The sequence below is a fragment of the Glycine max genome, chromosome 17 (genome assembly GCF_000004515.6).
Source record: "Glycine max cultivar Williams 82 chromosome 17, Glycine_max_v4.0, whole genome shotgun sequence".
NCBI classification, from domain to species: Eukaryota; Viridiplantae; Streptophyta; class Magnoliopsida; order Fabales; family Fabaceae; genus Glycine; species Glycine max.
The window spans coordinates 19062594-19123541 of NC_038253.2; the positions used below are offsets into that span (position 1 = coordinate 19062594).

A 60948-nucleotide genomic window follows, 5' to 3' on the forward strand; every position below is an offset into this window, starting at 1 on the left:
CTCTCTCAAATGACAAAACCTAGGCTTCAATGCACAAGTTGTTCCTCTTTGCTGCTTCTAGGGCTCTTTTCCAAAAATAGGCACTGGGGCTACTATGCAATTCTGTGCCCTGGATGTTCTGTAAAGTGTGTGTACCCTAATTTTGCACAAGACAGGCTTTAAATAGGCTCTAAAATCGCGACGTCGTGCTTAGCGCCACCTTTGCGCTTAGCGCGGGTAAGTGGATTCGGGCTTAGCACTAGTCTCGCGCTTAGCCTGGCTGAAGGCACCTGCTGCGCTTAGCGGGCTGATCTCGCGCTTAGCGCGTGACTTTGATGCTAATGCTCTGCCAGATTCTCCTTTGTGCTAAGCACTCTGAAGCTGCACCTAGCAGTGGATAAGCGCTTAGCCCAACTGCTACTTTTTGCAATTCAAAACTTAGTCTCTTTTTCACCTGAAAATGCACAGATTTCATCATTAAATCCAATGGAAATGTTCTAGAGACAGCGTTAACCATAAAAACAAGATTTATTTACTAAATTTACTCCAAAATAACCATAAATTGGGGAACTATACAAGCTTTGGAAAATGATTTCTATACAAAAGTTAGTCGTACAAAGCGACTAATAAACTCCCCCAAATTTACAGTTTTGCTTGTCCTCAAGCAAAGAAAGAACAATTCACTTGTCCTCAAGTAACAAAGACAGTGGCCAATCAAAAGAAAATGGTGTTTGATTCATCAAGGACATCAACTGTATGAATTGAAAACCATGGAATGCTTAAATCAATTACTTCTCACAAGCATGTAGTTTTTCAAAGATAGGAGCACAAGTATTAGAGTCATAGCTGAAATAAGCTAGTAAGCATGACATAAATCAATGAAGGATCATCAACCAAAACCTCACAGTCATTGTTTCACTCAAACTCAAGTGTTTAGGCTTATTCCATCATAAACAACCAACACAAGTTCCAACCTTTGCATTTCATCTCATATCATACAACAATGAACACACAAAAATGAATCCGAAAGACTTTCTAGGCTTGTAATGGGGTTAGGCTACCAACAATTCATGGTTTTTCTAGGATTCAAAAGCTTAGGTTCTAGGAGAGCATTCATCCATAGAATAACCTTCACTTTTTCATTCATTCCTTCCCCATACTTGCCTTTTTTTTCTTAGGCACTTAGCTTTCATATCTGAAATCATAGCATATACACTTATTAACTTTATTTATACTTACAGCTTCTTTATATATATATATATATATATATATATATATATATATATACAAAACATAAGCAGTGTGTATATACTATTTTCTTTGACCATTTCAATCCTTACCCAGTGCCTCCCCAAAATTTGGAACAAATTTACCTTGATAATACCTCCCCCAAATTTGGGACAAATTTGCCTTAAACCATCTTTTGTGGATAATGCTCTCCTACAACCTAAAATAAGGTAGCAGAAGATACAACTGAATAGGCTCGAGGTTCAATCAATCAATCAATCAATTCATTCAGCTCAAACTGGGTGCAAGGGATAATTCATTCAATCACAAGGTTAGCTTTTTGGCTAAGTAGTTATTCATAATCAAACATGGCCTTCATCATCCTCAAGTTCATGCATCCAATCCATACTTCAGAGATTTACGCAAAAATCAGCACTAAATGATAGTCATTTCTCTCAAAATTTTAAAGATCATACTCTCACCGGGATACAGTTAATGCATTCCTTCACAATCAATCTGACAACCGACTAACATTTTCAGACATAATTCCAATCATATGCTCATTCTCTTCTAATGACAACAAACTTGATCAAAACAATCATCCAATCATCCCAATCCATTCAATTCATACATTTGCTCAATCAAATCATTTTCAAACACTCATTCCATACCAAACAAGCCACTGCATACAATGTTCAATCAATTCATTGTTCAATTAAGCTTTTTGTACAAGCAAACAAATAACTACGCTACTAAAATTAAAATGCTGAAATTTAAAGAACGGAAACATAAAAGCTGAAATTTAAATGACATAATCATAAAATAACTAAAAATTTCAAAGAATAACTAAAGTGTTCAAAATTCAAAAAAATTAAACGTCCAACTCCTCCTGTGGTTGGTCTTCATTAAGATCCAGTGTTGGAGCTGCTAAAGAATCCTGAATAGTCTGCTTAGGCTCCACCACTGGTGTGGCATCATCAGGTGCATGCGTAGGGGCTGGAGATGGCTCAGGAATCTGCTCTGGAGTAGCCTCCTCCTCTTGAGCCGTATATGTACCTGCATCAAAATCAAAAGGCTTAGGAGGAGTGAGCTCGTCCTCATCCTCTGCTACTGCTGGAGGCTCCTCAGTCACAGGCTCCTGGGTTGTGGAGGCCCCACCCCGTCCAGAAGAATAAGGCTAGTCTTCTGGCTAGGCCACCTGAGAATCAAACTCCTCCATGCTCATAATGGAGGGCAAGCCCAAGCCCTGAAGGCTCTGCATGACGATGGACTGCCCCCTATGGATGCTCTGGAGCATGGAGTGAAGCATCTGAGGAGTGAAAAGAGAATTTGCTGGACCTGTAGAGATAGGAGTAGGAAGTGGAATCTGTGTAGGTGCTGGAGGAATCACTGGGATCTCTATGGAGGAAGAGGGAGGAAGTGTAGAAGAAGAAGGTGCTAGTGCCTCTGATGGTGCTGTGGAAGGGGCCTCAGATCTCTTACCCCTGGCCTTCCTAGGTCCTCTGAAAGTTACTATTGGATCATCAAGATTCCAACAGTTCTTCTTAATGTATGCTAAATTAATGGCAGGACTCAAGCTCTCCAAGGTCAGGAAGTCAGAGCGGACTCCCCGGGCTTTGCATAAAGCAGTGATTAAGGTAGGAAAGCCAAGCCTCGACGAGTCATGCTGGGCTCTGAGTGTAATCTGACTAGAAATGAAGGAACCAAGATTCATATCCATCTTCTGTATGAGTGCATATACTAACTTGGCTCTATCTAAATTGATGTCAGAAGTATGAGAGGTGGGGGCCAAGTTAGAAAAAGAAAAGACACTCCAAGTTTGAGCAAAAGTAGTCAAATTTTTCCTTAAAATCTTCAAGGGTAATCCGTCTGAATTCAATTCAAATCCCTTGCCTGGGATACACAAACAGGCTGCTAACTCTTGCTGGTTTGGCCTTAGCAACACAAATCTTGCATATGTCGGAAGACTTTCTCCTTCCTCTATGACCACTGGTGTTTCTAAAAAAGAGTTGACGGCAGCTGAGTCAAATGGAATCCATTGTCCTCTAACCTTGACCTGTTTTGGTGACTTGTCTTCGTGATCATAAACATTTGTGTAAAACTTCTTTACAAGTGCCACATCTATGCTTCCCTCTTCCAAATTAGCGATTTTCTTATGCCAGTTCCTCCTGTTTAACTCCCCTTGAAATTCCTCAAAGTCATTAAATGACAGCTGCACCTTTCTTTCAGGAATGATCTTTCTGCCGAACATGTTGTTGGTGTAGCGATCCCATGCTTTAGGGGAAGAAAATTTGTATCTATCATATTTGAGCTGAGAAGATGAAGAAGCAATGGATTCTCTTTTCTGAGATGCCATCTGTAAAATATAAGACAAAACACACAAGATTAGCACATGTTTATTCTTAAGAAAACAAAAAAATTAAACTAAAAGCAGAGCTGGGCGCTTAGCACAGCAACCTGGCGCTTAGCGTGCCTTATGAAATTAACACAAGCGCTAAGCGCAGCAAGCTGGCACTTAGCTCGAAGACACAGAAAACATTTTTTTTCTGCAGAATAGGCTTAGCGGACAGGGGTGCTTAGCCTAAGTCTACAATTTTAGAAACAGTAGAGGATTGGGGCTTAGTGCAGCATGCTGGCGCTTAGCTCAGCCTCAACAAAAAGACACTGAGGCTTAGCGCATAGGCGCGCTTAGCCTTATTACAAAGGTAAAGAAACAGAACCTAAGTGGTGCTTAGCTCAGTAAGCTGGCCTTAGCGCCTGAACTATTCTGAGTATCTCTGTATACCATTGACACTTAGCGCACAGGCGCGCTTAATATCTGCATCATTTTTGGTTCAACAACCAAGATGAACGCGCTTAGCACAACATGGTCCGCTTAGCGCGATCATCAGAAATCCTAAAAATTTAACAGTTGCGATGAATAGGCTAAGCGCAGCAGGCGTGCTTAGCGCGTTCATCGTGAATCCCATAAAGATACACGGGTTTTTCACCCTTTTTTAACCACCTTGCCCCTAATGGGCTTCTAAAGTCCTAAAATACCTAACCCTAAAACTAAGTAACTTAACCTAACAACAATGCTAACTAAGAAAACATAAATCCTCTATCCTAAGGTGTGAAGCATGAGAGTAAAAGTAGAAATTCTAACTTACTTGGATTGTCTGTGCAAGAAAGCAAAAAGGATGCCGAGGAGCAGTAGGCACACAGCAGAAATAAAAGAATGTTCAGGAATGAGAGGTTGTAGAGGTTTGGGTGCAAAGGTAGCAACCCAAGTGCCTCTGCCTCTACTTTTTAGAAACTGGAATTCGTATGGCACGCTTAGCGCGCAGCTGTGCTTAGCATGCCAACGTGACGTTTGAGTTTAAAACACTAGCGCTTAGCCTAGCCTTGCACTAAGCCCAACTTGAAGTTGTAAACTTTAGTAAGCATTTGGGGCTTAGTGCGGCAGCGGCGCTTAGCGCTTTCTGTAATACCAAGAATCTTTCTGCAATATGCGCTTAGCCTGAGATGTGAGGCTTAGCGTACATCAAGCTTCAACTTACAACGAGTGATTCAAGCTTAGCGCCACTACCTGCACTAAGCACACTTCCAATGACTTCGAAACAAAATGATGATGTCGCTTAGCACATCCTTTCTCGCTAAGCCCAGCTTGAAAGCTCAACTTACAGAATGAATCTGGGGCTTAGCGTAGGATGGCGCGCTTAGTGCAGCTATAATAAATTTTCACAAAGAGGAAGTGGCACTTAGCGCACCATGCACGCTAAGCCCATTGCTTAAGGTGCAACTTACAGTGAAGATGTTGGTCTTAGCACAGCGATGTGCGCTTAGCTGAACCATTCAGCCAATCAATCAGGGGTCTTTGTGCTTAGCGCGAGCAAGCTCAGCTTAGCGCGTGAAGAGATGGCTCTTAGCGCAAGGTTTGCGCTTAGCGGATAAGCAATCTGAAAATTTTTCTAAGTCATTTTCTGCTTATCTCTTCACACAAAATTTTAAAAACCCTTTTTGCTCATTACTAAACAAGCTGAAATCAATCACAATCACAAGCAAAATGTCCTAACTACATGCAAGAAATAAAAATGAAGATAGAGAAAGGAAAGAAAAGCTGGGTTGCCTCCCAGTAAGCGCTTCTTTAGCGTTATTAGCTTGACGCATCTTCCTGTTATCTAGGATCCGATAATGTTCCCACTTCAAGGACCTTCTTCTCTGGTCTTCTTTCCTCCATCACATGAACTTTAAAACAGACATTCCGGTCAAGTGGCTCTTTATCTTCATGAAATAAATCAAAGCTGATTTTCTGATCTTCTATGCCCATTTGCAACATCTTCTTTCCCATATCTACTACACAGCTTACAGTAGACATGAATGGGCGGCCAAGGATGAGAGGAATATCAGCATCCTCTTCTATGTCTATCACCACAAAATCAGCTGGGAATATAAGGTGTTTCACTTTCACCAAAACATCTTCAATCACTCCATATGGTCTTCCGATGGAGCAATCTGCCAACTGAAGGGTCATGCTGTAGGCATTATCTCAAGCTCTCCAAGTCGCAGGCACATGGAGAGAGGCATTAAGTTGATAGTAGCTCCCAAATTTATGAGAGCTTTTCCTACAGCAACCTCACCAATGGAACACGGTATCGTGACAACTCCAGGATCTTTGTGCTTAGGTGGAAGAATGCGTTGAATCACAACACTAAAATTGCCTTCTACCACAATTCTATCACTGTGGATGTACAGGCTCTTCTTTGTCAGCATATCTTTTAAAAATTTGGCATATAGGGGCATTTGTTGAAGTGCTTCTCCAAAGGGTAAAGTAATTTCCAGTTTCTTGAAGATATCAAGAAATCTTGCTAAATGTCTTTTTTTCTCTTTTCGGGAAGGTACCAAAGGATAAGGTACTTCCTTGCCTTCATTTGGAGTAGTATCCTTCTTCTTGTCAGTGTTTGCCTCACTCTTTCCTTTCCTCATCTCATCATCAATAACTTTCTCTTTTTGTTTTCATTTTTCAACTTTTTTTCTTTTTCTTTTTCTTCTTCTTTTATTCTTTCTTTTTTTTTTCTCTTTTATTGATGTCTCTTCATCCTTATCATCTTCAGTCTCCTCATTAATCTCTTCAAGTTCTACAAAATAAAAAATATGTTCAAGTGCTGGCTTAGGTGCCAGCGGTTGTTTATGTTCCTCCATCTTCTTTCCAGCTTCACTATCATCTCCTTGGATTGCCATTCTACTTCTAGTCATCACAAATTTACATTCCTCCTTGGGATTTTTCTCTGTATTAGCTATAAAACTCCTTGATGATCTATCCGCTAATTGCTTTGCAAGCTGTCCCACTTGGACCTCCAGTTTCTTTATGGCAGACTCTGTGCTCTTCTGGTTGGACATAGAAACCTGCATGAACTGAGCTAGAGTCTCTTCCAGCTTCATTGTGCGATCATAGAGACTAGGCCCTTGTTACTGTGGCCTTGTGGATGGTCCACCTTGATCTCTATTGAATTGATTTCCAGGGTGGTTCCTCCATTGTCCATGCTGTTGATTGTATTGCTGGCCATGTTGGAATTTTGAAAATCCTCATGCAATAAAATTGTTTCTGGGCTAATTTCCCATGTAATTAACTTCATGAGTGGTTTGTTCTTCAATAGGGATACAACATCCAGATTCATGAGCTCCCCCACAGATGATACATCTTGCAACCTGCAAAACAAAAGCATGTAAAGTATGTGCAGAATGAATTTAAGTTGGCAACTTACTTAGTGTCTCAGTCAAGGCTTCAAGTTGCTTAGACATCAATTTGTTTTGTGCCAACAATGCATCTTGGGAGGTTAACTCCAATAAACTCTTTTTGGTAGGAATGTGAGCTCTATCTCTCAAAATAGCAATGTCACTTGCAACCATATTTTCAATGAGATCCATGGCTTCTTCATGGGTCTTCAATTTGATTTTCCTACCTGCAGAAGCGTCTAATAGCTGTTTGGACTGTGGTCTTAACCCATCGATAAAGATATTGAGCTATATCGATTTTGAGAATCCATGAGTGGGAGTCTTTCTCAGTAAACCACGAAATCTTTCCAAGACCTCACTCAAAGATTCATCGGGAAATTGGTGAAAAGAAGAGATGGAAGCTTTGCCTTCTGCAGTCTTAGACTCAAGGAAATATTTCTTTAGAAATTTCTCCACAACTTCATCCCATGTCTTAAGACTATTACCTTTGAATGAATGAAGCCACCTCTTGGCTTCTCTCGATAAAGAAAATGAAAACAAGCTCAGTCGAATTGCATCTTCAGGCACTCCAGCCAACCTAATAGTATTGCATATTTCTATGTAAGTGGCTAAGTGTGCATATGGGTCTTCATTTAGTAATCCATGAAACAAATTATTCTGAATCAACTGAATCAATGATGGTGGATAAGTAATGGTTTGTACTTGAACTTCTGGTTGTGCAATGCTGGTGAAAAACTGTGGCACATTAGAACTTGAATAATCTTCCAGAGTAACTCTTCTTGGCTCTTCAGCCATGATGTAGTCTTCACTAGGATATAAATGAGAATGTTCTGCAATAGGAAAACTAGAAGATGCCTCAAAAGATTGAGGTTCTTCCTCTGGAATTGTTGCTGCCTCTAAGTCCTGCAAAAATTTTCTATGTTAGTCAAAAGAATAAAAAAAATTGAAAAAGTAAAATTAAAGCAATGCTGCAAACTGAACTAAACTCTACTAATAGTTTAACTCCCCAGCAACGACGCCATAACTACTTTGCTTGTTCCCCATTGCAGTTACTTTATGTGCATTTATATCTCAAGGAAATTTCAATGGGGGGGGGGGTTTATCGGAAAGCGTACTGGATCTTCAAGTATTTAAAATTAAAACGGATGAATCCGAGTATCGAACACAAGGAACTAATGTTAGCCTGAATTAAGTTCAGAATTGAAGCATTGTTGAGATAACATGTATAAGTGATAATTTCAGACAGAATTTAAACTAAACTTTTATGCTAAAACTATAAAATGAAAGGTAAATAAAATGACAGTAGTAGGTAGAAATGTTGGGTCTTTCTAACAAACAAGCTGATGCATGGAAATATATTTCTCTAATCAATCGTGCTCTTGTGTTCTAGGTTGTAGCCTAAATTACTAAACCCTCGATCCCTCGTCAGGATGAATATCGAAGCTTCATCCGTAGATCCCTCATGTAAAACTAGGCTTGATTTAGAAAGCCGTCTTAGGTTTAGACTAACTTAAACTGAGTTTCGCTTGTAGATCCCTTATGTAAGACTAGACTCAGCTCAAGTAGCTTACGAAATTTTAGCCTAATTTAGCCTATGCTTCCTCCACAAATCCCTCATGTAAGACTATACCGAAACTAAACAGCATTATTGTAACAGCATAATTAAAACCAAAACTTAACCCGCAGATCCCTCATGTAAGACTAAGTTTGATCTGGAGGCGAATTCGACGTATGCCTCATCCAACACGAAGGGGCAGGGTGACATTTAACTGTGCATACAAATGGGTGATCAGACCAAAAGCATACAAACATCAAGCATTGAATGAAGCATTGAACACGGAAAATACAATCAATTAGATATTATGTATTTACATCAATTGTTCATTAGAAATCCCCAACTAGGGTGTTTAGCCAGCCATTACAAAGAAACCCTAACAATAAATGAGATTAAAAGTAGAGAATGATAGTTTGTTACACAAGAAGGGGGATTCCTCCTCCTCTTCTCAGCACCTCACACTGACTCTCTACTCAATAATCTCTCTCAAATGACAAAACCTAGGCTTCAATGCACAAGCTATTCCTCTTTGCTGCTTCTAGGGCTCTTTTCCAGAAATAGGCACCGTGGCTACTGTGCAATTTTGTGCCCTAGACGTTCTGTAAAGTGTGTGTACCCTAATTTTGCACAAGACAGGCTTTAAATAGGCTCTGAAATTGTGACGTTGCGCTTAGCGCGGGTAAGTGGATTTGGGCTTAGCACTAGTCTCGCGCTTAGCCTGGCTGAAGGCACCTGCTACGCTTAGCGCACTGATCTCGCGCTTAGCACGCAGCTTTGATGCTGATGCTCTGCCAGATTCTTCTTTGTGCTAAGCGCTCTGAAGCTGCACTTAGCGGTGGATAAGCGCTTAGCCCAACTGCTGAGCTTAGCCTAACTGCTACTTTTTGCAATTCAAAATTTAACCTCTTTTTCACCTGAAAATGCATAGATTTCATCATTAAATCCAATGGAAATGTTCTAGAGACAGCGTTAACCATAAAACAAGATTTATTTACTAAATTTACTCCAAAATAACCATAAATTGGGGAACTATACAAGCTTTGGAAAATGATTTCTATACAAAAGTTAGTCGTATAAAGTGACTAACAAAAATAAATAATTAAGTTTATGGACTAAATTGATAACATAAAGACCTTTAGGAACATTTTAAAAATTTTATTACTTAAAATGATTAAATTGACATCTCATACTTTCAAGGACGAAATTGGTCATTTATCATTTTTATATTCTTATAAATTTTGATAAGACAAATGAATAATTTTATTATTATTTTGGAAAGATTAAACAAAGATGCTTATATAAAACAAAGAACGAAAATGCATTTTAAGTGGGAAAGATGTTCTATATGAACAGACAAACCAAATGTCTTAGAATAGCGAATGTTTCAAAATGTCATGATTAAACATACTATGCATATTTTCTTGTATCATATATCTGTTATAGGATCAAATGATAAATGATCTTTATAAACTTATAATAGATATCTTTTAAAAGCAAAATGTATGGAAGCCCTAGCATAGCTGGAAACCCAGATGAGGCCAACCATGTTAGTGCCTCAACATCTGCAAGCGGCATTATTTCTCTCCTGAAGGAGGAGTTAGACCAAAAGGATAGAAGCACAGAGAAGGTGAAGATCGATGGTGAAAACAACCATAGCACTGGAGATAAGGAAACTATGGGTGAACACTAGGCTAATCCAAAAGACATTTGCAATGCTGTGATGAACTAGATATGCATGTTCCTAGAAGATGATGAAGAAGGTAATATGGAACCCGACAAGCCCTTCAACCCAAGATCGAACATCGCCATTAACTTGCAACTTATGATAGATGGTGAAGACCGTGGCAACACTCCCTCTTTGTGAAATTGTAGGGTAAAAGAGTTTCTTTGAAATTCCTAGCAAGGAGGCTCAGCAAGATGTGGGCAAGAATAGGAATGACCCAAACATTGGATCTGCATGAAGACTATTTTCTCGTTAGCTTTTCCCATGAACAAGACTATAAGTTTGTGTTGCTTGAAGGTCTGTGGTTGATTTTTTATCCCAACTTGTTGGCATCCTGGATTATAATCTATTGGATCAAGTGGACTCAGAATAATTAAGAAAGGGGGGGGTTGAATTAATTATTAATGTGTCTTGACTAATTAAAATTTATCCTTCTTAATATTACTAGATTCAATTAGGCTTTACTATTAAGTTATGAGAAAGTAAAGAACAAAAACAATAACTTAGACAAAAATAAAGCGGAAATAAAAAGAGTACAGCAGAAAAGTAAAGAGTGTAGGGAAGAAGAAAGCAAACACAAGATTTATATTGGTTCGACCACAACCCGTGCCTACATCCAGCCCCCAAGTAACCCACGGTTCCTGAGATTTCCAATAACCTTGTAAAATCCTTTACAAGCAACGCAAGGGATGTACCTTCCCTTGTTCTCTTTGAACAACCAAGTAGATGTACCCTCTACTTGAAGCGAACCACAAAGGATGTACCCTCCCTTGTGTTCATTATTACAACCAAGAAGCTACCCACTTCTTACACAAAATTCTCAGACGGTTAGTTCTTTGAATTCAGTGTTTGGGCAAAGAATTCTCAGACGGTTAGTTCTTTGAATTCTTTTGGCAGGATGGAGAAGGAAAGAATCAAAAGAATTCTCAAACAGTTAGTTCTTTCAATTCTTTTGGCAGGAGGGAGAATGAAAGAATCAAAAGAATTCTCAGACAGCTAGTTCTTTGAATTCTTTTGGCAAAAGGGAGAAGGAAGGAAGAAGAAGAAGAATAGCACAATTTTTTGACCAATGAACTTTTCTTGACAAAGAAAGTATTGAACAAAAAATCTTAGAAAGATGATGAGAAGTGAATCAGAAAAAATCTCTTTTTGAATGAAAGGAATTTTTCTCTTAAAATCCGTGCCATCGTCACATATTTATAGTCATTTGATGACTCAAGTTAAAGTTTGTGACTCTTTGCAATTTCTTTAAAACTAGTCACTTTAAAAGTTGTGACTCTTTTTGAAAACTAGTCACTTTAAGAATTGTGACTTTTGGTAATTTAATTTTCAAAATAAGTCACTGGTAATCGATTACCATTATAGTGTAATCGATTACACATCAACAAATGTGACTCTTCATGTTTAAATTTAAAAATCAAAACATTTAGAAACACTGGTAATCGATTACATATATTGTGTAATCGATTACGCAAGTTTGAAAATGTTTTATCACAAGTTGTGACTCTTGAAATTTGAAATCCAATGTTTAAAAACATTGGTAAGCGATTACATGCCCATGGTAATCGATTACTACTTTGTAAAACAGTTATAAAACTGTTTGGGCTTCTGGTAATCGATTACTGCCTTCTGGTAATCGATTACCAGAGAGTAAAAACTCTGGTAAAAGATTTTTCTTTGAAAAATTCTTTTGGACAAATTGTGCTATTCAATCTTTTCTTTTGAAAAAATATTTTTAATATTTATCTTAATGTTTTTCTTGAAGTTCTTGTATATCTTGAGTCTTCTCTTGAATCTTGATTGAACGACTCTTAGATTCTTGATACTTGCTTGACTCTTGATTCTTGACTTGAGTCTTTGGCATCATCAAAATAAACTTGGAAAACATTGCTTCCACAGAATCCTCATTCTTTTGGTCGAACTATATAACTGTGAGTTTTTGCATGACTTGGGTGACCTGTTGGGGATGACTCTGAAGATTGATGAGAACACCTGTATTCAGAATAGGGCGAATTTGCGTGAATCTTCATGGCGTTGGACTTTAACAGGGATTTGGTTCCATCATTTATTGTCCTTGATCGTGAATTTAATTTGGAATATGAGGGGTTACACCTCAATTGTTTTAAATACAGGAAGTATGGCCATAAAGAAGATAGATGCCCACATATGTTGGTGCCAATTGGGGAAAACAAGGAAAAAGAAAAGACAAAAATAGAAAACAAGGTTGACCCTGTAGAAGTTATGTGTGCTCTGATGACTAAGATGTTAGAATTAATGTCTCATATGAGAGACATGTGGCTTATGTAAGGACTAATAAATAAATAATTAATAATTAGAGACTAAATTGTAATTAGGTTAAATAAGAAAAGTTTATAAAGGTAACTACTACTTGATAGAAGTAGTGATTATAAAAGGGGTTAATACCCACTAATGTGAAACAAGATCCCCTTCCCGATAGAAAAGTGTTGTCTCTAATATCTGGTCATCACAAATGTAGAGAGACAAAAAGAATAGTCAAGGGAGTCAAATCTTATTTCTCTCGTCTTCCAAGAAATCAAAGTACACTAGAGAAAAACCTCACTATGGAGAAAGGTACACATTGTTCATTTATTATTTGTGAGAATCATAGGTTTCAAGGTCATGTTGGTTTCCTATAATTGTTAATCTAAGAAAACCTTTAAAATTTTTATATAAGGTATCATAGCATGAGTTATGAAATTTCTGATTCTCTAATAATGATTTATTTTCTTGCAATTATGATGAATCCTAATTATCAAATTTAGGGATTTTATTTTTTCCGCTGCAAATATGATTTTGTAAACAAATAAAAAAGAGAGATTGTTGATTTTTTTCCCGAGAAAGTATAATATCGTGCCGCCATGTACGTTTAAGAGAACAAGCACTTCAAGCGAAATCTTTTTTTTCTCTCTCTCTCTCTCATCTACCATGTACGTTCAAAAGCAATTGGAATTATTGTTGGAATTGATATTCCAAACCCCTTTTTTCTATTCTCAATCCTACATGCTCATTTTTTTCCGAATATTATTGTTGAATGTCATTAAAGGAATGAAAGTTTATGTCTTGGAATTAAATTAACGTGAATGCTTTGAAATTTTCGGTAGCAATAAATATGTATATGCTACATATTTGCTTGAATGTGTTTGAATGCAAAAGGCAAATAAATGTGAATATTATTTTATGGCCTGAAATGAAACTAATAAAATGGCTATGAATTGTTAATAGCAATAAGTGTGTGAAGGTCATATATTTGATTAGAATTAAGTGTATGATAGATTTGTTAGTCACCAAAGTGACCAATTCTATAAGGTTATTTAATTCCAAATTAATGATTATTTCAATTACTCATAGAATAATGGATGTTAAATTATATGATTATTGGTTTATGGGTACATTGAAATTCATTGTTATAAGGCATTTATGAATTGCCCAAAGGTTGATTAGTTGTTCTTATAATTAATGAATATAATTGTAGGTGATTTGTGTGTATCATTAGTTTTATTTATATACCCAAAGGAAATAGGTACTACTAATTGGTGCACATTGAATTGCCAAATAATGTTAAGAATTTTATTAGCATCATCATGTTTGTATGTTGTGTGTTGATGCATCACCCAAAGGAAAACATCAATATACATTGATTGTTATCTGAATGAATTATATGTATGACTTGTGCTTTATGTCCCAAAATGCTTATGTGAAGTTTTATTATGCAGTATCTATTTCCAATTCATTGAACTCTCATGTATCATTTGCACCAATTTTTAATGGGCTTAACTTCTCTAACTGGAATGCGCAAGTCCAATTTCATCACGGTGTTTCGGATCTTGATCTTGCTAAATTGGAAGAGAAATTTGCTACTATTACTGATGCTAGTAGCAATGAAGAGAAAGCTCATTATAAAGCTTGGGAAATATCTAACAGACTCAACCTAATGTTCATGAGAATGATTGTTCAAATAGTATTAAGACAACTCTCCCAAAGACCGATAGTGCTAAAGAGTTTATGAGATTAGTGGGAGAGCGCTCTCAAACAGCTAATAAGTCTCTTGCTCGGACATTAATGAGTACACTGACCACCATGAAGTTTGATGGTTTGCGTACTATGCATGAACATGTCATTGAGATGACAAACATTGCAGCAAGACTTAAGACCTTGGGAACGACTGTGAATGAGAACTTCCTTGTTCAATTTATTCTTAACTCATTATTTTCTGAGTATGGCCCGTTCCAAATGAGTTATAATACCATGAAAGATAAATGGAATGTGCATGAATTGGACAGTATGTTAGTTCAGGAAGAAACGAGGCTTAAGAATCAAGGAAATCACTCAGTCCATTATGTAAGCCACCAAGGGAATCAAGGAGCTAGAAACAGATTTGTGAAGAAGCATGATAAAGGCAAAGGGCCATTAAAGATCAATGAAGGTCTTGTGAAAATCCAGAAGAAGGCATCTAAGAGCAATAATTGTCATTTCTATGGAAAATCCGGACACTTCCAGAAGGATTGCCCAAAGCGTAAGTCTTGGTTTGAAAAGAAAGGTGAGCTTAATGCTCTTGTATGTTTTCAATCAAATTTAGCTAAAGTTCCCCATAATACATGGTGGATTGATTCTGGATGTACGACTCATGTTTCTAACACTATGCAGGGATTCCTTACAATCCAAACCATAAGCCCAAATGAGAAGTTTGTCTTCATGGGGAATAGAGTGAAAGCTCCAGTGGAAGCAGTCGGGGCTTATCGTTTAAAACTCGACATTGTATATCATTTAGATTTACTGGAAACTCTTTATGTACCTAGTTTATCTAGGAATTTAGTTTCATTATCTAAACTTGATGTTATTGGATACTCTTTTAATTTTGGTTATAGATGTTTCAATTTATTTAAGCATAATCATCTCATTGGTATTGGTGTTCTTTGTGATGGTTTATATAAATTGAAATTAGATGGTTTGTATGTTGAAACTGTTTTAACTCTGCATCATAATATTTTCACTAAACGTAGTTTAGTGAATGAACAATTTGCTTTCTTGTGGCATAAACGTTTAGGTCACATTTCTAGAGAAAGGATGGAAAGATTAATAAAGAATGAAATTCTTCCTGATCTAGATTTTATGGATCTAAATATTTGTGTGGATTGTATTAAGGAAAAACAAACAAAATATACAAAGAAAGAAGCTACAAGAAGCACTCAGCTTCTTGAAATTGTACATACTGATATTTGTGGACCTTTTGATGTTAATTTTTTCGGAAAGGAAAGATACTTTATCACCTTTAGTATATTGATGACTATTCATGTTAGGGTTATGTCTACTTACTACATGAGAAATCTCAGGCAGTGGATGCCTTAGAAATTTAATTGAATGAAGTAGAAAGGCAATTAGATAGAAAGGTGAAAGTTATTAGATATGATAAAGGTGGTGAGTATTATGGAAGATACGATGAAATTGGGAAACACCCAGGTGTATTTGCTAAACTTCTTTAGAAACGTTGCATTTGTGCGCAATACACAATGCCTAGCACACCACAACAAAATGGTGTATCAGAAAGGTATAATAGAACTTTAATGAATATGGTTAGGAGTATGTTAAGCAATTTAGTTTTACCCGTATCTTTGTGGATGTATGCCTTAAAAATTGTCATATATTTGTTGAATAGGGTTCCTAATAAGGGAGTTCCAAAGACACCTTTTGAACTGTGGACGAATAGGACACCTAGTATAAGGCACCTGCATGTTTGGGGTTGCCAGACAGAAATAAGGATTTATAATCTGCAAGAAAGAAAATTGGATGCAAGAACAATCAGTGGATATTTCATTGGTTATCCAGAAAAGTCCAAGGCGTATATGTTTTATTGTCCTAATCATAGTATGAGAATTGTCGAAACTGGAAATGCAAGGTTCATTGAAAATGGTGAAATCAGTAGGAGTACAGTTCCACGAGAAGTGGAAATTAAAGAAGTTAGAGTGAAAGTTCCTTTAGCTTGTGCCTCTAGTAGTAAGATGGTTGCTCCTTTAGTTGTTGTTACAAATAATAATAAAGAAGCACAAGACAATAATGAGCCCATGATACATAATGAACCTATTGTGGAAGAACCGCAAGAAGTAGCATTAAGGAGGTCTCAAAGAGAAAGGAGACCAGTTATTTCGAATGACTATGTGGTATACCTATATGAAACAGAAATAGACTTAAGCATTAATGATAATGATCCAGTTTTATTTTCACAAGTTATAAGTTGTGATAATTTTGAGAAGTGGTTAAATGCCATGAAAGAAGAGATCAATTCCATGGAACATAATGGTGTTTGGGACCTTGTAGAATTGTCAAAGGGCTGTAAGAGAGTTGGTTGTAAGTGGGTCTTCAAGACTAAACGTGACTCTTATGGCAACCTTGAACATTACAAGGCTAGACTTGTTGGTAAGGGATTTACTCAGAAAGATGACATTGAGAGACATTTTCACCGGTCTCACGAAAGGACTTCTTTAGGATTATCATGGCATTAGTAGCCCATTATGACTTAGAGCTACATCAGATGAATGTGAAAACTGTCTTTCTTAATGGAGATTTAGAGGAGAATTTTTATATGGACCAACCAATGGGGTTTTTAGTTGAAGGAAATGAATACATGGTGTGCAAATTAAAGAAATCAATATACGTTCTTAAGCAAGGTTCTCGCCAATGGTATTTGAAGTTTAATGATACCATTGTTTCCTTTGGGTTTAAGAAAAATACAATTAATTGGTGTATATATCTGAAGGTTAGTGGGAGTAAGGTTATTTTTCTAATTCTGTATGTTGTTGATATCTTGCTTGCAATTAATGATCTTGGTCTTCTTCATGAGATTAAGAAATTTCTCTCTAGCAACTTTGAAGTGAAAGATATGGGTGAGGTAAGCTATGTGATAGGGATAGAAATATTCCATAATAGATCATAAGCATTGTTAGGCTTATCTCAGAAAGCATATATTAATAAAGTACTAGAGAGATTCAAGATGGAAAGGTGTTCAACATCACCTGTTCCAATTTAGAAAGGAGACAAAATTAGTCTCGCAGAATGTCCTAGAAATGATATGGAACGAAAACAAATGGAAGCAATTCTGTATGTGTTACCTCGTTGGCAAGTACACCAATTTGCCTCAAGTAGTAAAGTACTCAAAAGTCCGAGTGTCGAATCCACATGGACTTTGTTTTGTACTTGTGTTGGATAATTTCCAATTTATAAAAGAAAAAATGAGATAAGGTAAAAGAAAAGATGAGTTTAAAAGAAACAATAACTGAAATAATAGATTAAAAGAGACAAAAAAAATATAAAAGGAAATTCAATGGGATGAGAATGTTAGGACCTAGCATGCCTTATTTGCCTAAGATGTATTATTTGTGATTTTTCTCTATCAATCAGGTGAATTTATCCTACCCACATCTATTAGAATACTTACCCCTTATGTCTCACGATGACAAACCTATTTTACCTATCTATCTTCTTAATGTCTTTGCAAAGAGTCAATAGATAAAATGCATGAAGTTCTAATTCTAGATGCTTGCTTTGATGCATGGGCATAATGCAATCACTCTATGTCTAGCAATGATTTTATTAAGATACCCCTTCCTTTTAGTTCAATTAGAAATTACCCTATGTTGAGCGACTAATTCCTAAAACAAATGCATGCAAGACCTTCCTTGTATTTCTATTAAGGATTACCCTCTATCGAGCACCTAACCCCCAAAGATGATGCAAGAATGAATGATGCATGAAATTAAAAATTCAAAAGGATAATATGAAAGAAAACATCTGTTTGTATTGATAAACTAAGGGTCTGTCAGGCCCTAACTAAGGGTTTAGCCTCTCATAGCCACAAGAGGCCTTACACTAGAAAAAGGGTTTAGAAACTAATCGAAGAGAAGGGATGGAAAAATGGAATAGAAAATGATGAGAAAGAAGAAAGAATTCCCTAAGAGAGAGATCTCATGCTTTAGGTGTGTATTAGAGTGCTCTGAGACTTAGTGTGTCTTTTCTCCTTGGCTTGACTCCCTTTTTATTGTTGATGGAGTGGACTTGGGCTTGACTCCCATTTTATAGTTGCTGGAGTGGACTTGGGCCTGATGCAAAAAAATTTCCTTATTCATATTTTTTATATTTTCTAGATCTTTTTTGCTTTTAATCCCTCCTTTTCATATTTGCAAGCCATAAATAAGAAAAATATCAAATCCTAACATTTAAGCCAAAAGTAAATGCTAAATAAATATTTTAAAAGATATTTTCAATATATTTTTATTACAAAAAATATCTCATATTTAGCAGTTATCAGTATGCATCAGTTGTTCTTGCATCTACCATGAAAGCTGAATTTGTAGCATGTTTTGAGACTACAATTGAGGCTATTTGGCTGCGTAACTTTATTTCAGGGCTTGGAATTGTCGATGGTATTGCTAGGCCGCTAAAAATGTATTGTGATAACTTTACAATAGTATTTTTTTCTAAGAACGACAAGTACTCTAAGGGTGCTAAGCATATGGAACTGAAGTACTTTTTCGTGAAGGAAGAAGTTCAAAAACAAAGAGTGTCAATAGAATATATTATCACAAATTTTATGATAGTTGACCCTTTGACAAAGGGATTAACGCCCAAGTCATTTATAGAACATGTTGAAAAATGGACATTATTATTATTGATGATCATTAAGTGTAATTCACCTTATGCATTTTAGTGACACTCTGAGCTCATTTATGATATGTTTCTGATTACCTATTCTCTATGTTTGCATGCATATTTGTATTAGAGTAATGTTAACAGGTTTTGTTTTGAATAAAGACATTATGTTGGACCAATTATGTACTCCTAACTAATGGTCATATTAAAGAGAAGACTAATTTGTAGTACATGGAAGGGACTATGTCGATTAAGTGATGCACAACCGCCATGACTCAAATTGGTTCCTATTCTTAATCATGAAATCATGATGTACCCAATGTATAGAATGGTTTAGTCATTTTAATGCACATTATGTTAGTTTAACTTATTTATTTATTTAGTCCATAATGTTTAGTAATGTCGCATGAGCCAAGTGGGAGAATCTTAGAATTAATGTCTCATGTGAGAGGCATGTGACTTATGTAAGGACTAATAAATTAATAATTAATAATTAAGGACTAAATTGTAATTTGGCTAAATAGAAGAATTTTATAAAAGTAACTACTACTTGATAGGAGTAGTGATTATAAAAGGGGTTAATACCCACTAATGTGAAACAAGACCCCCTTCTTAACAAAAAAGTGTTCTCTCTAATCTTTGGTCATCACAAACGTAGAGACATAAAGAATAGTCAAGGGAGTGAAATCTTGTGTCTCTCCTCTTCCAAGAAATCAAGGTACACCGGAGAAAAGCCTTACTATAGAGAAAGGTACGCATTATTGATTTATTATTTGATAATCATAGGTTTCAAGATCCTGTTGGTTTCCTATAATTATTAATATAGGAAATTGTTAGTCGCCTTATACGACTAACGTTTGTATAGAAAACATTTTTCAAAACTTGTATGGTTCCCCAATTTATGGTTATTTTTTTAGTGATTTTTGTAAATAAATTTTTGTTTTATGGATAAAGCTGTCTCTAGAATATGTCCGTTGGATTTAATGATGAAATATGTGCAATTTGAGGTGAAAAAAAGGCTAAGTCATGAAGTGCCAAAAGTGACAGTTGAGATTAACTCATCAGTGGGCTAAGCGTGCATCCACCGCTAAGCGCAGCTTCAGCGCGCTTAGCGCGACAGAAGAATCTGGCAGGGCATCAATATCAAGGCCGCGCACTAAGCACGAGATCAGTGCGCTAAGCGCAACAATTGTCTTCAGCCAGGCTCAGTGCACGACTTGCACTAAGCTCAAACCCACTTACTCACGCTAAGCGCGAGGGTGGCGCTAAGCGCAACGTCGCGAATTTAGAGCCTATTCAAAGCCTGTTTTATGCAGAATTAAGGTAAGCAGATGATTTTCACATATTACAGAGCACACCATAGTGCCTATTTCGGGAAAAGAGCTCTGGAGGCAGCAAGAGGAGCAGCTTTTGCAGAGATACCTAGGTTTTGTAAGCTTATTATTGTTGTTAGGGTTTCTTCTATAATGGCTAGCTAAACACCCTAGTTGGGGATTTCTAATGAACAGCCGATGTAAATACTTAATATCTAATTGATTATGTTTTCTGTGTTCAATGCTTCCTTCAATGCTTAATGTTTGTATGCTTTTTGTCTGATCACCCGTTTGTGTGCATAGTTAGGTGACTTTAGCATTGGGAAATGTACTGTTGCCTTAGAACTTGATTGAAGTAGGATCGAAACTTAGTCTTACAAGAGGGATCTGCGGATTAAGTTTTGGTTTTAATTATGTTGTTACAATAATGTTGTTTAGTCTAGGCCTTGTCTTACAAGAGGGATCTGCGGATGAAGCTAGCTGCTTGAGCTGAGTCTAGTCTTACAAGAGGGATCTGCGAATGAAACTCAGTTTAAGTTAGTCTAAACCTAAGAGGGCTGTCTAAATTGGGCCTAGTCCAACAAGAGGGATCTGAGGACGAAGCTTGGATTGATTCGGTCTGATGAGGGATCTAGGTTTAGTAATTTAGGCTACAACATAGAACACAAGAGCATGATTCATTAGAGAAATATATTTATATGCATCAGCTTGTTTGTTAGAAAAACTCAACATTTCTACCTACTGTTGTCACTTTTACTTACCTTGCATTTTATAGCTTTTAGCATAAAGGTTTAGTTTAAATTCTGTTTGAAATTATCGATCATACATGTTCTCTCAACAATGCTTCATTTCTGAACTTAACTCAGGCTAACATTAGTTCCCTATGTTCGATACTCGGATTCATCCATTTTAATTTTTTAAATACTTGACGATCCGGTGCACTTTCTGGCAAACTGGATTTTCCTTGAATATATATGTACGAAGAAAAAGTGGAACAAAAAGTAACCGCAGGGAAATCCAATAAAGTATTTATGGCACCGTTGTCGGGGAACTAAGCTGTTAGTAGAGTTTAGTTTAGTTATGTAGCATTGCTTTATTTTTGCTTTCTTTGATTTATTGATTCTTTTGAATAACATAGTAGCTATAGCACATTCATTGTTCTTTTGAACTGGATAACTACTGTTCTGTTTTCTTGTATGCAAAGAAGATCTACTGTAGGTGATTTGATCCCCATTGATTTGGAGATTAACGCCACTTGTAGAAGGCGTAATCAAGAGAGAATTAGAAAATTTTTGCAGGATTTAGAAGCAGCAGCAATTCCAAAGGAAGAACCTCAATCTTCTAAGGCATCTTCGAGTTTTCTTATTGCAGGACATTCTCATCAAGATCCTATCAAAGAGCACATCATGGCTGAAGAGCCAAGAAGAGTCACCCTGGAAGATTATTCAAGTTCTAATGTGCCACAATTTTTCACCAGCATTGCTCAACCAGAAGTTCAAGCACAAACCATTACATATCCACCATCATTGATTCAGCTAATTCAGAATAATTTGTTTCATGGATTACCAAATGAAGACCCATATGCACACTTAGCCACCTACATAGAAATATGCAATACTATTAGGTTGGCTAGAGTGCCTAAAGAAGCAATCCGATTGAGCTTGTTTTCATTTTCTTTATCGGGAGAAGCTAAGAGGTGGCTTCATTCATTCAAAGGCAATAGTCTTAAGACATGGGATGAGTGTTGGATCCAGTGGCCTCAGAATAATTAAGAAGGGGGGGTTGAATTAATTATTCATAAACCTTTACTAATTAAAAATTTACTCTTCTAAGGCTTTTACTTATGTTGTTAAGAGAATAAGGAGTAGAAGAGACACTTAACCAAAAGTAAAAGCAAAAATTAAAATGCACAGCGGAAAGTAAAAGAGTAGGGAAGAAGGAGACAAACACACAAGAGTTTTTATACTGGTTTGGCAACAATCCGTGCCTACATCCAGTCCCCAAGCGACCTACGGTCCTTGAGATTTCTTTCAGCCTTGTAAAAATCTTTTTACAAGCAAAGATCCACAAGGGATGTACTCTCCCTTGTCCTCTTTGAACCTAGTGGATGTAACCTCCACTAGAACTAATCCACAAGAGATGTACCCTCTCTTGTTCTCAGTCAACAACCCAAGTAGATGTACCCTCTACTTGTACCACAAAGGATGTACCCTCCAATGTGTTAAGACAAAGATCTCAGGCGGTTAAACCTTTGATACTTTGGGAATGGGGATACAAAAGAATTCTCAGGCGGTTAGTCCTTTGAACACTTTTGTAAAAGGGAAAGGGAAGAATCAAAAGAATTCTCAGACTGTGTCATTTTGAATTCTTTGACAAAGGAGAAGGGAGACACAAAAGAATTCAGGCGGTTAGTCCTTTGTTCTTTTGGAAAAGGGAGAAGAGAGACACAAAAAGAATTCAGGCGGTTAGTCCTTGGCGAATTCTTTTTGGCAAAGGGAGAATGGAATGAAAAAGATGAATAGCACAAGTTTTCAAGGTTTAGAAAAACCAGAAAACTTTGGAAAGCTTTTGGCAAAAGGAAGAAGAAGAAGTTCAAAGAGATTCAAGGCTTGTAAAGGATTGTATAAGATTGATTGGAAAAGTGTTTTGAAAAGCAAATCAAAGCCTTGCTTTTATAGACTCTTCATGTCCGGCCAAGAGGACCATTTAGAAGAGTTATAACTTTTAGAAAAACTTAAAACCAATTTGAAAAAGTCAAAAAACCATTTGAAGAGTTACATCTTTTGATTTATTCAGAAACAATCGCTGGTAATCGATTACCAAACCAGTGTAATCGATTACACAAAGCTTTTATGTGAAAGGATGTGACTCTTCACATTTGAATTTGAATTTCAACGTTCAAAGGCACTGGTAATCGATTACCAAAATATTGTAATCGATTACAACTTTTTGAAATCAATTGGAACGTTGTAAATTCATTTGAAAACTTTTTCAAATCCATTTTGCTACTAGTAATCGATTACAACAATCTGGTAATCGATTACCAGAGAGTAAAAACTCTTTGGTAAACATGTTTTGAGAAAAATCCATGTGCTACTCAATTTTTGAGAAAACCTTTTCATACTTATCTTGATTAAGCCTTCTCTTGATTCTTGAATCTTGATCTCTTGAATCTTGATTCTTGAAATCTTGATCTCTTGAATCTTGATTCTTGAAATCAACTTTCCTCTTGAATCTTGAAGTGTTCTTGATTCTATCTTGAATATCTTCAACTCATTCTTTGATTGACCTTTGAGTTTTTTTGTCATCACCTTTGTCATCATCTTTTGTTATCATCTTTGTTATCATCAAAACATCTTTGAATTACTCTTGATTCATCATGAAGCTTTGCTTCTACAATGAGGTTGTGGGGAAATTTCTCAAGAAATATTTTACTGAGTCTAAGACTGTAGAAGGCAAGGTCGCCATCTCTTCTTTTCACCAATTTCCCGATGAATCTTTGAGTGAGGCCTTGGAAAGATTCTGTGGTTTATTGAGAAAGACTCTCACTCATGGATTCTCAGAATCGATACAACTCAACATTTTTATAGATGGGTTAAGACCGCAATCCAAGCAGCTATTGGATGCTTCTGCAGGTGGGAAAATCAAATTGAAGACCCCTGAAGAAGCCATGGATCTCATTGAAAATATGGCTGCAAGTGACATTACTATTTTGAGAGATAGAGTTCACATTCCTACTAAAAAGAGTTTATTGGAGCTAACCTCCCAAGATGCATTGTTGGCACAAAATAAGTTGTTGGCTAAGCAACTTGAGGCATTGCCTGAAACACTAAGTAAGTTTCCCACTCAAATTCATTCTGCACATACTTTACATGCTTTTGTTTTGCAGGTTGCAAGATGTATCATCTGTGGGGGAGCTCATGAATCTGGATGTTGTATCCCTATTGAAGAACAAACCACTCATGAAGTTAATTACATGGGAAATCAGCCCAGAAACAATTTTATTGCATGAGGATTTTCAAAATTCCAACATGGCCAGCAATACAATCAACAACATGGACAATGGAGGAACCACCGTGGAAATCAATTCAATAGAGATCAAGGTGGACCATCCACAAGGCCACAGTAACAAGGGCCTAGTCTCTATGATCGCACAATGAAGCTGGAAGAGACTCTAGTTCAGTTCATGCAGGTTTCTATGTCCAACCAGAAGAGCACAGAGTCTGCCATAAAGAAACTGGAGGTCCAAGTGGGACAGCTTGCAAAGCAATTGGCGGATAGATCATCAAGCAGTTTTACAGCTAATATAGAGAAAAATCCCAAGGAGGAGTGTAAAGTTGTGATGACTAGAAGCAAAATGGCAATCCATGTGGATGAGAGTGAAGCTGAGATGAAGATGGAGGAACATAAACAACAACTGGCACCTAAGCCAGCACTTGAACCCGTTTCTGATTTTGTAGAACTTGAAGAGATTAATGAGGAGGTTGAAGATGATAAGGTAGAAGAGACACCAATAAAAGAGAAAGAAAAAGAAAGAATAAAAGAAAGAAGAAAAAGAAAAAAGTTGAAAAATGAAAAACAAAAAGAGAAAGTTGTTGATGATGAGATGAGGAGAGGCAAAAGTGAGGCAAACACTAAAAAGAAGAAGGATACTACTCCAAATGAAGGCAAGGAAGTACCTTATCCTTTGGTACCCTCCAGGAAAGAGAAAGAAAGACATTTGGCCAGATTTCTTGATATTTTTAAGAAACTAGAAATTACCTTGCCCTTTGGAGAAGCACTTCAACAAATGCCCCTCTATGCCAAATTTTTAAAAGATATGCTGACAAAGAAGAACCGGTACATCCATAGTGACAGAATTGTGGTGGAAGGCAATTGTAGTGTTGTGATTCAACGCATTCTTCCACCTAAGCACAAAGATCCTGGAGTTGTCACGATACCGTGTTTCATTGGTGAGGTTGCTGTAGGAAAAGCTCTCATAGGCTTGGGAGCTAGTATCAACTTAATGCCTCTCTCCATGTGCCGGCGACTTGGAGAGCTTGAGATAATGCCTACACGCATGACCCTTCAGTTAGCTGACCACTCCATTACAAGGCCATATGGAGTGATTGAGGATGTGATAATTCAGGTCAAGCAGCTTGTTTTTCCTACCGATTTTATGGTTATGGATATAGAGGAAGATCCTGACATCCCCATAATATTGGGCCGCCCATTTATGTCCACGACCAACTGCATAGTAGATATGGGGAAAGGCAAACTAGAATTGAGCATGGATGATTAGAAAGTCTCGTTCAAATTATTTGAAGCAATAAATTATCCAAATGATATGAAAGTTCGCTTTGATCTGGACAAGGTAGAACAAGAAATAGAAACAGTAGCTACAGCCATGGCACTGCATTCTCCTTTGGAAAAAGCATTGGTTAATCATGTAGAATATCTCACTAAAAAGAAGGAACATGAAGTGCAGACTTGCATCAAAGAATTGGAAGGTGCGGGAGAAATCTCTGAGGGACATTTTGCATTTGAGGAGTTGAAGAATAGTTGGCAAATAGAAAAACCAAAAGCAGAATTGAAGACCTTACCTACCCATTTGAAGTATGTGTTTTTGGAGAACAATGACTCAAAACCAGTGATTATTAGTAGCTTATTGAAGAAAACAGAAGAAGATCAATTGGTGCAGATTTTGAAGAGACACAAAGCTACCATTGGATGGCACATATCTGACTTGAAGGGAATTAGCCCATCTTATTGCATGCATCAAATTAATATGGAAGTTAAGTACAAACCAGTGAGACAGCCTCAAAGAAGACTTAATCCAATCATGAAAGAAGAGGTGCGTAAGGAGGTGCTTAAGTTGCTGGAAGCAGGCCTTATTTATCCCATTTCGGATAATGCATGGGTTAGCCCTGTGCAAGTTATCCTCAAGAAAGGAGGTATGACAGTCATTAAGAATGATAAAGATGAGTTGATATGCACAAGGACTGTCACCGGGTGGAGAATGTGCATTGACTATCGGAAGCTGAATGATGCCACCCGGAAGGACCATTATCCACTCCCTTTCATGGATCAGATGCTTGAAAGACTTTCCGAGCAATCTTATTATTGTTTTTTGGATGGAGCTATAATCAGATTGTGGTAGATCCCAAAGATAAGGAGAAAACTGCTTTCTTCCCTTTTGGTGTATTCGCATATAGGCGTATGTCGTTTGGCTTATGTAATGCTCCGGCCACGTTTCAAAGGTGTATGATGGCTATTTTTTCTAATATGGTGGAAAAATGCATTGAAGTTTTCATGGACGATTTCTCTGTTTTTGGGCCATCTTTTGAAGGCTGCTTATCAAACCTTGAAAGAGTATTACAAAGATGTGAAGAGTCTAATCTAGTTCTCAATTGGGAGAAATGTCATTTCATGGTTCAAGAAGGAATAGTGTTTGGGCATAAAATTTCAGTAAGAAGGATAGAGGTGGACAAGGCAAAGATTGATGTAATTGAGAAACTACCTCCTCCCATGAATGTCAAGGGAATAAGAAGCTTCCTAGGACATGCAGGGTTCTACAGGCGATTCATAAAAGATTTCTCCAAAGTAGCCAAACCGCTGAGCAATTAATGATTTGAAAATTAATCAATGTTGTTTTTGTGTTCAATGAAGAATGTATGAAAGCATTTAATGATTTGAAAACAAAATTAGTGTATGCACCAGTAATTACAACACCAGATTGGGGGGCAAGAATTTGAGTTGATGTGCGATGCAAGTGATTATGTTGTAGGTGCCATGCTTGGACAAAGGAAAGGAAAAAAATTTCATACCATTTACTATGCCAGCAAAGTTCTAAATGATGCACAGGTGAATTATGCTACCACAGAAAAAGAAATGTTGGCAATTGTCTATGCACTTGAAAAGTTCATATCTTATTCGGTAGGCTCAAGAGTTATCATCTACACTGATCATGCAGCTATTAAATACTTGCTCAACAAGGCTACTTCCAAACCAAGATTGATAAGATGGATTTTGTTGTTGCAAGAATTTGATTTGGTGATTTATGATAAAAAGGGATCAGAGAATGTTGTAGCTGATCATCTGTCAAGATTGGTGAATGAGGAAGTTACAGCAAAAGAAGCTAAAGTGAGAGATCAATTCCCTGATGAATCATTATTTTTAATAAGTGAAAGACCCTGGTTTATTGATATGGCCAACTTTAAAGCTACAGGAATCATCCCAAAGGATCTTAATTGGCATCAGAGGAAGAAATTTATGCATGATGCTCGATTTTATATCTGGGATGATCCACATTTGTTTAAAATAAGAGCTGATAATCTCCTAAGAAGGTGTGTGACACAAGAAGAAGCCAAGAGTATTTTATGGCATTGCCACAACTCTCCATGTGGTGGCCATTATGGTGGAAATAAGACTGCGACCAAGGTTTTGCAATCTGGATTCTTTTGGCCCACACTTTTTAAAGATGCTCATCATCATGTGCTGCACTGTGATCAATGTCAAAGGATAGGTGGTATATCTAGAAGAAATGAAATGCCCTTACAGAACATTTTGGAGGTTGAGGTGTTTGATTGCTGGGGGATTGATTTTGTAGGACCCTTCCCTTCATCCTGTGGTAATGAATATATTCTAGTGGTTGTTGACTATGTCTCCAAATGGGTTGAAGCAGTGGCTACCCCACATAATGATGCCAAGACTGTGGTGAAGTTTCTGAAGAAGAACATTTTCTCAAGATTTGGGGTGCCTAGGATTCTGATTAGCGATGAAGGTACACACTTTTGCAATAATCAGTTACATAAGGTTTTAAAACAATATAATGTGACACACAAAGTAACATCACCTTATCTTCCTTAAAGGCAAGCAGAAGTGTCAAACAGGGAATTGAAAAAGATTTTGGAGAAGACTGTCGCTTCCACTAGAAAAGATTGGTCTATCAAATTAGATGATGTTTTATGGGCATACAGAGAACAACATTCAAGACTCCGATAGGCTTATCTCCATTTCAAATGGTGTATGGCAAGTCTTGTCATCTACCAGTGGAAATGGAATATAAAGCATATTGGGCATTGAAATTTTTGAACTTTGATGAAACTGCATCCAAAGAACAAAGGAGGTTGCAACTCTTGGAATTGGAAGAAATGAGATTAAATGCTTACAAATCTTCAAAGCTGTATAAAGAAAAGGTTAAAAAGTATCATGACAAAAGGTAACTCAAGAAGGACTTCCAACCAGGGCAACAAGTGTTACTGTTCAACTCAAGACTTAAATTGTTCCCAGGAAAGCTTAAATCTAAATGGTATGGACCATTTACCATCAAGAAAGTTCGACCATATGGAGCAGTGGAGCTTTGTGATCCTCAATCTAAAGACCCTAATAGGACGTGGGTAGTGAACAGACAGAGGTTAAAGCAATATCATGGTGGAGCAATAGAAAGATTGAACACTGTTCTATGCTTGGATCCTGGATAACAGGATGATGCGTCAAGCTAGTGATGTTAAAGAAGTGATGTGCCATTATTTTCTCCTATTTCTTAACCCTTTTTGCACCATTTTAAGTACCGATTAATCTTAATTGTCAAAGTAATTAGGCAGTTTTATTATTTGGGCCCATTCAACTAATTTGATGTTTTTAATCTAATTTCAGGAATTAATGAAGCATTGGACTTGAATCTAGAATTGGGCTTGGACTTGAAGAGGGAAGACTATTGTACAAAATTAGATCTTATCTTATCTTATCTTATCTTATCTAGATATTATTTAGATTTGACCTCATCTAGATATTATTTCATCTAGATCTTATCTTATCTTATCTTATCTACATTTGATTTGATTTTATTTATGGGCTTGGATTTAAAACAGATTTGTAAGCTTTGGGCTGAAAAAAAAAACTATATAATAGCACCAAGGTTCTAGTTTAGGCCCTCTCTCTCCTCTCTTTCTTCTCTTTCCCCTTTTTTCGTTTTTGCAATTCCAGTTCTAACTTTTCGTTTTAACAATAAAATTTCGTTCTTCAATCTATAATTTCGTTCTCTATTGATTAATGGAAGGCTAAGTCCCCAACGTTGTTTTCTCTTGAGGATCAAGCACAGTTCTCTTTGAGGTTTTATTATTATTGTAAAATTTTGTTTAGTTTTTCCTCTTCACTAATTACTCTGAATTTGTTACTATTAATTCATGCATGCTTAGTGCTTGATTAATTGTCTCTGCGCTTAATTTACATTCATGCTTAATGATCGTTTATGAGTAATTGGTGTATGTGTTGCTTAATCACATAATAAATGCCTTATGTTAAATTTCGCTTAGTAATTTAATTTAGGGTTGGATTAAGTGGTTAAACTGATAAAGGATAAATTCTTGCAACTTAGGATAAGAGACTTGCTTGTGAATCAAGGGGAAGCAACGTATTTTAATTCTGATATTTTCTAATTTAATTACTCGCTGTTTAATTACCAAAACCAACCCCCCCCCCCCCCCCCCCATTCTTTACTATTTTCCTACTATCTATCATGAACATTTGGTGTATCATTGCTCGTTGGGAAACGACCTAGGATCACTTCCTAGTTACTACATTTTAATGTTTATTTGATTCAGGTACGGCCTCGATCAAATTTGGCGCCGTTGCCGAGGAGCAGTGTCCAAAGGTTCATAATAGCTAGTGTCATGTTAGTGTTTAATTCTTGTGTTCGTGTTAGTGTCCAAAGGTTCATAATAGTTAGTGTGTGTGTTAGTTAGTGTTGTTTAGTGTCTTGGTATTTTGTTTAGTGTGTGTTCTATTTTAGTTTTTCTGTTAAGCACTTCCCCTGTTTCAGTTTTGGATGTTTTGCTGTGAATAGTGTTTTGCGACCACTTTTGCTTGCGACAAAACAGAGTAGTAATGGAAATCATGTAGCGACGAATTTTAGCGACCACCCTTGCTGAATTAATTAGTATTTTTTGTTTTGGTAGCTAGAGTTGTTATTTTTGGCTGAATTTTTTTATGATCACTTATTTTAATCTATATTTTGTGGGAAAAATAGTTGGAGCCCTTAGTTTGGTCAGATTTGAAAGTTCCAAAAAAGTAGCAAATTTTATTTTTGTCAAAACTTCAAACGGCCATAACTTTTGCTCCAGTTATCAGAATCGCTATTATTATTTATGTATTTGGGGTAGAAAAAAATTTCCTACGCTATGGCAGCCAGCCATAGGATGGCTGAGGTCTCCATCGTCCAAAAAAGGTGATTCTGTCAAAAGTTTTTTATTTTCCAAGTTTTATTCTCTTATTTTTCTTAACTTACCAATTTTAGCTTATATAGTTAGACTTCGAATTTTCATTTGAAATTTTTTGTGTTATCTTCTCATCATTTTATAAGGTTCTCACAAAATTTCAAGTCATTTGGATATCATTTAATGGTAGCTGTAGTTCAAACCTACACTCTTACTTGCATAAGAAGGCAACTAGTTGTGCATGCTCAATTTAGTGTATGACTAGAGGAAATCCATCTGACTTACAACCCTTTGATCCTGAGATAGATAGGACATTTCATAGATTAGTTAGACATCATTTAGTACCTTTTGAGCATTCTGATATTGGTGATTTTGAGCATTCCGATTTTGAATATTCTGAGAACATGGCACACCCTCCACCCCGTGAGAGGACTCTAAGGGAATTGGCTGCACCTGATTTCACCTACGAAAGCTTGTGCATCCAATACCCTGATGAGGATGTCCCATATGTTCTTAAAACTGGACTGATCCATTTGCTTCCAAAGTTTCTGATACGAAATCAGAGTGTGGTAACGGAAGCAAACAACCAATAACGAAGGTACTAGGTACCACCCTTATTAGTCGAATTCCTTTAAGTATTTTTGGTATTTGTGTGTTTGGGTTTTTACGAAAATCAGCAAGGAAAAATAAGCAATATTAAACTACACCAATAGCTTAATACGAGATTAGCACTCAACACCAATTGAGCTAATCGGACTATTTTCAAGACGACGCTTGCAAATAATCGGGCGAAAATGTAAACACAATTTCTAATTGGACTGAATTGTTCTTGTTTATTGAATAATCTGCAAATGATCAAATTACATCCATATATGGCCGAAAAACAGTAAGGCCTAATTAAACACAATAAAACTAGTAATAAAATGCAATTAAGGCCTAATTAAACACAATAAAACTAGTAATAAAATGCAATTAATGACTTAATGCAATCAGCTCATGATATTCCTTTTCCATAATTAGCCACACGCCTATTTAAGGCCTTGAATGTCCCATTTATGCTTCTTTTGTAACCATCTTGGAAAGGTTTTGAATGGCTGAATTTTATTTGTCTTAACTGATGAAAATGCTTAAAATAGCCAAGTAATTAAACTCAGCCCTTGATGAGGATTCCAAACAGCCCCCACGCCATTAACTTCCCTTTGAATGTCACTTGTGTTGATTTTCAACTCCTCTTGGTCAATTTTCGTACCATCCCCTCCCCCTTTGAAAGGAATTGCCCTCAATTCTTGAATACCATCATCATCTAAATACGGTGAGAGATCTCCAACATTGAAAGTAGCATGTACTCCATATTCTTCGGGCAAATCAATCTTGTATGCATTGTCATTGATCTTTGATATAACTTTGAAAGGACCATCCGCTCTAGGCATGAGCTTATTCTTTCTCTTGCTTGGGAATCTTTCTTTTCTCAAATGGACCCACACAAGATCACCTTCATTGAATAACTTAGGCTTCTTATTCTTGGACCTTTGCTTATAAACTTCATTCACGGCCTTGATTCTTTCTTGCACTTGATTATGTAGCTTGATCATTGCTTTGAGTTTGGCCTCGGCATCTGGATGAACTAACTCCTCTTTTGGCATAACTATCAAATCCAATGGCAAGTAAGGATTCACACCATAAACAACTTCAAAAGGAGAATGATTAGTAGCATATGTAGGGGACCGGTTGTAAGCAAATTCAGCATGGGCTAGCTTCAAGTCCCAATCCTTTTGAGTCTTACTAACCAAACCACGCAGCAAAGTACCAAGAGTTCTATTAGTCACCTCGGTTTGTCCATCGGTTTGAGGGTGATGGGAAGTACTAAACAGCAACTTAGTACCTACTTTCCTCCATAATGTGTTCCAAAAATAACTTAAAAACTTTGAATCACGATCGGAAACAATAGTTTTAGGAACTCCATGTAAACGCACAATCTCACGAAAGTACAAATCAGCAACATTACTAGCATCATCGGTTTTGTGACAAGCTACAAAGTGTGCCATCTTTGAAAACCTATCCACAACCACCATAATAGCATCTTTACCTCGCTGTGTTCGGGGCAAAGCCACAATGAAATCCATACTCACATCCATCCAAGGACCACTAGGCGTTGGCAAGGGAGTATACGCCCCTGGTTTGAAAGAACTCTTTGCCATGTGACAAGTAACACACCTGCTAATGACTTTTTGCACATCTCCTAACATCTTTGGCCAATGAAAGTGTTCCTTCAAAATCTCCAAGGTCTTTGTAATGCCAAAATGACCAGCCAAACCTCCACCATGAGCTTCACGAACTAGTAACTCACGAATTGAATGCCTTGGGATGCAAAGCCGATTCTCCTTGAATAAAAATCCATCTTGCACGATATACTTTCCAAATGCTCCATTCTCACAATTAGAGTATATTTCACCAAAATCCACATCTTCTTTATAATAATCTTTCAAAGTCTCAAAACCAAGTAAACGAGTTTCAAGAATTGAAATTAAAGCATACCTCCTTGAAAGTGCATCAGCCACCACATTACTCTTACCATCCTTGTATTTTGAAGAGAAATTAAAAGATTGAAGAAATTCAACCCATTTAGCATGCCTTGGACTCAACTTCTGCTGCCCATTGATATACTTCAATGACTCATGATCTGAATGCAATATAAAGTGATTAGAACGCAAATAATGATTCCAATGATCAAGAGCTCTCACAATGGCATAGAACTCTTTGTCATAGGTGCAATAGTTCAATCTGGCTCCTCCCAATTTCTCCGAGAAATAAGCTATAGGCCTTTTGTTTTGTATCAAAACAGCCCCAATGCCAACTTCACTAGCATCACATTCAACTTCAAATGGTTGAGTAAAATCGGGTAAAGCTAAAACAGGAGCTTCACAAAGCTTTAACTTAATCAATTCAAAAGCCTTTTGTGCTTGTTCATTCCACCCAAACGCACCCTTCTTCAAACATTCGGTCATAGGACTTGCTATAGTGCTAAAATTCTGGATAAAGCGTCGATAAAATGATGCAAGACCAAGGAAAGATCTCACCTCCGAAACTGTTGTAGGGCTCGGCCAAGTCTTGATAGCATCCACTTTTGTTTGATCAACGGATACTCCATCTTTAGACACCACATATCCAAGAAACACCACACTTTCAACCAAGAAATCACACTTTTCCCTCTTCCCATAGAGTTTTTGTGCTCTTAGGGTCTCAAATATTTGTTTCAAATGAGTGAAATGCTCCTCTATAGATTTGCTATACACCAATATGTCATCAAGATAAACAACAACAAACTTACCCAAAAAAGGCTTGAGTACTTCGTTCATGAGCCTCATAAAGGTGCTAGGTGCATTTGTGAGCCCAAATGGCATAACTAGCCATTCATATAGACCATGCTTAGTCTTGAATGTCGTCTTCCATTCATCACCTTCACGCATTCTGATTTGGTGATATCCACTCCTTAGATCAATTTTTGAGAAGATAACCGATCCATGTAACTCATCAAGCATATCATCTAGTCTTGGAATGGGAAAACGATATTTGATGGTTATGTTGTTCACTGCCCTACTATCAATACACATTCTCCATGAACCATCCTTCTTAGGAACCAACAATGTCGGAACAGCACATGGACTCATTGATTCACGCACATAACCCATGCTTATCAATTCTTCAATTTGCCGTTGCAACTCCTTTGTCTACTCCGGATTACACCTATATGCAGCCTTGTTTGGTAATGGAACTCCCGGAATTAGATCAATTTGATGCTCAATCCCACGGATAGGTGGCAAACCCTTTGGTAGTTCACTTGGAAACACATCTTCATACTCACCCAAAACAGCCTCCAATTGTTGTTTAAAAGGAGTCTCTACATCGTCTTGTCTAGCATTCTTTGCAACCAACACGTAGACTAATTCACCATTATCAATAGCATCCTTCACTTCATTTTCAGTAGCAAACATAGTGAGACTAGGCTTTTTACCTCTTTTTGTAATCATGGAACGGACTTCATTTGATGCCATTGGTTTCAACACAATCCTCTTGCCATTGAAGTTCAATTCATGCTCATTGGACCTTCCTCTATGCGTCACATCCCTATCAAATTGCCAAGGGCGTCCCAAGAGTATGTGACTTGCATCCATAGGTACCACATCACACAAGATTTCATCAACATAAGATCCCATGGTTAATCCCACACGCGTCTGCCTTGTAACATTTATGCTACTTCCATTGTCCAACCAATGTAGCGCATAAGGCTTAGGATGTTTTGTTGTGAGCAATCCTAATTTAGACACCATTTCAGTTGAAGCCGCATTGGTACAACTACCTCCATCCACAATGATACTACACCACTTATCTTTCACTTGACCCTTAGTGTAGAAGATTTGATTTCTTTGATCTCCTTCCACGGGTACAGCCTTGACTTGCAAAGTTCTTAGCATCAAGGTATCATACATGGGAGGTCCATATACTTCTACCTCATCATCATCATCTTCAACAATTTCAACTCCATCACCTTCAATATTGCCACCAGATTCTTCTTCTTCCTTCATCAACTCATCACGCATGCTAATTGCTTCTCGGAGGGTCACAACTCGTTGATTAGGACAAGCCCTAGCAAAGTGTCCAAAGCCTTGACACTTGAAACACCTAACCTTTGACAGATTAGTCTCCTTGGCCGTGGCAATGGGTTGTTTAGGAGCGGCCTCACTTTGTTTCGGTTGATTCTCCATTGGTTTAGTGCTAGGGGCTGGATTTGCACTACCCGACACACCTCCCTTGGACCAACCACTAGAACTCCCAGCATTATATCTACTCTTGTTTTGATTTTCAATCTTCAAACACAAGGTGCACAAAGTGGTGAAATCTGTGTAGTTACATAGCTCAACAGCAAAAGCTATGTTCTTATTCAGCCCACGAAGGAAACGGCTCATTTTTTGCTCTTCATTTTCCTCCACTTCACCCATTAGGCATAGGTTCTCAAACTCATCAATGTATTCAGTAACACTCATTTTGCCTTGCACCAAATTTGCAATTTTTTTATACAAATTCAGTCGGTGATTTGATTGTACATATCTCTTGCGCAACTTCTTCTTCAAGGACTCCCAAGAGTGGATTTTCTCCTTTCCATCTCGTGTCCTTCTAGCCTTCAATCCCTCATACCACAACGATGCACTTTTGCTAAGTTTCAGGATAGCATATTTGCAACGTTTCTCATCATCAAGATCCTTGAAGTCAAACATTCTATCAATCTTGCGCTCCCATTCTAGATAAACCTCCGGGTTTGCACTACCATTAAATTCAGGTAGTTCGGTGATTTTGAACTCATCCACGTTTGGACGTGGTTCACCCCTTCTAGGCCTCCATCGTTCATCTCTCATGTCAACGTTCCTTAAGGCGTCACACAATTTGTCCATGAAATCATCACTGTTGAAATCCATTGTTGTCACATAACACGGAATCAGAACCGTGCTCTGATGCCACTAATGATACGAAATCAGAGTGTGGTAACGGAAGCAAACAACCAATAACGAAGGTACTAGGTACCACCCTTATTAGTCGAATTCCTTTAAGTATTTTTGGTATTTGTGTGTTTGGGTTTTTACGAAAATCAGCAAGGAAAAATAAGCAATATTAAACTACACCAATAGCTTAATACGAGATTAGCACTCAACACCAATTGAGCTAATCGGACTATTTTCAAGACGACGCTTGCAAATAATCGGGCGAAAATGTAAACACAATTTCTAATTGGACTGAATTGTTCTTGTTTATTGAATAATCTGCAAATGATCAAATTACATCCATATATGGCCGAAAAACAGTAAGGCCTAATTAAACACAATAAAACTAGTAATAAAATGCAATTAAGGCCTAATTAAACACAATAAAACTAGTAATAAAATGCAATTAATGACTTAATGCAATCAGCTCATGATATTCCTTTTCCATAATTAGCCACACGCCTATTTAAGGCCTTGAATGTCCCATTTATGCTTCTTTTGTAACCATCTTGGAAAGGTTTTGAATGGCTGAATTTTATTTGTCTTAACTGATGAAAATGCTTAAAATAGCCAAGTAATTAAACTCAGCCCTTGATGAGGATTCCAAACAGCCCCCACGCCATTAACTTCCCTTTGAATGTCACTTGTGTTGATTTTCAACTCCTCTTGGTCAATTTTCGTACCAGTTTCATGGCCTTGCAGGTGAAGACCCACACAAGCATCTAAAAGAATTCCATATTGTCTGCTTCACCATGAAACCACCAGATGTCCAGGAGGATCACATATTTATGAAGGCCTTTCCTCATTCTTTAGAGGAAGTGGCAAAGGACTGGCTATATTACCTTGCTCCAAGGTCCATCACGAGCTGCGATGACCTCAAGAGAATATTCTTAGAAAACATTTTCCCTGCTTCCAAGACCACGACCATCAGAAAAGATATTTCAGGCATTAGACAACTCAGTGGAGAGAGCCTATATGAATACTGGGAGAGATTTAAAAAATTATGTGCTAGTTGCCCTCACCACCAGATTTCAGAGCAGCTTCTCCTCCAATATTTTTATGAAGGACTCAGCAACATGGAGAGAAGTATGATAGATGCTGCCAGTGGTGGAGCCCTTGGAGACATGACCCCTGCTGAAGCCAGAAATTTAATTGAGAAGATGGCTTCAAACTCTCAGCAATTTAGTGCCAGAAGTGATGCTATTGTCATTAGAGGAGTGCATGAAGTAGTCACGAATTCATCAGGTGAGACTAAGAAGCTTGAAGGTAAACTAGATGTCTTGGTTAACCTGATAACCCAACTGGCCATGAATAAAAAATATGCACCTGTCGCCAGACTCTATGGTTTATGCTCCTCTGCCGACCACCACACAGACCTTTGCCTTTCTGTGCAACAATCTGAAGCAATTGAACAGCCTGAAGCTTATGATGCAAACATCTACAACAGACCTCCTCAACCTCAACAGCAAAATCAGTCACAACAGAACAACTATGACCTCTCCAGCAACAGGTAGAATCCCGGATGGAGGAATCATCCCAACCTTAGATGGTCGAATCCTTCACAATAGCAGCAACAACAACTGACTTATTTTCAAAATGTTGCTGGCCCAAGCAGACCATACGTTCCTCCACCAATCCAGCAGCAACAACAGCAACAGCCCCAAAAACAGCAAACAATTGAGGCCCCTCCGCAACCTTCCCTTGAAGAACTTGTGAGGCAAATGACTATGCAAAACATGCAGTTTCAACAAGAGACCAGAGCCTCCATTCAGAGCTTGACTAATCAGATGGGACAGTTGGCTACACAGTTAAATCAACAACAGTCCTAGAATTCTGATAGATTACCTTCTCAATCTGTCCAGAATCCCAAAAATGTGAGTGCCATTAAATTGAGGTCAGGAAAGTAGTGTCAAGGACCTCAACCAGTAGCATCTTCCTCATCCGCCAATGAACCTGCCCAACCTCACTCTACTCCAGAAAAAGATGATGACAAAAATTTAAAGAGTAAGTTACCTAACAATTTCTATGCAGGTGAATCCAAAAAGAAGCAGCATATCCCTCTTCCATTCCCTCCAAGAGAAATTTCCAACAAAAAAATGGAAGAGGCAGAGAAGGAGATCTTGGAAACATTTAGGAAAGTAGAGGTAAACATACATCTGCTAGATGCAATAAAGCAAATTCCAAGATATGCTAAATTCTTGAAGGAGTTGTGCACTAATAAGCGGAAGCTTAAAGGAAGTGAAAGAATTAGTATGGGCAAAAATGTCTCCGCATTGATTGGTAAATCTGTTCCCCAAATCCCTAAAAAATGTAAAGATCCAGGTACATTCAGCATACCTTGTATTATAGGGAACAATAAGTTTGACAATGCCATGCTAGATTTAGGAGCTTCTGTTGGTGTTATACCTCTGTCTATTTTTAATTCTCTATCTTTAGGTCCTTTGCAGTCAACTGATGTCGTAATTCATTTAGCTAATAGAAGTGTTGCCTATCCTACTGGTTTCATAGAGGATGTATTAGTTAGAGTTGGTGAGCTGATTTTCCCTGTTGATTTTTATATTTTAAATATGGAGGAGGGATTTTCTAAAGGATCAGTTCCCATCATTCTAGGCAGACCTTTTATGAAAACTACTAGAACTAAGATAGATGTATATGCAGACACACTATCTATGGAGTTTGGTGATATAACTGTTCATTTTAATATTCTTGATGCTATGAAACACCCATCTGAAGATCTTTTTGTATTTCGTGTTGAAATAATTGACCATATTGTTGATGAATACATGACTGATCTTCATTCTAATCTGCATACCTGTCACTCTTCATGCATTGAATCTGAATTTGTACTTGATCATATGTCTGAATTTGATGTTGAGAGTGAATCTGAATTTGATATTGATTACATGTCTGCTGATGTTTTACCTCTTGAAATTGATTTTATAGAGTCAGATAGAACTAACCATGTTTTAGGAAATACACATACCTCTGACTTTCTTTATGAGGTACAGGCTGAGAAACCATCTCTTTCTACCACTATCTAGCCATCCACACCAGAATTGAAGCCTCTGCCATCAAATTTAAAATATGCTTACTTGTATGATAGCAAAAGTTTTCCAGTAATTATATCTGCCTCCCTTGTTGATGAGCAAGAGGAGAAGCTGTTATCAGTTCTCAAGAAGCATAAGAAGGCTATAGGCTGGACCTTGGCAGACATTCCTAGTATTAGCCCATCCACAAGTATGCATCGACTATAGGAGGCTGAACCAGGTTACCAAAAAGGACCATTTTCCACTGTCATTCATTGACCAGATGCTTGACGCCTGGTAGGTAAATCTCACTACTGTTTCCTTGATGGTTTTTCTGGTTATATGCAAATCACTATTGCTCCTGAGGATCAGGAAAAGACCACATTCACTTGCCCCTTCGACACTTCTGCCTATAGGAGGATGCCTTTCGGCCTGTGCAATGCCCCTGGTACCTTCTAGCGGTGCATGATTAGTATTTTTAGTGATTTTTTAGAAAATTGCATAGAGGTGTTTATGGATGATTTCACTGTATATGGATCCTCTTTTGATATTTGTTTGGATAGTCTGGAAAAGGTTTTGAATAGATGCACTGAAACTAACCTTGTTCTAAATTTTGAAAAATGTCATTTTATGGTTGAGTAAGGTATAGTTTTAGGCCACATTATTTCCAATAAGGGCATTGAAATAGATCCTGCCAAAATTTTTGTTATTTCACAATTGCCTTACCCATCTTGCGTGCGAGAGGTGCGATCTTTTCTTGGTCATGCAGGATTCTACAGGCGCTTTATAAGATATTTTAGCAAGGTAGCCCTTCCACTATCCAACTTGTTGCAAAAGGAGGTGGAGTTTGACTTTAATGATAAATGCAAAGAGGCCTTTCATTGCCTCTAAAGAGCACTGACTACCACCCCTATCATTCAGGCACCTGATTTGACAGCCCCATTTGAGCTAATGTGCGATGCTTCCAATTACACATTGGGGGGTTGTCCTTACTCAAAAGATCTCCTTACTTCAGCTTACTTCTTTTCCACCATGACTTAGGGAGTTTTTCTTTTCCTATCCCCTCCTTTACTTTTATTACATTTGTCCGATTCTATTTGATGGTTTAAATGCCTTTAATATTTTAATTGTGCTACATTGAGGACAATGTGTTGTTTAAGTATGGGGGGAGTGTTCTTTGGTTTTGGTTTTGCTAGTTTTGTTAATTTTGTTAGTTTTGTTGGGTTTCTAGTTTAATATTTTAGGTCAATTCTGTTTGCATGTACAACTTTGCATGTTTTTCTTTGAATTATAGGATATGTTCAAGTAATGGGTAATTGTTCTGAAAATAAAAGTCTCTTGACATTTTGTGACTTGAAATTCTTGTTTTTCCTTTACATGTCATGATAGTTTTGAAAGCTCAATTTGAAAGTGATAAGTTTACCTTTGTGAGAATTCGAGCCATCCATCATCATAATCTTTTGGTGTGTTTTGCCCCATTGATTGCTTGCACAATAGCCGTGGCTTGATTCTTGTTGATGCTTCCTAATTCACATGCATATTTGGAAATGATTTAGGCAATGTCGTTCTTATAAGCTTCTAGCCAAATAGACTTACTTGAATTAATTCCTTTGATAGCCCCTTTGAGCCTATTTTCCCCTTTCTTTGTTTTGAAGCTCATTTACAAGCCTTAAGTGAAAAACCATGATATCACCTTACCCTTAAGGAATTTTTGGAGCTTTGGAATTGCTTTGGGAATAAGCTGGGAATAAGTGTGGGGGGGGGGGGGGTATGTTTCATTGGAAGATATGATTTTTGGCCATGCTTGATGTATATATATATTGCCTAGTTCTTTCTTTAATCTTCAATTTCGTACTGTTCAATAAAAAAAATGAAAAAAAAAAATTTAGTTGCTGCAAATTCTGCGATTTTGTACTATTCAAAAAAAAAAAAAAAGAAGAAGAAAAGAGGTGAAGTTGAATAAATAAGGTCTTGATTTGGGAGCCTTGGTTGATTTTGTTGATATTAAAGGGTTTGGGTTTACTACTTGTGCTTAATTTCCACTTATTCCCCATTGCTCCTCTATTCCTTTGGGATTTAGCTACTTATTCCATATTTTTCTTCCCTACCTTGTCCTTGGCCCCATTACAACCTTTAAAGACCTTTTGATCCTCATGTGCATGGGTTTGTCAAGTTGTTGTCAATTTTAGAATTTTGCCAAGTCTATGTGGTGTTTGTTTTCATGGGTGCTTCGAGAGTAAACAGTAGCCTAGACACTTGAGAGATAAAGTGTATATCTTGTGAGGCTATATCACTTTTCATTCTTGAGCTGATTAACTATTTTGCCATGATTGGGTTGCTTGGATGATTTTCACGAATTTCTTGACTCTTTGGATCTCTTCATGTTAGATGTTGTGACACCCTCTACCCTTACAATTATAACTAACTAATTAAATAAATCATACAAAATTTAATTAAAAGATTATAAACACATAATAATAAAAGAAGGAAAAAAACATGCAAAATTAATTAATAATTTTTCTTTTTAAACACATTTAATTTAATCAATTCAAAAGGATAAAGGTTCACATCTACTTAGTGAAAACATAATAGAATATTACTTTTTTTAATAAAAGATAAGATTATCCCGGCTCAAAACAAGGCCGTCCACTCTAAATAAATAATAATAAAAAGAAATCTAAAGTAGAAAAGTATAACACAATTATATCATTCAGTAAATCATAATCCCTATCACAGACTAAGTCTCTCTATCTCTAGCATGTGACTCATCATATGAAGGCTCACCTGAAACAAAGTGGCAATCAGCCCAAACACAAACACACACCGGGAGTGAGTTATCACATTCGTATATAATAAAACATTAGAGCATGTGAAACATATAATACTTAAAGCTGAATTTATATAAATAGCATTACTGCACAAAATCGCACACATTATTCACACCCATTCAAGTTTACACACTCCATAAAATAACATCAACCACAATTGTTAACTCAATGAAATTCAAACACAAACGTTATGCAACAATTATACTAAGACTCAAGCCTATATGCAATGTGGTACCATGTCAGTGAAAAACAACACTGGGGCGCTTAGGAGTACATGACAAAGCACACCACACAATGGGTATACTCGGTCACTCTCACTAAGTAACATCATAAGGTGACCAGTCAGCGTTACTCTGTTTTGTGAGAATGCCCCAACCACATGGGATCAACATGGGCTTAAAGGAGCACTCAAACAGAGTATCTTTACCCCCAAGGCCTAGACTCCGAAGAATCCGTTTGGGCCTCACCTTCCTGATTCAGGTCCAACCCCTAAAATATTATTTTTTTATTTGCACGCAGACACTGTTTATGAGTTATATAATACCCACGACCTTACTCTTATATTTCAAACATATTTAACAAATTGCGCTATAGTTTAACCCTTCAGGATCCTAACTAGGAATCCTACAATTTTCTTTAACACTGCACATAAAAGTTCTCTCAAGGTACACACTGGTCGGGTTACTGTATAACTCATAACTCACATGACAAGTAATATCTCTACAAATATCAATCACACACTCATTCACAACCATGTTTCATGTCTACAGTTTAACATTTCACACTCTAACTAATTACAAAATATACTCAACAATTAGATAACAATGTATCATAATAATAATAACATACAATATTTAACTTCAAGGCTTATAAACAAGTAACTATAAAATACACGTAAAATATATATATAAGTATATTATATTCAAAATATATAACAAAATATATATATTAACGTAAACGTAAACGTACATATCACATATAACATATAAAAAGTATTAAATATATATTAATATAAAGTAATCACAATAATATCAAATATATTATTAAGTAAATACAAATTATATATAACAATAAAATATATAGTCATATTGATTTCTATGAACAACATGTATACCTATATTTTAAATATATTTCAACTAAGTTGTCAACATCAAGAAAATGCCTAATTACAATGTGAATACAACTTTAGTTAATTTCTTTAAATGATTTTAGCCAATTCAATTATCCAACAATCCCTACACCTATGAATTTCATGACAAGAAATCACCAACGTGAAATAAAATATACAGTTTGTAAAAAAAACAGTATCAATATATATGTACACGTATACACTGCGGTGTAAAAATAATTATCTGGACACAATATACATTAGCACAGGAACAAGATTGAAAGGCCAACATATCTGGTATAAACAAAATCACCACCACACAATTTTTATGTTAATTATAAAGAATTCTAATTCCTAAGGTACACACCTAACAGAGAAACACATCAATCCTACAACAAACTCGCAACAGAACACATCAATTCTACAACAAACTCGCAACAGAACACCAATTGGTTCATCAAACACACTCAATCCGCGATTAAACATGAAAACATAATTAAATTCATAAACACCCCAAAATAACCCAAAAATTGATCCTCTAGGGATCCCTACACATGTTCATTCTAATCCCCAAGCGTGAGTAACTCATCCCTTACCTCGAGGTAGTCGCTTAAATTTTCTCTGTTAGCAATGGTGGCGTCTCTGGTGCTCTCTAGAGCTCCTCCTCTGATTGCTCTGTTAGGGTTCTTGTGCGTCAGAAAAGAAGAAAGGAACAGAATGTGTTTTCCAAAAAGCTGCTCTAGGTTAACATTTGGCTTATATAGTGGGAATTTATGACCTAATAATTTTTATTTTATTTTTTCTTATTTATTTATGTATTAATTTATTATTTTCTTATTTACTTATTAAAGTTACAGCTGTTACAGATGTTACCCATTCCTTGATGTTCATTGAGAAATATGTAAATGTTTTTGTTTGTCTCTCTTTGATATCCTTGGATTTTGTTCTTTATTTCATTTTGCCCAGGAGTGCAAAAGGCTAAGTATGGGGGGTTTTGATGTGCCATTATTTTCTCCTATTTCTTAACCCTTTTTGCACCATTTTAAGTATTGATTAATCTTAATTGTCAAAGTAATTAGGCAATTTTATTATTTGGGTCCATTCAGCTAATTTGATGTTTTTAATCTAATTTCAGGAATTAATGAAGCATTGGACTTGAATCTAGAATTGGGTTTGGGCTTGAATCCAGAATTGGGCTTGGACTTGAAGAGGGCAGACTATTCTACAAAATTAGATCTTATCTTATCTTATCTAGATATTATTTAGATTCGATCTCATCTAGATATTATTTCATCTAGATCTTATCTTATCTTATCTTATCTAGATTTGATTTGATTTTATTTATGGGCTTGGATTTAAAACAGATTTGTAAGCTTTGGGGCTGAAAAAAACTATATAACAACACCAAGGTTCTAGTTTAGGCCCTCTCTCTCCTCTCTCTCATCTCTTTCCCCTTTTTTCGTTTTTGCAATTCTAGTTTTGACTTTTCGTTTTAGCAATAAAATTTCGTTCTTCAATCTATAATTTCGTTCTTTATTGATTAATGGAAGGCTAAGTCCCCAACGTTGTTTTCTCTTGAGGATCAAGCACAGTTCTCTTTGAGGTTCTATTATTACTATTAAATTATGTTTAGTTTTTCCTCTTCACTAATTACTCTGAATTTGTTGCTATTAATTCATGCATGCTTAGTGCTTGATTAGTTGTCTCTGTGCTTAATTTACGTTCATGCTTAACGATCGTTTATGAGTAATTGGTGTATGTGTTGCTTAATCACATAATGAATGCCTTATGTTAAATTTCGCTTAGTAATTTAATTTAGGGTTGGATTAAGTGGTTAAACTGATAAAGGATAAATTCTCGCAACCTAGGATAAGAGACTTGCTTGTGAATCAAGGGGAAGCAACGTATTTTAATTCTGATATTTTCTAATTTAATTTTACTCGCTGTTTAATTTACAAAAGCAAATAACCCCCCCCCCCCAATTCATTACTATTTTCCTACTATTTGTCATGAACATTTGGTGTATCATTGCTCATTGGGAAACGACCTAGGATCACTTCCTAGTTACTACATTTTAATGTTTATTTGATTCGGGTACAGCCTCGATCAAGAAGTGCTTACTGAGAGGCAACCCAACTTTTCTTTCCCTTCTCTATCTTCATTTTATTTCTTGCATGTAGTTAGGACATCTTGCTTGTGATTGTGATTTATTTCAGCTTGTTTAGTAATGAAAAAAAAGGGTTTTTAAATTATGTGTGAAGAGATAAGCAGAAAATGACTTAGAAAAATTTTCAGATTGCTTATCCGCTAAGCGCAAACCTTGCGCTAAGCGCCATCTTTTCACGCGCTAAGCCGAGCTTGCTCGCGCTAAACACAAAGACCCCTGATTGATTGGCTAAATGGTTCAGCTAAGCGCACATTGCGGCACTAAGCCCAACATCTTCACTGTAAGTTGCACCTTAAGCAGTGGGCTTAGCGTGGATGATGCGCTAAGCGCCACTTCCTCTCTATGAAAATTTATTATAGATGCGCTAAGCGCACAATCCTACGCTAAGCCCTAGATTCATTCTGTAAGTTGAGCTTTCAAGCTGGGCTTAGCGGGGAAGGATGCGCTAAGCGCCAACATCATTCTGTTGTGAAATCATTGGAAGTGCGCTTATCGCAGGTAGTGGCGCTAAGCCTAAATCACTCACTGTAAGTTGAAGCTTGATGTTACGCTAAGCCTCGTATCTTAGGCTAAGCGCATATTGCAGAAAGATTTTTGGTGTTGCAGAAAGTGCTAAGCACCGCCTGCCGTGCTAATCCCCAAATGTTTACGGGATTTTACAACTTTAAGTTGGCCTTAGCGCGAGGCAAGGCTAAGCGCTAGTGTTTTAAACTCAAACGTCACATTGGCACGCTAAGCGCAGCTGCGCGCTAAGCGCGCCATACAAATTTCAGTAAAGGCACTTGGGTTGCTACCTTTGCACCCAAACCTCTGCAACCTCTCATCTTTGAGCATTCTTTTACTTTCTGTTGCGTGTGTACTGCTTCTCTGCATCATTTTTGCTTCATTTCGAGAACAATCCAAGTAAGTTAGAACATTTCTATTTTTACTTTTCATGCTTCAAACCTTAGGATAGTTGATTTATGGTTTTCGTGATTAGTATTGTTGTTAGGTTAAGTTACTTAGTTTTAGGGTTAGGTATTTTAGGACTTCAGGTAGTTTAGAAGCCCATTAGGGGCAATGTGGCTGAAAGGGGTGAAAACCCCTGTGTGTATTTCTGGGAATTGCAATGAACGTGCTAAGCGCGCCTGCTGCGCTTAGCCTATTCATTGCAATTGTTAATTTTTTTAGGATTTTTGATGATCGCGCTAAGTGGACCATGTCGTGCTAAGCGCGTCCATCGTGGCTGTTGAACCAAAACGATGTAGATGCTAAGTGCACCTATGCGCTAAGCGTCAATAGTATACTAAGATACTCAGAGTAGTTCAGGCACTAAGCCCAGCTTGTTGAGCTAAGCGCCATTTAGGTTTTGTTTCTTTACCTTTGCAATAAGGCTAAGCGCGCCTGTGCGCTAAGCCTGAGTGTCTTTTTGTTGAGGCTGAGCTAAGCGCCAGCATGCTGCGCTAATCTCCAGTCCTCTACTGTTTCTAAAATTGTAGACTTAGGCTAAGCGCAGCTATGTGCTAAGCCTATTCTGCAGAAAAAAAATGTTTATGTGTCTTCGAGCTAAGCGCTAGCTTGCTGCGCTTAGCGCTTGAGTAAAATTTCATAAGGGGCTAAGCGCCAAATTGCTGCGTTAAGCACCCAACTCTGTTTTCAGTTTTCATTTTTCTATTTTCTTGAGAATAAACCTGTACTAATCTCTTGTGTTTTGTATTATATTTTGTAGATGGCTTCTAGGAAAAGAAAGACACCCTCTACACCTACCCAAGCCAGATTTGATAGATCCAGATTCACCTCCCAAGAGGCTTGGGAGAGATACACTGACATTGTGGTGCCTCGTAAGATTTTACCAGAAAGGAATGTGGTAGTCTACTATACAGAGTTTGAAGAGTTCAAGGAGGAACTCGAGAGACGCCATTGGGATGAGGAGTTGACTGACTTTCTAGATGACAACATTGATGTTGCCATTGTAAAAGAATTCTATGCAAACCTCTATGACCCCGAGGACAAATCACCTAAGCGGGTGAGGGTGAGAGGTCATGTGATTAAGTTTGATGAGGATACTCTTAACACATTTTTGAAGACCCCTGTTGTTATGGAAGAGGGGCAAAAACTTTGTGCTTACTCTAGATTTGCACTCCTGAGGCCTGATCCTCAGGAGTTAGCTACTAAGCTCTATATCCCAAGGAGGGGATTCGAGCTTAATGCTGATGGGCAGCCTTTGAAGATTTTGAGAAAGAACATGACCACTCTTGCTCAGACTTGGAGCGTTCTTTCCTTTTCTAACCTCATCCCCACTTCCCACACTTCTGATGTCACTCTTGACAGAGCCAAACTCATTTATGGCATCATCATGAAGATGAACATGAATATGGGGTACCTCATCTCCCACCAGATCTCCCTCATAGCACAGCATGACACATCCAGACTAGGATTCCCTGCCTTGATCACAGCTTTATGTAAGGCTAGGGGAGTTCAGTCAAATTCGAGGTCCCTGGAGAGCCTAAGTCCTGCCATTAATTTGGCATATATTAAGAAGAACTGTTGGAATTTTGATGATCCAATAGTAACTTTCAGAGGACCCAGGAAGGTCAGGGGTAAGAGATTTGAGGTCCCCACCACTTCAGCACCAGAGACACTAGCTTCTTCTTCTACCACAGCTCCATTACCTCCCATTCAAACTCCAGTTATTCCTCCTACACCCACACAGATACCACTTCCAGCTCCTTTATCTGCAGGTCCATTAGATTTTCTTTTTACACCACAGATGTTGCACTCCATGCTCCAGAGCATCCACAGGGGGCAGTCTATTATCATGCAAAGCCTTCAGGGCTTGGGCTTGCCCTCCATTTTGAGCATGGAGGAGTTTGAGGCCCAGGTGGCCTGGCCAGGAGACCAGCCCTCTTCTTCTGGAGGGGGTGGGGCCTTTACAGCCTAGGAGCCTGATACTAAGGAGCCGCCAGCACCAGTAGCAGCAGAGGAGGAGACTACTCCAGATCAGACTCCACAGCCATCTCCATCCTCTGCACCTACTCCTGAGGAGACCCAGCCATCTACACTAGTTGTGGAGTCAGAGTAGCTTATACAGGATTCATCAGTAGCTCCAACATTGGATCTTAATGAACACCAGCCACAAGAGGATCAGGACGTTAAAATTTTTGCATTCTGAACACTTTAGTTTATTTTTAGTTATTTTATGATTTATGTCATTTAAATTTCAGCTTTTATGTTTCAGTTCTTTAAATTTCAGCATTTAAATTTCAGTAGTGTAGTTGTTTATTTGCTTGTACAAAAAGCTTGATTGAACAGTGAATTGGTTGAACTTTGTATGCAGTGGCTTGTTTGGTATGAAATGAGTGTTTGAAAATGATTTGATTGAGAAAATGTATGAATTGAATGGATTGGGATGATTAGATGATTGTTTTGATCAAGTTTGAAGTCATTAGAAGAGAATGAGCATGTGATTGGAAGTATGTCTGAAAATGTTAGTTGGTTGCCAGATTGATTGTGAAGGAATGCATTAACCGTATCCCGGTGAGAGTGTGATCCTTAAATTTTGAGAGAAATGACTATCATTTAGTACTGATTTTTGCGTGAATCTCTGAAGTATGGACTGGATGCATGAATTTGAGGATGATGAAGGCCATGTTTGATTATGAATAGCCACTTAGCCAAAAATGTGACCATATGTTTGAATGAATTATCCCTTGCACCCAATTTGAGCTGAATGAATTTATTGATTGATTGAACCTGGAGCCTATTTAGTTGTATCTTCTGCTACCTTATTTTAGGTTGTAGGAGAGCATCATCCACAGAAGCTAGGTTCAAAGCAAATTTGTCCCAAATTTGGGAGAGTTATTATCAAGGTAAATTTGTCCCAAATTTGGGGGAGGCACTGGGTAAGAATTGAAATGGTCAAAGAAAATAGTATAAACACACTATTTATGTATATAATGTTTTCTGTGTTAAAAAAACTGTAAGTACAAATGAAATGAAAAAGTGTGTATGCTGCAAAATAATGAATGAAAGCTAAGTGCCTAAATAAAGGGCAAGTATAGGGTAGGAATGAATGAAAAAGTGAAGGTTATTCTATGGATGAATGCTCTCCTAGAACCTAAGCTTTTGAATCCTAGAAAAACCATTATTTGTTGGAAGCCTAACCCCATTACAAGCCTAGAAAGTCCTTCGGATTCAATTTTATGTGTTCATTGTTGTATGATATGAGATGAAATGCAAAGGTTGGAACTTGTGTTGGTTGTTTATGATGGAATAAGCCTAAACACTTGAGTTTGAGTGAAACAATGACTGTGAGGTTTTGGTTGATGATCCTTCCTTGATTTCTATCATGCTTACTAGCTTATTTCAGCTGTGACTCTAATGCTTATGCTCCTATCTTTGAAAAGCTGCATGCTTGAGAGAAGTGATTGATTTAATCATTCCATGATATTCAGTTCATATGGTTGAATTCCTTTATGAATCAAACACCATTTTCTTTTGATTGACCACTGCCTTTGTCACTTGAGGAAAAGTGAGTTGTTCTTTCTTTGCTTGAGGACAAGCAAAACTATAAATTTGGGGGAGTTTGTTAGTCACCTTATATGACTAACTTTTGTATAGAAAACATTTTCCAAAACTTGTATAGTTCCCCAATTTATGATTATTTTTTAGTGATTTTTGTAAATAAATTTTGTTTTATGGATAAAGCTGTCTCTAGAATATGTCCATTGGATTTAATGATGAAATATGTGCAATTTCAGGTGAAAAAGAGGCTAATTCATGAAGTGCCAAAAGTGACAGTTGAGCTTAGCTCATCAGTGGGCTAAGCGCTCATCCACCGCTAAGCGCAGCTTCAGCCCGCTTAGCGCGACAGAAGAATCTGGCAGGGCATCAATATCAAGGTCGCGCACTAAGTGCGAGATCAGTGCGCTAACCGCAGTAGTTGTCTTCAGCCAGGCTCAATGCACGACTGGCGCTAAGCTCAAACCCACTTACTTGCGCTAAGCGCAACGTTACGAATTTAGAGCCTATTTAAAGCCTATTTTTTTGCAGAATTAGGGTAAGTAGATGATTTGCATAGATTCCAAAGCACACCATAGTGCCTATTTCGGGAAAAGAACTCTGGAGGCAGCAAGAGGAGCAGCTTTTGCAGAGATACCTAGGTTTTGTAAGCTTATTATTATTGTTAGGGTTTCTTCTATAATGGCTGGCTAAACACCCTAGTTGGGGATTTCTAATGAACAGCTGATGTAAATACTTAATATCTAATTGATTATGTTTTCTGTGTTCAATGCTTCCTTCAATGCTTAATGTTTGTATGCTTTTGGTTTGATCACCCATTTGTGTGCATAGTTAGGTGACTTTAGCATTGGGAAATGTACTGTTGCCTTAGAACTTGATTAAAGCAGGATCGAAACTAAGTCTTACAAGAGGGATCTACGGATTAAGTTTTGGTTTTAATTATGTTGTTACAATAATGTTGTTTAGTCCAGGCCTAGTCTTATAAGAGGGATCTGCAAACGAAACTCAGTTTAAGTTAGTCTAAACCTAAGAGGGCCGTCTAAATTGGGCCTAGTCCAACAAGAGGGATCTGAGGATGAAGCTTGGATTGATTCGGTCTGACGAGGGATCGAGGTTTAGTAATTTAGGCTACAACATAGAACACAAGAGCATGATTGATTAGAGAAATATATTTATATGCATCAGCTTGTTTGTTAGAAAGACCTAACATTTCTACCTACTGCTGTCACTTTTACTTACCTTGCATTTTATAGTTTTTAGCATAAAGGTTTAGTTTAAATTCTGTTTGAAATTATCAATCATACATGTTCTCTCAACAATGCTTCATTTCTGAACTTAACTCAGGCTAACATTAGTTCCCTGTGTTCGATACTCGGATTCATTCGTTTTAATTTTTTAAATACTTGACAATTTGGTGCGCTTTCCGACAAACCGGATTTCCCTTGAATATATATGTACGAAGAAAAAGTGGAACAAAAAGTAACCGCAGGGGAAATCCAACAGAAACCCTTAAAATTTTACATAAGAGTCTTGTCACCATTACAGAAGCGGGAACAGATTCCAACAGAACTAATGGGGTCTATAAACCCTAGATGATAGCCAAGAAACCAAAAAGAAGGGTTTCTCAACCTAGATTGACCAAGCAAACAACCCATGCCCAACAAGGAATAGACCAACCAGATGCCCCTACTCAGAATGGGCCACAAGGGTGTCTTTGAGTCCACTTAACAGGAAACCACCATAAACAACCATGAACCAGAATCCTCAAATTTTGTCTCCCAAACCCAAGAACCCAAGCCTACCCTCCCTATAAATACCAGCCATAATGTTGTACCACAACAGAAACCAAAGACTTATAATACCAATGGCCAACATCAGAAACCCAAATTCGGAAAACAACCCAAGCATAGAAATCTCATTCTCGTGTGGTGAAACCACACTCCTTATATAGCTCCCATCATGGGAAAGGCAAGAAGAAAGCCAATATGACAAACCTAACCCTTACAAACACGGCCCCTACAGTTACCCACCCCACCCTGGGGTTCGATTTCACCCTCAATCATGCTCCAGCTCTTGCCAAACCTCCCGATCCTTCCGTTCTCGGGTTCTCTATCTAGCCAACCCCTCACCCACCTAAACCACCCTTCTCCACCCACCCTGGATTGCAGGATTCTATGGAGGATGTGCAAGTTATTGTTTCAGTTGAGATCCTCGCCAACCCTCCTGAACCTGGGGAAACAAATGGCTCAATTCTGGTCTCTAATGGAAGTGCTCTGGATGTTGTATATGTGGACTCTGATGGTGAAGGAGGGCACCCAATTTGTGAATTTTTTAATTTTGAGTTCTTGTGGTGCAGGGAAGATGTTTCCATCTCTTTTTTGAGACCTCACTAAGATGCATAATCTGAACTTTGTAGCTATTCTTGACCCAGAATTAGTAGCCAAGTAGCAGAGAATGTCATATCCAAGCTAAGTATGGATGGAGTCTTTTGAGTGGATGTCTATGGCCTACCTTTAATGATAATGCCTTTTTTATGGACCTTCGTCAAGATTTCTGGAATGAGTATACAATAAGTAGCTTCTCAGGAAGAAACATACCAGTACCAATTGTCTAGAACCAAGTGGTTGAGCATGAGAGATCACAACACCAAGTTTTTCACTAAGGGAGAGTTCTCAGGCTTTAGGTGTGTATTAGAGTGCTCTAAGACTTGGTGTGTCTTTTCTCCTTGGCTTGACTCCTTTTTATAGTTGTTGGAATGGACTTGGGCTTGACTCCCGTTTTATAGTTGCTGAAGTGGACTTGGGCCTGATGCAAAAAATCTTCCTTATTCATATTTTTTATATTTTCTGGATCTTTTTTGTTTTTAATCTCTTCTTTTCATATCTGCAAGCCATAAATAAGAAAAATATCAATTCCTAACATTTAAGCCAAAAGTAAATGCTAAAGAAATATTTTTAAAGATATTTTCAATATATTTTTATTATAAAAAATAGCTCATATTTAGCAATTATCAGTATGCATCAGTTGTTGTTGCATCTACCATGAAAGCTGAATTTGTAGCATGTTTTAAGACTACAATTGAGGCTATTTGGCTGCATAACTTTATTTCAGGGCTTGGAATTGTCGATGGTATTGCTAGGCCGCTGAAAATGTATTGTGATAACTCTGCAACAGTATTTTTTTCTAAGAACGACAAGTACTTTAAGGGTGCTAAGCAGATGAAATTGAAGTACTTTTTCATGAAGGAAAATGTTCAAAAACAAATAGTGTCAATAGAATATATTATCACAAATTTTATGATAATTGACCCTTTGACAAAGGGATTGACACCCAAGTTATTTATAGAACATGTTGAAAATATGGACATTATTGTTATTGATGATCATTAAGTGTAATTCACCTTATGCATTTTAGTGACACTCTGAGCTCATTTATCAGTATGCATTTTAGTGTCAAGATTTCTGGAATGAGCATACAATAAGTAGTTTCTCAAGAAGAAACATACTAGTACCAGTTGTCTAGAACCAAGTGGTCGAGCATGGGAGATCACAACACCAAGTTTTTTCATCGGTCATTCTTAGCTAAAAGAAGAAGGAATATGATTGATACACTTCAGTATGAGAACATCCAATGGGTTTATGATGTTGATGCTATAAAGATGATGGTCCTTTAGCAATACCAGGTTTTGTTTGGGATAAATTTTTTACTTTTACAAAATTAAATTTTAGATAAATAAATATATGACTTAGATTTTAGATAATTTTAATCTTGAAATAAGACTACTTTTAAGTATTGATAAAAAAAATTAAGAAAATATTTATATTTAATTGAAAAAGAGATAAAAAGAGAATAAAGTGAAAGAGTTAGATGATTAAAAAATTCAAGTATACATATAAAGACAAAAGAAATATAGTTTTAAATGATAGAGTACTTGGGCTTGAGCTTGAAGGGGTTATGTGTAAACAATACTTAGGTTGGACTATTGTACCTTGCACTTTCACTATTGTATCATGTGCCTTATATTGCATTTCGGAAAACTCATTAATTCTAAAATGTTAATTTGCATTCCAGAATGGGTTTCTAGAATGCAACGGGTGATGCATGATGCAATAGTGGGAGTGCATGAAATAAATGTCCTTAGATTGTTGCTTGGAGTAAAGTCAAAGGATACTAGCTAGTGTTGAGCCTAAAATGACTTGGGTTAGATAATATTTGGGTGCACAATTAAAATGTATGTCTTCTGATTTTCCCTTATTGGTAGTCAATTTCAAAAATATAAATAGTCACAAATATGTCAAACAATAGACACATTAGCATCCCAAGAGTCAGGCCCAAGAGGACCTAGTCCAAAAATTTGTGAATGAGTCACTAAGAAAAAGTTAAATTGTCAGAAAAATCAAAATGACACAACACTAATGAAGGATGAAATTATCCATCCAACAATTGTATTATCATCTATAATAAAATTAACTTAGAAGTTATGCAATAACTAAAAGAAAGATGCTAAGAGTACATTATCTAACACACCATTTTGAATACACTTTCTTTTATTAGTTGAAATATCTAAAAAATCACACAAATTTGTAAGTCTTAAATCTTATTTAATGATTCTCTCTCATATTTTTATAGTTTCAATAAATTTCAATTAATAAAAAAGTATGTGTTAGGAGGAATGCGTTGGTAGGATTAATCTAACTAAAAACATTAATAGCAACATTATCCTAAAACTATGAGTGTTGGGTCAATCCTATCAAAATTAACTGAGAAGAGCATAATAATTATAGTAGCAAAGCACAAGCCACAAATATCTAACTACTTGTATTTATTCAAAGATTTTGACACTTTGCATGCACATCATGCTTAAGTCCTTTTGAATTACGAATCAAAATATATTGACCGAACAAACCTAATGAAATTAATAAGCTTTCTATAACAATTTGAACTGCTTTATTTGGGTTGGTACACAAGTCAAGTTATACAAATTTCAAGTTTCTTCACAAAATTGGAAAACTACATTGAAATAAGATACTTCAATCTAAAACTGGAAATGATATATACTTAAAGATTAATTGCTTTTGGTCGAAAATTGATCCTTTTCTTATAGTGGAGTGTTACCATGACTCAAAATACACACAAAACTATCAAGGAAAACCATAGTTTAATTAGTTGAATAAGATGTATGAATTATTATGAATTCTTTTATACTTATCTTCAATTATACGAATTAAAAACACACACAACTAAATAGTTTGCTAATCATATTAATAGTATGAGTTCTTTATTTGAGCCAAATAATGTTACGCAGAGAATATATACTAGTTGAGATAATTATAGTATTTTTAAGGTCAATCAAATGAGTGCCCAAGGCATTAATTAAAATATATACTAAACAAATATTAAATAATTAGTTGCATTTTCAATATAAATAATTTCCAGTTCTAGGCTTTTAAGTAGTGACATAAGTGCATCACCCGCCAACATTTGTATCCAGAAAAGATCAGAGATCATTTCTATAAATAACAATTTTATTAATTTGCATTGTGAGTCACTCATTAACCCGACAATTGTAAATGGAGTAAATTAATGCTAAAAGCTAACATTTTGAATGATAGATAATAACTGCTGATACCAACCAACGATCAAAGCCAAGCTCATGCGGCCACATGCATGAATTTGGTGACTGGCATGCAATGCATGAATACAGAATTTGAACTATAGAATGAAACATAGGACATTAATTACATATATATATATATATATATATATACACACACATGTAGCTGGACTATAGTTTTAGGAACTATAAGAAATTGCTTATTTACATGACTAAATTTTACTGTCCAATTTTGTTTTGCTGAGCATGACCAACACCGGGACTGTGACCTGGGTTTGTAGGTTTGAAACCATCTTGATTTTGGGTCCCCTCAGTCACATAAACCTTAACATGATCAGGACTTTGAACTGATGCAACCATTGCTTCCACATCTTTATCTTCTGGTGCAAATTTTCTGTGACCAACACCAGGACTGTTCCCTGGCGTTGTGGGTCTGAAAGCATTTGTGTCCGAACTCATCGAATCTCCAAAACTTTCAACACCATATTTTGGTACCACGGATGATGAGTCAACAACTTTCTTCTTCCCAGATGATGGATGAGTAGGAACATTATTAACACTGTGTTTAACTACAGTGTCGTTGTTAAGCGAGGAATGTTGTTGGTTCAATGGTTTTATTTGCCTGCCATGAGTTAAAAGGGAACCATTGAAGGCAACTAGTAATAGAAAAATTACTAGACATTTTCGTGTGGCATATTGAAATATAGCCATGACTAGAGAAGTATGAAGGACGAAATAACTAAAAGTGAGACTAAAGAGAGAATGATTTAATATGAGATTGAACTATAGTGATCAAAGATTATAGGAAGCAAGTGAGAGATGCATGGGAGATGATATGACAAGTTAGGGGATCCTCCGGTATTTATAATGTTGAGTGTGTCAATATTCTCACTGCTAATTATGTCTTTTGATTTGACTAATTATGTGATGTGTATATATTTAAATGCGGAGCGTTAATATGTCAAATAGTTTTTAATTCTATGGGTCTAGAGTGGGCGAACATGTTCTTTTGTGTACATATAAATATATTGGGGTTCATAATCCTTCGTAGATTATTAATTTGAAATTCACTTTGACATATGTCTCTTTTGATGTTCACCTCTTATTTCCTGCCGCATACGATTTGTATAAGATGATGATGATACCCAATTATTACAGAACCTTCACTTTTATGCCCAGATTAATTTGTGCAATATTAATAGAAAGATCGATATAGTATGAAGGGCGCTTGAATTTTTATTTTTGTCAATCAAAAAGAATATTATTAATTAGTTAAGAGTACAAAGTATACTCCAACCCCTTTACAAGAAAAATCTAGTCATCATATTAGATAGTAGCGCATTTCGTTCATACATTGCGATGGATTTATATATATATGCACCACTGAGAAAATGTGAATGATTTCTTAACTTTTATGCACTAGTGAAGGATTATTAAGTTGTAATATTTTTTTTACCCTCTTGGCCTATTAATTTATAACATAAAAAGAAAGGGGATGGTTAAACATATATAACATAAAAAGAAAAGCATCATCATTCACTAGTAAGTTATAGCTAGCATACGATTTAGCTGATGGAGGGAAACGTGAGAAGAGGCGAAAATAAAAATCTTTTATTGGGCTTATTCTTTTTTATAAACAATATTTTATTAATAGACAAAATACTCGAGGTAGTTTCTAATTCTTTTTAAAAAAAAAGTCATGTTATAGAGTCAATACATCAATTAGGAAAACAAAACCCATGAAACCTTTATTTGTCTTGGTCTTAAGTCATGTCCAACTGGAACCTTAACAAGTTGAAAATACCATTGAAATAAAAAATAAAAAGAAAAGGCACCACTGTGAATGAAGTGCAATTTTGTTACGCGCGCATAATCTAAGTAGATCATATATCACAATGTATATTAAAAAGATAACATACAGAATGCAGTTTTTTACCTTCTTAAAAAATAATTAAAGTAATTGTAGTGAGCAAAAATATCATTAGGCAAGAACCAGAAATCAAACCATACATAATTTTTTCCAAATCGATTATATATTACCAAGCAAGATAGAAATGTCATTGGGCTTATATGTTTGACTAAGAGCGGATGGAAAAGCGAAGACTCAAAATTGCTCACTTCCAACTTCAGCCTCCTCTATTATGCAGCAGAATTTCATTAGGTTTAGGCCACGATTTTTCTGTTTTAAGCTATGATTTTTTTTTTGTTGTTGTTGCCTAAAGTCATTCTTGTTCTAAGGATCATGTCCCTCTTGGCTCTGTGCTGTTGACTGTTAATGTTTGACACTACATTTTTTACAATATTGTAACCTTTAATGGTCTCCAATTGTTGTTGCAATAAATATATTATGTTCTGTAATTGAGAAATATCAGTAATAACATTTTTTTAATTTTATTTTCAATACGTTCTTTATTATTAGTAGTAAATTTCATATTTGGATCTACTAAATAAAGAGTGAGACTTACATGATTTAATGGATTTTACGTGATTTAATAAGTTTCATATAAATTTTAATGAATAATAGAATATATGGGAATGTTAGCTTGTTTTGGCTATTAATTAAAAAGATAAAGAATAAATTTAAAAAAGAAAGATTTACTAAGAAAACCAACAAAAAAAACATATGTCATTCTTATTAAATTTTTTTATAATTTGAAGGTTTTTGAGTATTATTAAATGCGGTATATCCATCTTGATCACTAGTTCAATCAGTAAATTATTAGTCAAAAATTGATTAATATATGTTACTTTTTTTTTATAGACAACATGTATATTTTATTGAACTCGAAATAAAGATCTTTTATTTATATATATATATATATATATGTATATATATATATATATATATATATATATATATATATATATATATATATATGTATGTATTTTTCTGTATATAATAAATAATAAATATTGAGTTTAATTTTATGTATTATTAATATATAAAAAATACTATGAACCAATCAAAATCTATTATAGGTGTAACTTATAATATATTTATTTTTAAAGTCAACAAATTTATCATTTATGATAATTTATAATTGAATATCAATATAAAAATTCTTTACAATTATTATGTAACTATTTTATAAATGTGGTTCAAATTATGAACTAATTAACACTCTATTCAAATCCAATTTAGTGCTAACTCACTCCTAGTCATATGCATAAACGTACCACTCAAATTGGAATCACAGACCAGTTACTTAATTAATCGATTTAAAGATTACACCAAGGAACCCAATCAGGTTTTAGTAACAATAGATCTGGGAATAGCTAATGGCAAAGCACTATAAATGAGTTTAAGCTTAAATATGTTTTTTATTTTTAAAATAATAAAAATATTAATTTTTTAAATTTTAATTTTTTTTAAAACTTTATTTATTTTGGGTCACTACATATAATAAAAGGCAACTTCTACCATGCCTGCACAATTCAAAGGGTATCAGTGGCTTTCTTAAGTGTACCAATAAATTATAAACACATGTACTTGTAATACATTCACTTTATCAATAACATAGAACTGATAATTGAGTTAATATTTGTTTAAGATCTTGCTATTCTTGTATGTATATGTTTTTATTTTGAAACATCTTGCTATTCTTTAGTTGGAAAATTAGTTTTTCTTCTATAATTAAAAGCAATTATTTTTTATAATTTGAGACAAAAATCAAAATAAAAAATATCATAAATTTCATAATTAAAAATATATGTAAAAAAAACTCAACTGCAAACAGGTACGAGTTGAAAAATGATGATAAACCAATAAAGAAAAGTTGGTCGACTTGCGCACCATCAAAATGGACCCTGCAGCAAGAAATGGGCTTTCCCCCTCCACTATAAGTGAATGGTCTCTGTTTCTTATAAATCTTTTTTACTATAGACTATAGTCGACCAGTTCAAGTGACACACATCAATGGGATCCTCTAGTGTCAAAATATAAATATATATTTCTGTTTATGGGACGCTTATTTTCAAATGGGTTGCATGATTATTGCATAGCCGCAGATTCAAAGGTATAAAAGGAAAAAGATTCTTGTAGCTAGGGTTATATTTATTGTTTGAGCAGTTGCATCAGAAATCAAAACTTGTACCATTGCATTTATGCTCCATCTGATTGGTTACCGAGGAGACAAAGATTTATCATTAATTGATATTCTAGTCGCTTTATGGTAAAATTGAGTCCATATTTGATTGAGCATTGATAAAATTAATTTTAAATAAAATTGATTTTATAAAATTAATTTTGAAGTATATACTGTGATTTATGTTTTGATGTTTTCATTAAAAAATGAGTGTTAAAAGAAAAATTTGGTATAATTTTTTTTATCCAACTCAAAAACTATTTAAAGTAGCATTAACAAATTCTCAAATTTGTTCCACTAGATCACATTAACAAGGAAGTTTCAAACATGTTGGTCAAAGCCATAATCAATTTTGACTAACTCTAATCTCAAGTTTGGTGGTCCCAAACAAGCTCTAATAATGACTATTTAAGTTTTAGAAAACAGTTGGTCATTGTGATTTTGATTGTAATATTAAGGTTTTTGAAATGTTTTTAACCATCAAAGATCTTATTTAGCTGATTGATTATGGTGCATAAATTATTATAAATTTTTTATATCATTCTTTGATTTTTACGAATAATAAAAAATGTTTACTATCACTGCAATTATGGCCATATATAGGTCATACTATTTATCTGGAATTTTTCACGATATCAAAAGACCCAAGGAAAGCGGAAGTTAAAACCTTAACTGCACTTTATTTAATGTATCCATTCTTCTGCCAGCAAAATTATCCTACAAAATCACGTGCGTGATCATCTCCACACCAACCCAAATGGGTACAATATTAATTGCTAGCTAGTTTGGCCTAACGATATGATACTGCATTTGTATCGTCTCAACGTGAAAATTTTAGTTTCATATTCTCTAACTTATTTTTTTTAACACACGCACTTTTTTAACACATTTTTATTATTGACTGAATTTTATTAAAAATCATAATTTTTTTTAAGAATATGTTGGTACGTGCTAGAACTCCTCAGTGACATAGCACGATTTGATGCATACGTGAAGAAAAAGCTATTAGGGTTCCAAAAGGATGGTTCATATGAGAAACATGATTTGACCGAGTTTCGTTTGTCATTCTGGGTGCGAGGCGAGATACGCATTCACTTTTCCGATAGAATAATCTTATTTAGATTAAAAACAAAATTAACATATAAATTGATAAATGAGGTGAACTCAACGTTAATCAGTTTAATTACAAAATAGTATTGGTGCTACTATATGTACGTAAAGTTTTGTATGAAATTTTGAATGTAATGAGGTTGCGAGTTCATTCAGCAAAATAAAAGGTTGCGAGTTGTGAAACATTTTCTTAATTTTGATTATTGTTTTTTTTAATTAATACAATACATGTTATTCTCTTTTTCTTATTATTATCACTGTTAATTTATATGGAAAATTAATTTTGGAGATACCATTCTCTTTTCTTCGAAGGTATCAACCACGAATTCATGAGAATATAGGTCAACGCTATATTATTGCCTATTATCACCTTCATGTTTGCGTATCCTTTATTTTGATTTCTTAAATAATTTGAAAACTTCCTGTAATTTTAAGAGTTTGAAATAATAATAATAATAATAATAATAATAATAATTTGAAAATTCCCTACATTATTATTATTATTCTATTGTTTTATTCGTAGACGTACTTTGTATGTATTCGACAAAACTAATTAAAAAATAACTAAAAGTTAGAAAAAAAAACTGAAATTGGTAGTGAAAAATTA

The 60948-nt window shown here is 36.1% G+C and overlaps 1 protein-coding gene and 1 non-coding gene across 2 annotated transcripts; both read right to left on the reverse strand.

Moving 5' to 3' along the window:
- Positions 1-36826: 36826 nt before the first annotated feature.
- Positions 36827-36933, reverse strand: LOC113000042 (small nucleolar RNA R71). The gene has a single exon (XR_003265313.1). It is a non-coding gene; the product is annotated as a small nucleolar RNA R71 (small nucleolar RNA).
- An 18131-nt stretch (positions 36934-55064) lies between these two features.
- Positions 55065-55964, reverse strand: LOC106796786 (precursor of CEP9). Its single transcript, XM_014770163.2, has one exon. The coding sequence runs from the start codon at positions 55855-55857 to the stop codon at positions 55366-55368; it is 492 nt and encodes a 163-aa protein (XP_014625649.1). The 5' UTR covers positions 55858-55964; the 3' UTR covers positions 55065-55365.
- Positions 55965-60948: the final 4984 nt, after the last annotated feature.

What these genes read in the sequence shown, in the direction of transcription:
- LOC106796786 (XM_014770163.2), bottom strand. Translation starts at nt 55,857, where the DNA reads ATGGCTATATTTCAATATGCCACACGAAAATGTCTAGTAATTTTTCTA.